The 72,089-nt window shown below is 31.4% G+C and overlaps 4 protein-coding genes across 5 annotated transcripts; 3 read left to right on the top strand and 1 right to left on the bottom strand.

Moving 5' to 3' along the window:
• Window positions 1-36,963: 36,963 nt before the first annotated feature.
• On the top strand, window positions 36,964-43,370 carry LOC113402656 (odorant receptor 4-like). The gene is made up of 11 exons (XM_026642963.2): window positions 36,964-37,064; window positions 37,579-37,727; window positions 38,429-38,581; window positions 39,484-39,663; window positions 40,197-40,349; window positions 40,891-41,014; window positions 42,039-42,135; window positions 42,323-42,424; window positions 42,805-42,893; window positions 43,175-43,241; window positions 43,314-43,370. Exons 1-11 carry the CDS (start codon window positions 37,021-37,023, stop codon window positions 43,368-43,370), a joined length of 1,215 nt encoding a protein of 404 aa, XP_026498748.2. The 5' UTR covers window positions 36,964-37,020.
• Window positions 43,371-43,842: 472 nt separating this feature from the next.
• On the top strand, window positions 43,843-47,345 carry LOC113402676 (protein BCCIP homolog). The gene is made up of 7 exons (XM_026642984.2): window positions 43,843-44,049; window positions 45,176-45,302; window positions 45,382-45,509; window positions 46,054-46,190; window positions 46,466-46,602; window positions 46,775-46,920; window positions 47,166-47,345. Exons 1-7 carry the CDS (start codon window positions 43,930-43,932, stop codon window positions 47,235-47,237), a joined length of 867 nt encoding a protein of 288 aa, XP_026498769.2. The 5' UTR covers window positions 43,843-43,929; the 3' UTR covers window positions 47,238-47,345.
• A 734-nt stretch (window positions 47,346-48,079) lies between these two features.
• On the bottom strand, window positions 48,080-63,950 carry LOC113402632 (protein polybromo-1). 2 transcript variants are annotated; one of them, XM_026642922.2, is made up of 33 exons: window positions 63,635-63,950; window positions 63,313-63,462; window positions 62,845-63,016; window positions 62,310-62,440; window positions 61,535-61,789; window positions 61,037-61,192; window positions 60,417-60,519; window positions 59,725-59,956; window positions 59,377-59,492; window positions 58,897-59,147; window positions 58,424-58,697; window positions 57,723-57,987; window positions 57,272-57,370; window positions 56,798-56,959; window positions 56,153-56,359; window positions 55,556-55,735; window positions 55,156-55,304; window positions 54,848-54,966; window positions 54,584-54,697; window positions 53,869-54,035; window positions 53,620-53,686; window positions 53,437-53,542; window positions 53,041-53,174; window positions 52,531-52,650; window positions 52,014-52,137; window positions 51,452-51,643; window positions 51,096-51,235; window positions 50,693-50,795; window positions 49,968-50,009; window positions 49,517-49,745; window positions 49,340-49,416; window positions 48,802-48,931; window positions 48,080-48,431 (listed from the first exon to the last, which is right to left on the bottom strand). In XM_026642922.2, exons 1-33 carry the CDS (start codon window positions 63,758-63,760, stop codon window positions 48,152-48,154), a joined length of 5,172 nt encoding a protein of 1,723 aa, XP_026498707.1. In that variant the 5' UTR covers window positions 63,761-63,950; the 3' UTR covers window positions 48,080-48,151. The 2 variants fall into 2 exon arrangements, with proteins under 2 accessions (XP_026498707.1, XP_026498709.1); XM_026642924.2 differs by lacking the exon at window positions 49,968-50,009.
• Window positions 63,951-64,976: 1,026 nt separating this feature from the next.
• On the top strand, window positions 64,977-67,258 carry LOC113402633 (uncharacterized). The gene is made up of 4 exons (XM_026642925.2): window positions 64,977-65,330; window positions 65,496-65,822; window positions 65,897-66,769; window positions 66,994-67,258. Exons 1-4 carry the CDS (start codon window positions 65,151-65,153, stop codon window positions 67,201-67,203), a joined length of 1,590 nt encoding a protein of 529 aa, XP_026498710.2. The 5' UTR covers window positions 64,977-65,150; the 3' UTR covers window positions 67,204-67,258.
• The last annotated feature ends 4,831 nt before the right edge of the window (window positions 67,259-72,089 follow it).

Below are 72,089 nucleotides of genomic sequence, written 5' to 3'. Positions count from 1 at the left end.
AAGAAATTGATGCTAATTGATATAAATTAAATATAATTTTTCTACACATTCATTTTCAAAATTGTAAAATAAAATAAAGCTTAATGAAAAGTCAGTATAAACAACCAAGGGCAATGTCCAATTTTATTAGTTTTTAAGTTTCACCACAGTCAATTTTATGCATAAATTTTACCTTTCTACACTCCTTCATCTAAAATTTAACTATGCCATATCTTACACTCAATTTACCAAAAAAGTTAACACAATAATATATGTATGTATTTTTATATATATCTTTATGTCATCTTTCAAGAAAATCTATCAAAATTTGGTGAAATTATAAATCTAAAAGTGTTATAGCGTCTTCTATTTCACAAATATGATTAAATGTGTGTAAGATAATATTATAAAACATGTCGTGTGTTAACGTGTTTATCTTACGTTGCGGCTCACTATAAATTTTCTCGAAAAGTTTAAATTATTTTGTGGTAAGACCGAAATTATTCGACAAAATATTTTCCTTCTTTACTGTTTAGTAAAATTCCTTCAACTTATAAAGATCTACTTTTAATAAATTAGACTTTGTTAAATACTCTTTCAAGGAAACTTATCCTAAAATATATAGTCTGAAATTATTCGAGAGTAGTTCTAATCAGTATTTAAATAATTATAAGTAGTTCTAATTATTATTTGAATAATTATAATAAAATGTACCGACCGAAATTTGGATATGGTCAATTTGAAAGACTATACTAGACTTATGGAAGAAATTACAGGGTACAAGTAGGTATTATGTCACAAATAATCCTTTAAGCTAATTGGTGAACGGTGATGACACATTTTATGTATGTATGACAAAAAGCGTAAAACGTTGTACTTTAACATTTCATATGTTCATTTGTATAAAATTCAGTTATTCAAAGGTTTATTTTTTCACTAAGTATTCAGTATTTGACCAAAACATACTTTTTCCAGCTGAAAAATTTAAAATACTTTACTTGACAACAAAAAAACGATTACATCCAACTTATACGAGAGACCGTAAAATTACTCAATTATTTATTTTCAGAAAGTAAATAAGGACGTTATATACTAATGTTTTTTTTTTACAAAATATATACTTATATCGGTATACATATCATTTAGGGCAAATAAAAAAGTTCTCGGGTTTTTCCGCTGAGATATTCTCGGTACCAGCCCGGAGTGCAAAAGTTATTAGCGTGTGTGTACTGTGCTACGGAAATCAGATTGGACGACCCATTCGATTATGAGTTATGAGAGTGAGCTAAAATAATTTGCACTTATGTCGCGGACACACTCGTGCACTATATGTACTACGCAGTTTTGTATTAAGTTGACCGCGGCCGAAATTGCTCGTTAAATCATATTCATTACCATGCGTGTATTATTATATAATATTATATAATATTCATCAAATTTATTGAATAAATTCGATTTTATTAAATTGTTACATAATTTCTCGACATTACACAGATAATGTCTGATAGGAATGACAACCAACTACGCTGAGCATTTATTTGCTGATTGTTATATTTTTTATGAAAGTAATAATAATGTGACACCTGTCTTCTTATTTATAATAAAAGCTGAAGGAAATATTTGGTTTTGTTTGAACGCGCTAATTAATCTCTGGTACCATTAGTCCAATTTGAAAAATTATTTTTGCATCGGATAGATTCGGCTTACGGGGACGAAGCAGAATGTCTAGCGAGGATGAAACCGCGGAGCAGATACTTTTTAATATTAGACCAGTTCTTACTTATTATTTATTGTGTCATAAAATCTTTACCTTATAAAAACTTATAAATGTTTACATACATATATTATATCATATACATTTTTAAATTGCCTAATATTATTTTGATATTTTCGTTTGTAAAGTGAATTGTTCCTAATGCTTAGAAAAAAAAAAACAATGTTTTATTATTTCCAATATTATTTACATTATAATCTTAAGCATAAATGTATAATAAAATTCATGAATCACAACGAAAAGTAAAATAAGCAACTGTGATTTACGCGGCAGTTCGAAGTCCGAATAAGAGGGAGAAAAATATTTAGCATCTGTGCTCAATATAAACTGTTTACTGACAGATTAAAAATAATATCAAACAATTTTGTTCTTGAAAATGTTGTTATATTTTTTAAAAGAAGATAGTTTTATTTATTGCAAATAAATTAATTAAACATTCTTGCGCTACAAGCCAGCTTTGAGGAATATAAATATTGGAATGGCAACTTTAAATAATAATGTGATAATTTGTATTGCAATTTCGCGCTGTTGTCGATTGTATTAAGCCAATAATAGTATTCACACTGCATACCGAATAGGATTGCGAAAGTTTCGAATTTAGTTCAAATTTGGAACATCTCATCAAATTGTATTTTTTAATGTTTTTAATGTACTTTGTTGTCTCTTATTAGTGGCTAGTAATCAAATGGTACGCAAGATGATTTAATTAGAAAAAAAAAGTTTTTTTACGTCTGTTTCTCTACGTATATTTTTAAAGATAAAATAATAGCTTATATGTCAAAATGAACACAATTATCAAATTACCATAAACTCACAGCGCAGCTGTTGTTAGAGCAGAATAAAAATCTTTTTCATCTCCACCTATTTATGTCTTATAATATAAATGAATATTACGTACGCGTTCCCAAAACTTGTATCCGATTGAAAACTTTATTTAACAAAAGGACATCGAAATCAATTATCGACATATGTAAATCGATTTTCAACATTACACGAACGAAGCACGGAGTGAGTTCTTGCAGAATATCACTGCAATTGTTGCTAACACTTGCGTGAAGGTATAATTGTATTACAATTACGTACGTCTCTCATCGGATTATTGCTGGTGTAATATATTATACATAACATACATAAGCAATTTCTAGTATGTAACGTTTCGTTTTCGTATTATCATTTAAATTGAAGGTGCATAAAACACGTCATGTCATTCAAAGCGACATCGATGAAATCCAATTAATCGAGAAAAAGCAATACTGTCCATTATTTTTATTTACTGTCAATTTATATTCTACAGCGCTTAAAGGCAATATCCGCAGAGTCAAAGGTAATACAAATAATCTCTTCCCGATTTGATCTCAAAGCGGATTGGATGCTCATAGACATGCCTTGCACGTACATTGTGCCCGAGAAAAATATATCGTAGCACGTAATGTGTTCAACATAAGGGTGATAATAGAATAGCATATAACGACATTATAGTGCAAATCGCTTATGCATTATGAAATCTGCAAATTAGAATAGGCGCATGCATCCATAATGTCTAACTATGGTAATGGTTGTAGAAAAGTATCTTATTTGCATTTAAATCGCTTTATCATCTCACGATCAAAAGATTTTCTACCGCCAAGCAATACTTAATATATATACTGCAGGCACAAGGTTCTTAACATCTTAGCTTCCAAGGTTGGTGGCGCATTGGCTATGCAAGGAATTGTCAATATTTCAGACAGCGCCAATGTCTGACCACTCACCATCAGGTGGCCCATTTGGACTCCGCCTACATAAGCTATGTAAAAAAATAAATGCCTTAAATATCTTAAAATATGTACTAACAATTTACATAAGATTATCTTTGATTCTCATTCATCATTCAAGGCTTTGATAAAAATTGTTTCGTATAAATATTAAGATAATATTTATAATAGTCATTTTATTCCCCTCTCCTTCTGAGAAGACGGTTTGCTGGATTTGAACGTTCAATCTTTGGTAAAGATTTACGTTTTCTAAAAACTGGGCCATCTCAATTCAAGTTTAGTTTAGCAGTAATTTAATGTATTTATGATAACCAATACCAGCTTAAATTTGAATGCTACGTACAGTAACATACACTTTAAATTTTATTTATTAGTTTACAACAGCCTATATAAAATTTATGATTTATTTTACTAGTAAATAAATAGGACCCCGCAAATAGTCACGGATTATATTTAAATAATACACATATTGTTATTGTATTAAACACTAAAATATAATTAAAGTAAAGTTAGTGGAATATAGAGATGTGCGCTTGTGTGAGTTCATGCATATGTTAGTGTGTGTTGCAAGTACCTACTTTCGAGTAATTTTAGAACATAAATTTGATGTTACTACTAACTCGGAAACAATATTCCGATATTGATTTTTCTACAATGAATTAACATGTTTTAATGAAGTATTCATATGTCACATGAAAATCAACGAAAATTAACTTTTTTATTACCTACAACATTTTTTTTTGTAGTATGGTTTAATTTGTTTTTAATATAATTTAAAACTTTTGAAGTGGGAATATGTGAAATTTTATTTCTTAATAGAATATTCTAAACGAATATAGTTAAAGTTCAATGGTATAATATGTGCATGGATGTGTTTTAGAGTTCGCAGTTTGATATTGATGGATTTAGCGTTGGACACGACTTTATATGTCCATCAGCCGGTTATATATATAGATCATCAATCAAAAGCACACGACGTTGCCGGTAGCCAGCCAAAACTAAGTGATATGGAATTGTAATTAATAAACTAACAACATATATATTACGTCTGTGGATTTTTTTTTTAACTCAATCTTTAAAAAAACAAAACTGAAACGAATCAATTAATTTATAGCCAGTGCTATATACTATTAGCATAAATCCAAAATAAATATATTATTATTATACATACACCCAAATATGTTTAATTTTGGAATATAGAATCACACACACATACATACATACATGCATATATAATACATTAAACATGAAAACATTATATTTCTTTTTTGGGCATACAACATCAAAAGTTTACCAAAAGTGTTCTAGAATTCCAGCAAAGGCATAACATTTAGGGTCATAACAGTATAAGTGCAAACACAAGAACCACGCTCAGGCCGGTACGTTTCATTTGAGGTGGACTCCTGTAGCAGTAGCAGCAGTACCTCGTTACGCCGTTGACAACAACAAGCGCATTACATAAGGAAAGTATCAGCCTGTCAATAACCCACTACTACTGCGACTGCTGGGCCAAGGTCTCCTTTCCCTTCATGGTAGCATGTGAGAGATCCTATGGCGCCCGCCGCAGTGTACCGCTGGTTTGGTGCACTAGGCGTCCTGGGCACCGGTGAGTCCCACATACCATTTTACGTGAGGGAAACGCGTAAGTTTCCTTTCCCTTTGAGGAGAATATTTTTGGAGCTTAATCCAATACGCTGTTCCAATGCGGATTGATTGATACTCATGTTTGAAATTGGACACATACAGTTTTCCAAACCATGCCTTCCTTCACCACCGAGCTCTACATTAATTACAAACCTGCATGCTTGGGTTTGAACTCGCAATCTTCGATTTAGATACACGCGTTCTAATTACTGGGCCATCTCGGTTTCTCTTTATTAATATAAAAAATACTAATTCATATAAATCACATCAGATTCTTTGAATTTTATTTCCCTCGACATGACAATGAAAGTCATCGGCGAATAAATACAACGGCTCTTTATTTTATGTCTGTATTTTGAATAAACGCTTTCATTTTGCGCCGCTTATTGAATTTAATTCATCATAAAGATATTAAAAACACATTACACTTATCGAATTCGATTCAAATACAAAAGGATAATAAATACGAGCTACATTCATTGCATAACTAAGCTAAATAAATATAAGCAAAGTATCAACCTTTAAATGTCCCACTGTTGCGCTAAGGCATCCTCCCCATTTGAGGAAATTTTGGTGATACCATTCTGCTCCAAATATAAAATCCGATTCAAGCCGATTCGCTTCATCGCCAGTCACGAAATGAATTAAAAAAGTAAATTACCCAGAGTTGAACCCGCAATCACGAGTTAAAATCTATAGGTTCTTACCACTAGGCCATCTTGGCTTAAAGATAAGTGTATGAACTTAATACCCAGTTCTAAAATCTTAAAAGATTTTTTCCCTCAAAACACCTGTTTAGGGAATACATTGAGCTGAAATATTAAATTTGTTCAACGCTTAAATGTAATGACTCTGCAAGTCAACCGTAAACGAATTTTTTACCTACCGATAAAAGTTTTTTCGTGATAAGCATTCATACGTAATACACGATGAATGTACCAGGGCTACATGAAATATGAGAAGTTCCAATCGATCCCAATTCGTGTTGGACATGTTTTATGATTGGAACGTCGCTCGTGGTCGCATTCGTACATTTATATGACTTTTGGAATGTCTAAGATTACATAATTATTTTAAGTACAACTTTCATATTACCAAAATTAAAAAAAAATCTTATATTTTCATGATTCTGAGTTACAATATTTTTTAACAACGTATTTTTTTAATATCTCTACAAGACTATCGATATAGCAGACATTAATCAAAACCCATTTCAGTTTACAAGCTAGTTAGATACTTGACTGCCTCATTGGTCTAGTAGCAAATTTATATCTCGAGGTTCTGCTTTCTAGCCCAATGGATGAGCTACTAAAAAATTATTGGGTTTTTAGTATCGGCGAATTCTCAGTAGCGGTCTAAAAGTTAGTAGTGTTAATACTCTCCATCCGAGGAAAGCACATGAATGCTCTGCGCTTGAACGCTTTCCAATCGTGTCAAACCTTATCGACGTAAATCGAGGAGCAGATGATGGTTTGATTATAATTTTGATCTAGTACAGTAGTTCCCAAACTTATTTTTCTCGTGGACCACCTATTGGCATGTGTCCGTAACCACAGTTGGAGAGAAACACTAAAATGTGAACTAAATTTAAATTTGTTTAATTGGTGCTTTTAATTCTATCCTTATTAACCCTACGAGTATTTCAGCAATCTATGAGTTTGTTAGTGATTCTCTCAAACTGATGACGAAAAAAAAAATAAAAAAAAGGTAGGTACCCTTGGCATCAAGTATTTATAGTGGTGATCAAGTTCATGTCTGAACAAGCATTAAGCATTGTCGGTCGGATAGTGCTTTGCAAGTCTGTACACGAAATTATACGTAATATCGAATACGCAAGTTTGCCTTATTAAAATATTATCTGCTTAGTTAGTTACTTAAAACAATGTAGGTAAGCCCTTATAAAAACTATACTTACATTTTTGCTCTTTACTATCAAAAGCAGATAAATTTTCGTGGACCCCCATTAACATCTTATGGACCCCCATTTTTTATTCACGCCTACGTAGATCCCCAGCAAGAGTCCCGTGGACCCCTGGGGGTCCACCTGGACCACTTTGGGAATCACTGATCTAGTAGAAGAATGTTTACGGATAGGTGCGTCCTAGCTTTTTATCCGTGTACAGCGTATGGCCGTACTTTTGTGAACGTAATTGATTGATGTTTAAATAACAAATGCACATCGATTCGTTATTTTTCAGAATTCATATTCTCTTTTCAAAACATAACAGACTTACGTAACGGCTAAGAGCCACACAGAACGGTATATAAACGCTATATAATATAGAATAGAATTAGATAAAGATATTTTCGCTTAAATTGATTTAGAGTTTAATTATATTAGAATTTAATATATAAAGCCATTTAAGCGAGAACTTTGTTATCCAATTCTAAATTCTTATACCATTATATAAGTTCTCCTCTCAGCTATTATACTCTTAGATTCAAAGTTATGATATACACAATAAATAAATTTTGTTACCACCTTTAGAAATACTGACTCGAAAACGGTGTTTGTCGGTAAGATATTTGAAGGTTAAAGTAAAATTATGTTAAGTATGTACAGAAAGACTTCCATAAAAGTTTTTTATTTCTCATTACTCCCATTAAAATTTTAAACTTAAAAACTGTTTAAATATAATTTGAAAATCTTCTGATAGTAATACTAGACTTCTGTGATTATGATTAATTCCACGGCCAAAGTTTATAATTAGTAACGCCAATTTTTCATAAGCATTCGTCTTAATATAACCGATTTACGTCCTAATCATCTTTCCTCTCGAGAGCTCTTGAAGAGTGTATCCAGAGATATAAAGAACACTTTAAAAATTCTGGATGATAATGTTCGGTGAATTTCATGTTCAATTTTAATTCTTTGATTAATGAGTTTTATACATTATGAGTTTTAAAATAATGACCTCGTTATAATAAAAATTGATGGGGTATGTACACATTTTGTAACAACCTCGATGTGCTTTGAGTTATTTTCTAAAGATATTTTAGCCTTAAAATTTTGTTGAGCTGAAAAGTAGAGTTAGAAGTAGGTAGTTTCTCTTAAAGTACGGAGTTGAAATTATATATTTTTTACTGACAATGCATTCTCATGGTAAGCATAATCTGTTTTTATACTAAGGATTAGCTCTGAAAGAACTCCTCAACGGTCTAAAGCAAACACGAAATTTAGTATTTACGAAATTTTTCATTTGTGTAAAAGAGTATCTGCCTAGCCAGCGAGTTTTAATTGTTATTTTGGTTTAAGAGAAATATCAAAACCTTCATACGATGAAAAATACTTCGTATAAAAAAGCGTCTATTTGTAACAATGATTTCCATTCAGAATGTACTTATACATTCAATCGTATAAAATTGACTTTATATTACATTTGAAAAAACATTCATGTAGATTTACATTCAATTTAACGAACGACAACTGTAATTTTATAATTTGATTCGATTTTTTAATAATGAAAAATATTTTCCAAGAACAATTTTGTAGTGGTAACGATTTTCCACAATCAACAGAGGTTGATCTTTATTCTAGTATACTTTTTGCTGCTTCGTAGCGTGTCAATCGAGACGTAGAATACTACGTCTCTGTGCGTCTGCATGGGTTTCCTGTATTTTTCGTTACCAATAATAAAGTAGTAAATGCTTGAAATTACACAGCCTAGCTTCTATAGTGTTTTTATAATTATATTAATAATATAAGCTTGAAAATAGGAAAGATTATAGATATATTAAATATTTAGTTTTTCGCACTATACAAATATAAATTGAATAAAAAAACAATTGAATGATGGATGCTTTAAGATATCAACACTAAAAAGTGATCTTTTTATAACAGTCATAAACATTATGTATTAAAAAAACAATGATTGCATTCTAAAAATTATAGCAAACTTATTAACTTGAGTAAGCGAATTTAAAAGTAATCCTTTTATCCTTGTGGCACAGTTGATAGCTTAGATTTACACGGACCCTAAATAGGGCTGCGACATATTATGTTGATATTACATTATTATAAAAATTTTAGCCTGAGTAATAATATTAAGTATTATTTTCTATAACTTTATACGTCACATGCGACTTTGTAACTTACGACACGTTTTTTATTGATACAGTTTTGAATAACTCAGACAATTCTAAGTTTGAATCGAGAACGAAATTCACGTGATCATTTAGTAGAAATCTATTTGTACACTAAAATTCTAACCTACAATATTGTAAGCCCTTTTAACGGCTGGCAACCCTAAAATAAAACCGTTATGTCTGGTAGACTGTATATTAATACTGACTGAATAAACTTCACCTATAGCGTAATGTAAATGTACAAAATCTTTGTAATACCACCTTGTTCGCCATATTAACCAAAACAGTATAAACAATTTATGAGTATGAGTAAAAAAGTAAATGAGCTGATGTCGGTTGTTTAACACCCAACAGATGTTATTTTTAATTAAAAGGTTTAACTTTACCACGATATTAACCTTTGACCACGCAAAGTTTTATCAAAGTCTATTAGATTCCTTTATATATAATGCACTGTCTGCCGCTTTGTTAATGATGAATTCATGATGAGTCTTTATTTTGTTATAACTGATTGGCATTCTAGCAAATGCACCATCTGATGGTAAATGGCCAGCACTGTCTATAGCCATTGAAACTTTGAATAATACTAATGACTTGCAATGTGCTACCATTTGGGTTTTATAGAATTTGTGCCTGTAAGTGGCTCAGTCATCCTTCAAACTGGAACACAAAAGTACAAAATAGTTCTTGTAGCGGCAGAATAAGCGATGAAGGGCTAAAACCTAACCATACGGACTTGCACAGAGCTCCACCGCCTTGTGTTTATAGGCTATCTAATACAAGTGTTACGTTTAACTGGGTGAGAATACAGGAATCTTAATATATTAATAGAGTAAGCCGATTTTTGTCCCAGTGATTATCTCTGTCTATGTTACATTTTGAGGAGCTCCAGCTTTAGATGTGCAGAAAAATAAAGAGGATTCTTGATTGCAATTTACTGAATTATAATGATTTAGCAAATAATTGATTTTATAGAGCGGAAAAAGTTACTGGCCGGTCAGACTATTAAAAAAAAACAAATGAAAAACGCGTCAACCGCTACGATATACGACAAATGTAGGTGAACTTGGTGACTGGCAGTTTACAACGATATTCAAAATAAAATATGTCATAGGTTACAAAATTTCTAAAAATTCTATTGAACAAACGCGAAGTTTCGCGGACGACCCACAAGTATTAATGATTCTATCTCTTCCTCTGAAAACTATCCATAGACATTTCAAAAGATTTTCTTAATGTTATTAACGTTCGTCGTTTGTGTATTTTTTAATATAACGAAAGTAGTTATAGTTTTTATTTAACTTGCAATGTATGTATATATATATGTGCGGGTGGAATCTTGGTACTCAATTTTGAAGCAAATATCTTTAACGAATTTGGCTTTTATGATTAAAGAAATTGTGTATAATGAGGTTATAAATTGATAGTTAAAATTTTAAAGGTGAATTTTATTTTCTTCTTTTCAGAGCATTTAAATAAAAGCTTTTTTTAAAAAGTATTTTTACTTTCAATTTTTTTTTTTTTTTTATATATAACGAACTCTGTCCCACGGTTTTACGAGCTTAAATTTGCATAATATGTGTTAGTTTCATACATTTTGACAAATCCGTTGACGTTTATACTTCTTGCTCTATTCTTAAAAGCACATTTGCCGTTCACTGCTACCCGCTCGCACTACTCAAAGCTTGTAACATAAAAAAAAGTTATTAAACCTCCTTTAGTAAACTTGTGCATAAAAAAATCAAATTTATTAGTAGATACTAACATTAGTAGCGTTAATCAAACGAAGTCTCTAGTCCATAAAACAAATACAAACATTATAAATCAATACCTACCTATTAGTTTGTCATCATTTGAAAATGAAACTCTGTATCGTTATATCTGTTCAATGTATATTATAATAATACTAAAAAATTCATCCAATCTAACTTTCTTCTATAATAAAACTCCGCAGACATTTTTAACTTTGCCGTTTCATAGATTCAAGTCATTTGTAAAAAATACATTGGTAAAGAAGGCATATTATTCGATACAACATTATATTTATAGATGATAAAAAAGCGTGGAGTTAATGCTTGTTGACTTCCAGGCAGGAGACATAACATACATATATAATTGTATTCAACTAACATGACTGTATTTTTAGATGTTGAAAAAGAGTAACTACTGAGTTTCATGCTAGTTCTTCTCGGTAGAATCTACATTCCGAACCGGTGGTAGCTTTACTTTAAATAGTTTGTTAAATGACGATACAAAAGTGCTTGTAAATCCTACTTGAATAAAGTATATTTTGATTTGATTTGATTTATCTTTATTAAACATAATCTCCTCTTGATCTATTGCCGTCTCGGCGCAGAAGATATTGTAGTGGACTAACACAGGTGCGCTCTGTATTTGCTCAGTCTTATAATTCAATGTAATGGCAATCTGGAATCGAATGGAAAGAGTTTAGACGTCAATAAAAGTGTTCTAGGGACTTCACTTGCTTTTGAAGGCATTACATTACACTACACAGCTTCAAAATACGGACTGCTGTCTAAATACCTTAACAGATATGCCCAATGTATATTTTATTGGCCCCATCCGAAGTTTGAATCCGTGCCTCAAAAACTGCAGTATTCTGATATTACCATTAAACCATACTGATTGAGAGCCAAGATGGACCATTGGTTAGAACGAGTGCATCTTAACCGATGATTGCGGATTCAAACCCAGGCAAGCACCACTGAATTTTCATGTGCTTAATTTGTGTATATAATTCATCTCGTGCTCGGCAGTGAAGGAAAACATCGTGAGGAAACCTGCATGTGTCTAGTTTCAACGAAATTCTGCCACATGTGTGGATACCAACCCGCATGGAACAGCGTGGTGGAATATGCTCCAAACCTTCTCCTCAAAGGGGAGAAGATCTTAGCCCAGCAGTGGGAAGTTTACAGGCTGTTAATGTAAAATGTAAAAAATACTGATAGTTAAACTTATATTTATAATTAAATAATATATAGATTCACTTTTAACAAGCGATAAGTTATGCCTTAATCTTTGTTAATTAACGGGAAATGCGAAAAACAAGAGCCCCGCAACTCATTTATAAAATTATGAAAATCACTTTTTATTCAAGTGATTTCTTACGAACTGACAATCTGTTATCAGAATATGTAATAAATTTTGTACAAACCAAGCTCTTCCAAATTTCATATCAATACGAATATATCATGTTTCTTTGTGTGAACGCTCTAATCTCCGGATTTATAAATCCAATGTGAAAAAATCCTACGTTCGATTCATTTATTGCAAAAGCTTACAGAGCATACAACAACTCGTTATGACTCACGGGGCAGAGCAGTAACGTTTATATATTGAAATGAATAGCGCGGACAAGTTACAATATAATATTTGAAATAACTAGGCTGGATATATAAGAGTTTTTTAAATGATTTTAGTTTGCTTTAAAAACCATCTCAATTAACCATTTTACCATTAAATCACTAAAAGAAATAAAAAAAATATTTAGTCCAAAATAATTTACTCGTTTTTAGGGTTCCGTAGCCGTATGGCAAAAAAACGGAACCCTTATAGATTCGTCATGTCTGTCCGTATGTCACAGCCATTTTTTTCCGAAACTATAAGAACTATACTGTTGAATCTTCGTAAGAAGATGTATTATATAAACCGTATTAAGATTTTCACACAAAAATAGAAAAAAAAACAATAAATTTTAGGAGGGGGGCCCCATACTTAGAACTGAATCTCAAAACATTTTTTTTCATCAAACCCTTAGGCCCTTGATAGGCCTTCAAAAATGATATCGAGATTTCTAGCATATATTTTTTTAAACTGAATAGTTTGCGCGAGAGACACTTCCAAAGTCGTAAATTCCCCCCACCCCCTATATAACTTCTAAAATAAGAAAATAATAAAACTAAAAAAAATATATGATGTACATTACCATGTAAACTTCCATACAAAATTGGTTTGAACGAGATCTAGTAAGTAGTTTTTTGTTAATTTCATAAATCGTAAACCGCAATTTGCCTTTCATTCAATCAACTCAAATATAAAAAAAAAACATTTAATTAACATAAACCTTGTTACTTGCTGCTACAGAACCCTTCATGGCCGAGTCCGACTCGCACTTGGCCGCTTTTTTTTTAACTATGGAATTTTCGACATACGGGCTGTACGTTCATCATTGTAGGGAATACCTAGATTGCCTAAATTCTATAGAATACCAAATTATATGGATTGCGAATAAAATATTATATTTTAGTAGAACAAACACAATTTTATGAAATTTTTGCAAGTTAAACAGTTACAATTTATAAGGTGATGTGACTATTTGTATCGCTGAAGATTCCAAGCTAGTCTGACATAACAAAAATACCGTTTAATATAAATTCGATATTTACAGTGTTTAAAATATTGCACATAAAAAGTAATGTATCCATGATGACAAGGGACATATTAGGATGACGATTATTCTTTGGGAACGAGGATAGGCCTTTCGCGGGACGCCAAATTGACACATCCCCCATCCTATGTCATGGCAACGCCGTTAAGCTACGAGAGCCACTGTTGGAAACATAATATATTTTAAATACCAATTCCCGAACCCTATTGTTTTTAATTTAAATTAATTGCTATTATTTTCTTCTACATCGAGTACCGTACTACCTACTGATCTATTATTGTTCGTACTCCGGTTTGAAAGATGAGTGAGTCAGTGTTATCTCATGCAGGATAAATATAATGTATAATTTTTCTTTTTCTTATTTTGACGTTGCGTTACACTACGAGAGCCGAGATAGATAGAGATAGATATGGATATTGGTTAGAATGCGTGCATCTTAACCGATGATTGAAGGTTCAAACCCAGGCAACCACCACTGAATTTTCATGTGCTTAATTTGTGTTATAATTCAACGAAATTCTGCCACATGTGTATTCACCAACCCACATTGGAGCAGCGTGGTGGAATATGTTACAAACCTTCTCCTCAAAGGGAGAGGAGGCCTTAGCCCAGCAGTGGGAAATTTACAGACTGTTAATGTTGTTACACTGCGTAACAACATAAATTGAAGCCATTAAAATGCCACCAAACAATTCAGGACTGCGCGTAATGGTGTTAAATCGCATTTCCAATTCCCTTGACGAGATATAAAGATATGGAACGATATGATCATATTTCCTACATTGCGGATGTCTACGGTCAATATTAATACATGTAAGAGATGCAAACAAACTTTAAAGTCTACTTTCTTATGTGAAATTTAAAATCTTACGACAATGTGCAACGAAAATACTTGAATATCAAATATTGTGTTCGAATTTGTTTTATTGTGGATGTGAAGTGTGTTTAGACTAGCTAGACGCTCATAAAGAAATTCCGCTCCAAAGGAGATGACGAACAATCCCTAAAACGCAAAGCAAAGCCGTCAGCGACAACTAACATTTACTAAAAGTACATTTTTATATTTGATATACAAATCGTTACTACTGTGTTAGTATGTTTTGTATAACTAGCTATTGACTAATGCGTTCCTTCATTCATGCTTACCTTTCATGTCTTAAGCTTTGAACTAGCTTAATCGATTACGTTACTTATTTTTATAACGAACGGTCGAACAACAGACATATTAAGAAGTGATCCGTAGAGAGCCGTATAGCCCGCTTGCCCATAATTGTACTAAACTTACTTAATATAAAAGGTTCTTTAAATCTCCTTTGATGTTATTTTTCCTTGTTCTACTTGATAGACGCTACTTTGAGATTGTTTTCTTTAGAGATAAGGCAAAGACTAAAACTAAATGTTCTGAACGGCCTTGACCTGTATCCATAGATACTATTTTCGACGAAAAACAAAAAATAATTAAAAAAAGGTTTTTTATTTTTCATTTCAATTAAAAAACATTCAAATTAATAATATTAATATTGAAATCATCAATTATTTTTAGGTCCGGCCAGCGTTAATTTTATCGTTCGTAGGTTTTGAAAAAAGTTTTCCAAAAATTCCTTAATTACTTTTCTAAATTTCAGCCTCTTGTTTCAACCTCATTTTTCTTCCTTAGATGTACAGTTAGACAGCAAGTACGTAAAAGCCGTAAATGTGCCACTGCTAGACTGTTGTCACATATTAGTAGGTAAACGTGCCAAATTTTGATCCGACTCAAGCAGATTAATTACGATAATTTTCTTCGTCGCACTTAAAATGATGAGTTATAAAACAAAAACATAATAAAAGTTCAGTTTGCCTGACTATAAACTCGCAATCTTTGCATAACATTCACTTGTTTTAAACTTGGTCCATACTGTTTTGGACTTCTTTGTTGATCTAGTGGCTCCTAGGCTCCTACCCAGTTCGAGCCTATAAAAAGATATTGGATTATAATTAAAATTATATTTGTATTGAAATTTTCTCTATAAAAGCCCGGAGTTTGGAAGTTGCAAGTGTGTAAACTCCCGTGCCTCGGAAAACACGTAAAGGCGTTAGGACTGCGCCTGAACTCTTTCCCGTCGTGTCGGATTTGGCAAAGTGATTCTAAACGCATACGCCTGTGCACTAAAATATGTCCTTCGTATTTGGCTGGTTTGACTTAAGATTAACAGCTGTGGTCAAAATTGGTCAGGACAGCATCGTCAACTGACTTTATTACAGCAGCGTATTAAAGTCTTATCTCAATACAATAATAAAAACAAAACTCTGATAAATACGAATGGTTACTCTTCTCTTTGAATAAAAATATTGTGATATTTTCAGAGCGGAAATATAAACTCAAAAGCAACTAATGTAAGGAATAACTTAAACTTAAACTAATGATCATTATTGTGGATTACTATTCAATCCTTCCCTTTAACATTCTTACAAGTTATTGGCTTGACTTTATACCTATTTTTACTTCAATAGAATTTCAATACGTATTCATGGTAGTCTAACAATCTCTCTACGTCAAAGTTTAACAAGTAACTCGAATAACTTCTAATCACTTCCATGTTATTTTATATAATGCGGAGAAACTTGTATGTATGAAACATATAAAAGTTTTCGGAAAAAATATATCGTTTTAAAAAACATACTACTTTATCCGTGGATATGAAAACATTTTTAAAATTTATTATTTACAACAAACATTTCTTATTTTATACTTTTTGATTATTTTTTATCTTATACGCACACCACACAAACGTTAAAAATAAATTAAATGTTTATTTTGATTAGAGTAATTTATATTTATTATAATCTGTGCTTTGTTGGTAAAACTGAAAGGTAACCAAGCAAAAACTGAAAAGGAATTAGATATTTAATGAAACTCGACATGGTGTAATATTATACCCGGGATGAAAAATATCGTCACGGAAAATTAAAGAGTTTCCCCAGGGGATACTCTAAAGTAGGAATAAGTATATCTACACATGTGCGCGCACGAGGATTCACAAGTTCCGAAGTTCGTTACTTTGCAGTCATTGGCAACATGTATACACATGCATGGCACGTACTATTATACCGCCAAAAAGCAATATGTTGTACAATAACATGGCCCTACCACCCGTAAAAAATATCTGTGTTTTTTAGGTTAGCAGCTAGTTCATTCAACTTTAAAATAAATAAAACAAAAAATACTACGTTTTTCATTTTAGATTTCTAGCTGTTACCCACCCGCTTTTCTGGGTATTACATAGAAAAGGGGGGCATGGATCAATGGAATTCAAAAAATTAACAGCCTATAATGATCTAAGGTCGATTCCTCGTCGTCTCGTACCGATACGTTTAATAATTTTCACGTAATTGGCGCACAAAGAAAAAATTAATCATTGTTATATGTGTGTATGAAGAAAATAAAGTTGTAATCATTATGGATACAAACTTAAAGTGTAACAAAAATACGATAACATTACATCGTATTAAAATGAAACAGAATTTTCCTAATTCTGTTAACCTTCGTCACGAAATAAGACATTTCTTGAAAACATATATTATTATTTGAGTTAAGCTTAACCCTATGAATATAGTAAGATATTTCACATAACAATCGTAGCTAATTTTATTTTTTCATGAATTATTATAAATCATTACTTTACGTTAAAATAATGACAACCTCGTAGTTACTTAAAATTTACAAATTTTTCAATAAATAAATGAATTAATTATAGAAAAAAACATGCCGTCCAAAAGATCGAACCCCTATGTCATTGTATCCAGTACGCTGGCATTCTTACCTCTCTGCTTGGCTGTCTTTAAACTGAGTAAGCGCTAACTCTTGGGTAACCATAAATGTAGACCAGTAACTAACTAAGTTTACTAACTTATTATTCTTTTTGGTAAATCGTGACGAACGACCTAAAATTTAAAACGCCAGGCCCACATATTTACACTCATAGGCCCACTTACTTAGTGTCATTTTTAAATACCAATTATTTCAAACATAGAAAAAGTAATCAAAATGTCAAAGATGTCCTTAGCATTTTAATTACGATATCAGTAAAATTATTATACTAAAAATCAAGTCGCCATAATAAAGTTTCGCCTTTAAGAAATAAACAAAGATCGTCGAAAGTCCGGAATATCGGCTTACGAGGTTTTTGTAAAAAAATATCAATGAACGAAGAAAGGAAGACATTGTACTGAAGCTTTTATTTAAATTGTTTTCAGTTTGTTAACTTAAGGAACCAGTATCCTCTTTTATTAATTTGAAAATTTAATATAGAAGTAAATAACTGGTGAAATATTAATTTAATCGATTACATTATATTATAATAACATTGAAAGACAACACAAACTTTACTCAATAGGGCATTTACAAGCACTTTAGAATAATTAAATTCAGTTTTAACACTATTCAAAGAACCTCTCAATTTCCCGGGAAAAAAATACTCGAAGTAACCTGTGATTCGTCGTAATAATATAAGAGATAGCGGATATATTATATAATCGTATGGCAGATAAATAATAAAGAAATTAAAATCTATGTCGCTTTATTATTGCAATAATAACAATATTATTTTTATTTAGTTTAGTATAAATATAAGTTTCGATAAAAATATATAAAAATAGTGATTTTTTTATTAACTAGTTGTCGCCTACAGCTACGTTCATTTTAGGGATTGGTTGTCAGTTATTAGCAATAAAAGACTATGTCCTTCCTTGAGGTTCGAGTTTGCTTCATAACAAATTTAATCAAATTCAGAGTTACATTTACGATATTAGTTAAGATAAGGAAATAAAAAATATTCTAAAATTTTATTTCTTTATATTAAGGATAATGCAAAAATATATATTTGAACGAGTGTGTCGTAAGCGGGTCAACAGCGAACCCCGTAACGAGAGCAGTTTTCCAGAAAGTAAATAAAATGAAAGTTTTCCAGGAATAACAATAAAAAGAAACAAGTTTTAGACTTTCTAAGTAAGCTATACATTGGCCGCACAATCTTGCCGACCTCAAGAGAGTAATTTGAGCGGAGGTAAGGGCAGAAGTTCCACAGGAGATGCCACGTCGGATACCAATAGATTTCAGACATCGTCTTACAATATGTATGGTTCATAACGGACAACACTTACTGGATGTGATATAGATGTGTTCACTCACGAAGACCCGCGTTCCAAGTTAAATTATAGCCTTGTATTAATATTGACTGTGCATTTGATAATAAGCTTAGCGAGCGTGGGATGATTTTTATAAGAATAAAGACGGCAAATAAAAATACAAATTAGTTTATGTTTGTTAATGTACGCCGATAATTTAACATGCGAACCTTTTATGACTGAACAGATCTAGTATAAATTAGCTTTTAATACCTTGCCAATCGTATAATATACATTTATAACTAGTTTCGACTTCACTTTTGTATTCTGTACGTATCGTCAGTCTAAATAACATACTTATATATATAATATAATTTATCTTTCATACGTGAATACCATTTCTATCTCGTAGGCATATAATAATATACATGATATTCTTAATGTCACGGCCACTGAGCCACCTGTACGTGATCAGCCGAAAGTGATGGCCAGTACCTTCTCGTACACGTGCCATTAGACATAAATAAGTTGTTGATACTTTTATTATAGATATGACGTTAAATTATTTATCGAATTCACTCGAACTGCCTATTAATATGAAATAAATTTGAAATTGTTGATGTTTTTTTTTTTATCGAACATTAAAAATATATACATACATATATAGTGTGTTTCAAGGCGTCGCAATCGAAATAACTAAATTTATATATTATTTTAGAAATACATATTAAATTTCGCTTTATTACTAATAGAGTCTCTTTCGATATTTTCGATTCGATACCTTCTGTTGTAAGTAGTTTGGAAAACAATTTCCAAGTTCAAAAACTTTCAAGGATGGTTTTAAACGTGAAAAATATATTTCACAGTAATACGGCACATTCGCTGTAAATGTTATTACTATTTCTATAATTATTTTCTTCATATATAACACGCGTTTGTATAAACTATTATAGAAATTGAAAAACATATATTTAAACGTAATAAATATTATAGAAAATTATAATTAACTTACCTTATTATTTCACGTTCCTGTAATATTTTTTGAAAATTACGGCATAAAGACTTCTACACCCACAAATACCATAAAAAAATATATAAAAAAACAAAATTCAACAAAATAATAATAATTTAAAAAAGTTTTTTATTTTTTTATTATTCACTATTTAACTGAACGTCACTCAAACCTCACAGGAATCGCGCGGGAAAATAGAATTTTTTAATCTGTATCGTATCATTTCACGCGGTCTATCGACGCGCTACGTGTCAAGCGAGCGACTGAATGAAGTGAGCTGAACACTACTGAGCCGTGAGAGTTACGAGGGTAAGATCCCCGCAGGCGCATTGCATCTCGGGATGAAAAACAAAATGAAGCGGGATTAATACTCATAGTTTGATAATTATGGTAGATGATAAACTTGTAAAGGTGGCCGTAATTAAAACTTACTCTTTTTTTAATGATTTTCTTTAGAAATATAGTAGATGTTTTGTGAAGATAAATTATATTTCAGATACAACTATTTTTATTTTGCTTAAATAACATTAACTTAATGTATATTTCTATTTAGATTGTAATTTAGAAAAGTTTATTTGTATCATAATGCGGTTGAAATGGATTTGGAAAGAAAAAAAATTATGAGGCATTCGAGAATTAAAATACGTTTCGTAGTTCTGTTTGTGTTATGAATAATCCTTCTGTATTTTTATAAACCTTTATGAGTTTCCCCTTTTGTTTTATTAAAAAACGCTGATAAAACTACATTCTCTATTATTTTCTAGCTGTCAAGTTGGTCTGGTTCAGGGGTCAGCAATACCGCGGTTTACGAGTCGCATGCATTTTATTTCAGAAAATTAAGGCGGATCTTTAAGCTATACTTAAAAAATATAAAATTTACAATCTTGGAAGGCTGCATACATAATATAAAACGATATATACGCAAGCTGAGCGAAATGAGCAATGCGAATGAGATACGGAACAAAGCAACAGACCAAGGCCATGTGACCAATGGCTAAGGATTATTCGCTTTCAATTTATATAAACCAGAGTACTACGAGTCAATACCATCCCAAAAACGAAGGCAATCTATGCTCAGACTCTATGTAATGTTATGTGTTAAATGTAAACCCAGAAACTATAATGGCCATTAAAATTTCCCCTGGATAATGAAATAATAAACGGCTTGTAAATCAAAGATTGCGACTACACCTGCCTGAGCATACTGAGCGCAGTACAAATTCACTTTAAATTTTTATTCGAAATTCGAACAATCTAGGTAATTTCCTAACGTACAAAAATACAAAGCCACGTTGTATTCACAGAGATGGGTTATGAGATTGTTACTTCGTAAGTTGCGGTTTGCAATATGTAGTTTATAATACAGCTGATTCCGATGTCCGCTAAAGATCAAACACAAGAGCGGCACTCAACACTCTTGTATCTGATTCTTCTCAGCTAATCTTAAAGTAATAGACAGGTAACCGAAATTGGCGCAAGCAATTTGCTCGAGAATATCTCCGGTACATATGTTTTATTTTTAAGATTACTTGCCGTGGCTGAAATTCGGTTAAATGGCTATTATCCTTTTATACAAACAATTCACCAACAAATCAAATAATTAAAAAAAATCAAGGATCATAAAAAAAACTATTGTTCTTTCTTAAATCCATAAAATAACATATTAAATTAATATAAAATATAATTTTCAAATTTTCCTTTGTGAATACAAACTCTGTACACACCGGTACAGTTTATGTTACAAACGAATGGCCTTCATTTTAATAAAAAATACATATTTGTAACGTTATGTTTTATTGATAGCGTTTCTATACATCGTATGTCGGTGGCTGTGGTGCGAGGATCGTTAGTGTCCTACAAGGATGTCATACAATTGTTTCGTTTTAGGCAGCTATTAATTGACTGTAGATACGCACGCAAGCAATAAGGTCGGCGCACACCAAATGACAATAAATTCCATTTTATATTTTACTAACTATACACGGCGTAGTTGTTAACTCCAATATAATATTTCAACGAAGTATTTAAAACAAACTATCAATTCTCAACGTAGGGCGGCTTGAATTGTTGACGATCAAACTCTTTCCGATCGGCTCGATCCTTTGACTCTGAGTAGTTATGAGAGCTAGAGTAGGAAGTTGTTAGGAGTAATCGCGGCCGTTAAATTACACCAATGGACACAGTTATTTCTGGACCTAACACAAAAAACAAAATATTTAATAGCAAAATTTAATTTAATAGAAAATTCAATTATAATTTGTAACATTTTCCGCATGTCCTACGGGTCTCTTTAGTCCACTTCAAAAATTTGGTTATAAATACGAACTTTACTTGTATATACTAAATCGTCAGCGAGTTAAAGACAATAATCCACGATGAAATAAAGATTGAAAATTAAGGGTCTTATCACTTGTTGTTTGATAGTGGTCTTATGTAAACAAATAAAAATACCTACCTCTTATCTAAACTTTACTTGAAGGCCTGGTCATATTCAGGGTACAAATATTACATTTATTTACCATTAAAAAAGTAAAGCAATTAGCCAAAGTAATAAATATATATAAACACCGAGTCGAATATTATAAATATCGAAATAATATTTATTTCAATTTTACCATTCACAAGACAAAATATTTGATTAATGATGAAATTAATATACTAAGTTATTTAAAAATGTATTGTGGGTTCAACCGCGATCATGTCTTTGATATGGTTGGATGTTTTAACTCAGTTGTATCGGTTGAACAACGCAACATCAACTGCTCGAATTTTATTCTTAAATACGAACATAAAAGTAAGTAGTATATAATATAATAATTTCTAATAGAATTATTGGCAATTATACAGAAAATCACTAACAATAGTTACACAACATTTTAATAAACTGTGTATTTACATTAACAACCTAATGTCAATACCGAAACTTTTATCATTAAAGCGTGTTGTCAACACAATTTTCCGTTTGCCGAGAGAAGTCGCAGCTTAACACATAAAATTTGAAAATTGGGTCAAAATGTTATTAGAATTTCTCGCCGAATCGCTATTCTCTGAATGAGACAGCCATCCTGCCACTATGTAGGATACTATGTCTCAAGTATTCCAACTGTAATGCCATTGGAAGCTTATATTTTGAAATTTATAATATTATAATATATTTATTACATAGTCTATCTAATGGTTGCTTATATTTTTTGTTATGTAAAAAATGACCTTGAGTGCACATATTATTTTTACCTAAATTGGAAACAAACTTATTTTATTTATAGTAACGCACAATAAAATACATACAATAATTTAAAAAGTCAAACCATTTTTTTTTGGCTGTATAAACGCTATGACACGTTTCCCCCACATGATGTATGGGGGTTTGTGGGGCTCGCCGGCACTGAAGGCGCCGGAATACCCATTAAATACCAACAGTACCTACTCCATCTTTACGGGGGGGCATCACGGGATTGCTTGAGCATGCTACCGTGCCGCCCCGACGGTTGGCCCACCATGGGCCTCCAAGCTAGAGGAGTTCCCAGGGTACAGAGAACCTCTTTACTCCCGGCGACTTTTAAAGCGGGAAAAAAAGAAAAGAAAAAAAAAGGAAAAAATATCAATGCCATCTGTTATGTTCTAAAATGAACAAAATAAACGAATGTTAAAATAAATATTACATCATAAATATATAGTAAATAATAAATATAATATAGATTATTAATAATTAATTGAAAGGTGCCGTGAAACTAAAAATAAAGGAGGAAGGGTAAAAAAATATTTTTAAAAAATTTGCTCGCAATTAGTACCATCGGGTCAAATTTAAGCAAGAAAATTATCCCGTAAGTATAAAATAATATCATCAAAATCGATCAAGCTTTTAGGAAAACAAGAACTATTAAAACATGTACACTGTAATTTTATGTATAGAAAATCCCTTTCCTCGAGGTACCCGCCTTTTTAGCATGTTTGTTATTCACGAAATGGCGTCTTAATTTCCAGTCGTCAGAACATTATTTGGTGCAGACAATGTTAATTTCCTGTAAAGTTTACGGTCATTTTATTTATTTGATCTATGGGTACAATTATTAAGAGTAAACTATTGCGGAATACCTGTAAATTATACATAATGTTTTATTCAAATGGAATTCGATTCTAATTATCTAAACACGCTTTTATTAATAAAATCCGCGTATTTTTATTTACGCCCTTAATGATCATTCTTGAGTCATCCTCATTCATTTGAAGAGTTGACTGTCACATTTGCGTCATGCCTTTTGCTCTCTTAACATAGCTTGTAGATTTCAATTGCTTTTTTGGACACTGGCGATTAAGTACTGACGAGATTTCGGACGAGACTGTTTGTTTAAAGTCTTCCCAAATGGTGTAAGACACCATTTTTCTCTTTTATTTTTATCATAAAATATTTGCTTCTAGCCTTTTCTAGTTACCTTATTTCCTCTATGTCCTTCTAGAGATGGAACTGTACGTTCTTGTATGACTTTAAAATCGCTCGAATTGCATCATCATTGCATCTTACAACGTTAGTTCGTACACGTCTCTTTAATTTTCCGGAATTTTCTCAATCATCCTGCCAATAATTGTTTTAAGAGGAGGACAACACTTTAAGTTTCAATGTAATATAAGATCTTACTAAAATTCATTGGATGTTTGTCATTCAATCACGCCTAAACGGGTGAACGGATCTGTGCGAAATTTGGCAACGATTTAGACTATAGTCTGGAATAGATGAATAGAAAATTTACCTAAAACCTAGCCCCTGAAAATTATAGTATAATATTTAGTTGATTTTAATTATATTTGTTTTAGTATTAAATATCATTCTTATTTCACGTTTTATAAATTTTTAGATCAATACCGCAACAAGTTATGTTTCTTTTTTTGCAGTAAGTAGACGGATGGGCGAATGGCCCACTTGGTGTAGTGGTGAGCGGTCACCACTGCCCACACGCATGGGCGCTGTTACAAGTAATAACCATTTCTTACATTACATCAATGCACCACCAACCTTGGGAGGAAAGAATATTGCAAATTGCACGCAGTTATGATTAACCACGTTTTATTTTTTAATTTTGAACATACAAACGTGCCATCTGATTGTAAGTGGTCACCACAGGCTATATACGTTGACGCCGATATATATACATAGCCTCTTGCCCCTTAAATTATCATATAACTCATCATATACTCGTATTTCAATACCCATTAGGTCATTATATATTATAGTACAAATAACAATATATCGTGGAACTAAATAAAAGCTAGTAAAATGTAAAAATAAAATCCTATGAGACAAAGCAGTAAGGAGTATTTATTGAGTCTGAACAAATTGGATCGATTCAATTAAATTGAACATCTCGTGCGCTCTTTATTTTGTTACCGATTGGTAATAAATATAATGTAATATTTATTCAAATCTCCTTTAAAGCTATTTCTTCGTTCTAAAGACGTAATTAATTGACCAACACTACAAATCCAGCCTTGTATTTCTAAATAAAAATCGGTGCTTTTGAAATTTGAAAAAAGAACGTTATTTAAAATATAATAAGCTTTACGGTATTCTTATATTTTATTGATGATCATTATGTTGTCCTGACCGATTTCGGCCACAGTGGCTAATCTCTATAGAAACCAGATGTTAGAAACGTATGTTGGCTTCCTATTTAATAAAAATAAAAATAATACGCCTGTACACACAACAGATCAGCAAATTAAAAGTTTAATAATGTCACTTTGTCAATGTCAGTTTGATTGTAAAATATATTACGCATACGTTTCGCAGCATTCACTGTGCAACATTCCCAATATATACAGGGTTGATTAAGGAAGTCGTTTGTTATAATTGGGTGAACAGTGACACAGAACAATAGAGATATTTGCCTGCTCGCTAAGTAAATTATTTTCAAATATTTCGTAATGTGCTCCTCTGACCTTGACGGCTTAGTTTGATAGGATTATAATTGTTAGATTAGTAATGGTTACCTTTAATTGCATTAGGGGTTAATTACAAATGTACATACAATTAAGTCACTTTATGCCTATTTGAGGCATAACAATTTTTTTTCACAAAGGATAACATCATTTATGTATATATATTATTAAATTTATGTACTGCATTGAACGAATGAATCAACAAATTCTTGAATGAAATAATCGGTACTCACTCCATGCTTTTTATCATCATCTAGTATTTTTGTTGAGTGATGCCCTATTTATTAAATTTTTAAAACAAAGTTGATGTTGGATATTGTTTTTTTTTAAATCAACATGACTAACATTTATATTTATACATCCGGAAAGGAGTAGCCTGGTAGGACACCGAAAAGGTCTTTCAACGGTTTTGGCGTTTTGCCCAGCCTTGTTCGGACTTCGTAAAAAAAAAAAACATTTCGCTTTTTTCTTTCGAACAATGAATCAATGAAACTCACGGTAGTCCATTATTTCGTTTTAATTCAATGTAATCATGTTTGTATTACATTTCTTACTTACGTTACATAAAGTAAAAGAAAAGAATTGAAACTCTTTATTTATACATTCAATTAAAAAATCTTTCCGCTTATTTAATATTATCTCAGCGAAATCGACTAAATCAAATAGTATGCCCTAGATTTTTCTCGATCGCTTAAACGTAGCTGTAATCTATTTAAATCGCTTCCTTTGCTTTATGAAGAAATAATATACGCGGGTATGAATTTAAATTTTTTTGGTATACACTTTTTACAAGGAAATAATAATAGTCAGCCTATTTTTATTAGCAGCCAGCGTTCCTGGGTTTCTGGAAATTGTCATTGTTTACACGCCCGTACCTTAGAAACCACGGAATGTCATCTCGATTCTATTAATACATGACGTATTATATAAACTTTCTTTATAAATTAATTATGTACAAACATTTTAATTCCAATAACAAGTTTATTGAAATATTGCTGAGATTGAGTGCGGAATCACTATAGACAATAATCATAACATTACATATCATTAACAGGCTGTAAATTTCACACAGCTGGGCTAAGGTTGGAAGCATATTCCACCACGCTGCTCCAATGCGGGTTGGTGGCATACACATGTGACAGAATTTCGTTGAAATTAGACACATGCAGGTTTTCTCACGATGTTTTCCTTCACCGCCGAGCACGAGATGAATTATATACACAAATTAAGCACATGAAAATTCAGTGGTGACTGCTAGGGCTTGAACCCGCAATCATCGGTAATCGGTATGCACACGTTCTAACCACTGGGCCATCTCGGCTCACTAAGCATTTAGGCATAAATATTTAGATTATATTCTATAGAATCTCTATAAATAAAAATAAAAAATAAAATAAAATAGCCTTTAATGCTGCTTCTTCTTACAATAAATTGATAAATGCCTACTTGTTAAAAACTAAATATATATTCTAATTCTAATTTATATTAAAGTGATCGGCAACTGGTTGCTTTAGGTGAACAGCTTGTCTGTCGACAAAGGCCTCCTCTAAAGATTTCCACGTATTCCTGTCTCTTGCTAATCGGCTCCATATTGGGCCAGCTATTTTCCGCAAGTCATCTTCCCATCTTTTGTTTTGTCTGCCTCTACTTCTTTTTCCATCCCTTGGATACCATTCTGTTACTATCCTACTCCATTTTTCTATATTTTCTCTCGACATATGCCCCGTCCAACGCCATTTGAGCCGTCTGTAGACTGTGTGTGCATTTTTAAATTTGGTCTTTTTCTTAATTATTTGTAGTTTTACTCTATCCCTCCTTTTTATACCCAAGATGCTCCTTTCCATCGAATTTTGGCACACTTTTAATTTATTTTCTTGTAAGTCTGTTAACGCCCATGTCTGGCACCCGTATAGTAAGCATGGTATAATACATATTTCGTATACTTTCTTCTTTGCTGTCATTGGCATATCTTTATCCATAAATATTTCCTTAAGAGACCAAAACTTTTTCCAAGTATTAGTTATTCTTCGTTCTATTTCTTTATTCATGCTGCCATCTATAGATATAAGTTGACCCAAGTATATATATTCATTTACATATTCTATTTGTTCGTTATTTACTAAAATCAGTTCGTTGGGTACTGCCTGTTGGGAATTCGTCATAATTTTGGTTTTCGTTAGGTTCATTGTCAGGCCGGCCTTTGAGCTTTCGTCGGATAATTGCTGTAACATTATTTCCAGAGTTCTTGCATTCTCTGAAAATACAATCAAATCGTCTGCGAAGCGTAGGTGGCTGAGATTTTTGCCATTTATATTGAGGCCATTTTTAGTCCAGTACAGATTTCTGAAAATCATTTCCAGCACCGCTGAAAATATTTTAGGTGATATCGGATCTCCTTGGCGTACAGCTCTTTTAATAGGAAATTCACTACCTGCAGATTCAAGTTTAACTTTTGCTGTACTCGCTGTGTATACATTTTTAATTATTCGTATGTATTTTTCTTGAACCCCTTGCCTGTTCAGAGCGTCCCATATATAGTTGTGTTCCAATGTATCGAACGCTTTGTTGAAGTCTACAAACCCTATGTAATATGTTTTATTGTATTCACTATATTTTTGTAAAATTTGTCTGAGAGTGTGTATGTGATCTATAGTAGAGAATTTACTTCGGAAACCAGCTTGTTCCTTAGGTTGGTTTTCATCCAATGTATTGGTGATTCTGCTTAGTATGATTTTTGAAAATATTTTATAAATATTGGACATTAAGCTGATCGGCCTATAGTTTCCTATATCGCCCTTGTCTCCCTTCTTATGCAGCAATATGATTGTTGATTTGGTCCAATCTTCCGGGATGGTTTCCGTTTCGAGGATTTCATTGAACAAATCTGTAAGTCTAGGGGCCATCACTGGTAAAGTAATTTTTAATAGCTCGTTTGTGATTAAATCTGATCCAGGTGCCTTATCTAGTTTTTGGGATTCGATAGATTTTATTGTTTCTTCCTTTAGAATTGGCTCAATTTCCTCTTTATTTTCTGAGTTATATTCCTCTATAACTTGTTCACTTTTACGACTTTGGTATAGTTTTTTGTAGTAGTCCGTTGCAATTCCTAGTATTTCTGATCTTTTACTGGTCTTTCCCCTGTCTTTATTTTTCATATTTGAAATCCAGTCCTTTTTGTAGTTTAATTCTTTTATTGCCTTCTTTATTCCTCCTGTTTTTTCTATATGTTTTCTTAACGTTTTTAACCGTTTTGCTTTTCGTTCTTTCCTGAGTTGTTTACTAATTTCCTTACTTATTTCTGCTATCTTTTGAGAATTATTATTATTATTATTTTTTCCTTGTTGTATAAGTTCTTTCCGTTCTTGTAATAATTGCTTGCTTTTCGATGTTATTTCTATTCTACTAATCATATTTACTTTTTTAGTTTCTAACTTTAATTGTTGGAGTAGATTGGTGTATTTTTCTTGAGTCGATACATATTCGTTTTCTTTTTCCCCACTTTTCAAGGATATGTCGAGGTTGGTAAGAAGTAAATCAGTATCACCGGTGCATTCAATGGCTTTAAAACTGTTGTGGAATTTTCGTGCTCTTTTAGCACGTGACCCTGATAATTTTGCTCGAACTAATCTATGATCTGAGTTGAAATTGAAATCGTTTATGACAGATAGATCCTTAAAAGCTTTTACATTGTTAGACATTATATAGTCGATCTCGTTTTTATACCGGCCATTAGGAGAGATCCAAGTCCATTTCTTTGTTGTTTTCTTTTTGTAAAAACTGTTTAGGATGCTTAGTTTATTTACAATAGCAAAAGATACTACCCGAGATCCGTTACTACTTCTATTGCCAAATCCATGAATTCCTATGGTATATTCTTCTCCATTCTTCTGTTTGCCAATCTGTCCGTTAAAGTCTCCCATAACTATTACGTTTTTATGTGTATTTGCAATGGTTGATTGTAGATCTTCGTAGAATTTTTCGACTTTTGTTAAATCTTCTTTTCTGTTTGGTTCGGTAGGCGAATACGCCTGAATTATAGACCATAATTGTTCTTCCTCTCCATCTACAGGTAATTTAATATTGAGAAGTGCTATCCGTTCTGAGATTCCTTTGAGTTCTTGTATGTTTTTGGCAAGATTTCTTTTGACCAGGAATCCGACTCCGTATAAACCGGGCGTTTCTCCAATATGGTGCAGTATGTATTTTCCATGGTCCTCTATTTTTTCTCCAAATCTCCTCACTTCACTAATACCAATTATGTCCCATTTTATTTCGTCCAACGCTAATTCTAGTTCTTGTAGTTTTTCCGTGGTTCCTAGTGATCGACAGTTTAAAGTCGCTATATGTATATCATTATATCGTATTCTCTTTTTATTTTCTATCTTTAGAGGGTCTTGGTCATTTTCCCCCACGAGGACCAGTCGGCTTGGGGGAGTTTGGTGGTTTCTAATTAAATGGTTTTCTGTATTAAGTAGTTGTGTTTTCCGGTTGCCGATAGCTAATTGTTATTGCCTATTATTATCCGCCGTATAGGAAGAGAGAGAGTTGGATCTGCCTCTCATGACATCAAAAGCGTTACGCCTATTGTCTTGTGATGGCATCCAGGTTTGTTTCTTAACTTTTGTATTGTCTCGCGGCGATGAAGATATTTCTCTTTTTCTTTTTTCCTTGGTTGTATTATTTTCCTTTACCACAAGCTTGTCGTATTTCAGATATGCGAAATTTCCTTTATTTCTTTCTTCATTCAGTCTAGTTTGTAACAATTTTCTCTTTTCCAAAAATTCTTTAGTATAATCCTCTGTGACATATATATCTTTGAGATTCTTTCGGACTTTCATTATTTCATTTTTCTTCCATGCATTAACAAAGGAGAGCAGAGAATCTCTATATACATGTAATAAATGTATGTATACACGGTACATATACAAACATCATATTTTTTTCGTTTTTGTCTTTCTGTCTGTCTGTCTGTTTGTTCCGGCTAATCTCTGGAACGACTGGACCGATTTTGACAGGACTTTCACTGGCAGATAGCTATTATAATAATGAGTAACTTACGCTACAACAAATTTTATTTATTAATTATAATTTAAATTCAAACGCGCACGAAGTCTCAGCATAGGGCACATCTAGTTAATACCAAATCAACTATTATTATCAATAATAAAGAAAATATATTTGCGTATACATACAATACATCATTGTACAAATAATATTTTTGTTTATTAGTGTGTAGTAAAAGGATTATTTTTCTTATTTCGTCAATTATACAAGTACTACATTACTGATAATTGTTAATTTTCTCACGTGTAATCAGTTAAAGGGCTTTTCCTTTTCAACAGGATTATTATTTATGAGAATGTCAGAGTCAGAATATTTTTAAGACACAGTTGACCAGATACCGACCACTTAAACTAAGAACCTTAAATAAAGCTTACAATTGAAAAATGTTAAATAATATCTATCCAAATAATAGATGTATATATATAAGTAAACGTAGTAAACCAATGCGTTAAGGATTAGCTATTTCTATTTCCATTCAAATCCATTCAGCTTTGTGCCTGATTTACCGTTAAACATACAAACATTCACATTTATAATATTAGTAAGATGTGGTAATTGGATAAATAAACCACCTGCCTTAAACTGCCACCAATCAGGGTAACTTTACGTTGAAACTGTAAGAAATATTACCCGTTCATACCAAAAATATTGTATAAATCTCGTAACGTATAGCAACTGCTTGGATTGTCTAGTAGCTGATTTGTTCGCTTGCAGATTATAAAGTACCAGCCTTAAATACCGGTCCAATTAAATACAAGTGAATTGTTCAAGTAAGAAATTTAGAAGTACAACGTATAGTTAAAAGACGTAACACGGATGAAAATATACTTCAAGTATACTTTTACAAACATTTAGAATGTACATTTTAAAATAATAATAATTTTAAATGTAACGCTTCTATCGGAATATAGATTATCTCAGAAAGAACTCAGTAGTTACTCTATTAAAATAGTTAAATTAAAAAAGGATGAAAAGTTATAGAGCTCTCTTAAGGAAAGAGGCATTGAAGAACTAACGAGCATTATTGCTGGTTTATAGAACATAATTTAAGAACCTCTTTTAATAAATAGTTCTGTATAAAAAACTTTACCCATTATGTTCAGCTCCAAGCAAAAAGTGTTATAACTATGAATAAAAAAAGCAAAATGCAAATGACGGCAGCAACAAGAAAAGTCCATTGCGGCTAGAGTGATTTCTCACGTGACAAACATTTTTAATAACGAAAACAACCTTGTTTTTTTCTGATATTTTATGGTTCTACCTCTGTCATGATGAATTACTATTAAATACGACTAAAAACCGTATATATATTTATTGTAAATTAATTGCAAATATGTGTGTATATTTTGTAATCATATTAATTTAATTTAACTATTACACAAAATTCAAACTCATCCGTCTTTAATTATACATTTTTCTATTATTAAATAATTTTTGCTCAACTTAATTTTATAATTATTTCAAATCGTTAAAAGTAGTAAATTTTTCTACGACGTCTTTCATTAGAATATTAACTATTATATTTGACAATACACCAGAAGGCTTTGCCCCGAATAACTCTATAATAATAAACAGGTTTACAGTGAATTAGTCAAAGAGGCTTAAAGTATTTAGAATTAGAAGTTAAACAAGACTAATAACTTAGTAGATAATCTATACTTATATTGAAAAGGTGAAGGTATGTGTGTAAACGGTAAACCAATAAAGCGACTTTAATTAAATTTGACATGAAACAGGAATGAACAACAAGGAATGACATACACATATCTATCATATATAAATCTATCTATCTATCATATATAAATCTATGACTGAATCTGAAGTGAAAACTAGTCAAATTAAAATCTGTAAAACTCATAATAAAATTAACATTCAAAAAGCTACGTTATTTAATTATTATTTATTCAAAGGCAAAGCGAAATATTGCTATTATTCTGAAAACAACCACAAACAAAAGCATTTCAAAAGCCAACAACCAAAGCAGAAAGTAAAAGATATTTTTTTAGCAGGAAACTGCAACGCATGTGAAGTTGAAAATTTTAAATAAAATGAAAATTTTAGGAATACCTGTTTAAGCGGAACGTGGAGAAGGAACAAAGTAAACCACCGAAATGAAATATTTGCCGAGACTTTTAAAAGGTAATAAATACATGGTCATTTATTTTTGCATTCAAAATTTTCGACTGCCAATGAAAAAGTATAAAAATCTAGTTTTATTAGCTACATCCTTTGCCTGTAGCTGCACCTAAGTAGATTTTAATTTATGAAGGAGATTGGCCGTTTTAAGAAAAATATTATTGTGCCTCTTTAAAACATGTTTGTTTTTTTTTCATTTTCCAAAACAAACTCTTTACATACAGAAAAAGAGTTCATACAGAAAAGTCAACTTAAATATTTTTTTAGAAACGTCGAACGAAAATGCTTATAATGTTACTTTTAAAATATAAAGTACCATAAAGGACAAAGAACACCTGGTTCTTTTTGTCTGAAATAAATGCTAAACATATAAAAACGCGTAAACTTCGCCATTAGGTACTTCGATATTTTATTTATTACTTAATTTACTTTGTATCGTGGTTTTAAAGTTCAGCATCGGTTGATTTATTATATAACCTTTTCTATTTAAAAAAATCTTTGAAATATATCCTTTTCTACTTCTAGAACAGAAGTAAATAAGGAGTATGGTGAACTAAAAGGTCACTCGCATCTCGGGTAATTTATTCTACTAATTACAGAAATATCAAGTGAGCATCCGACACTATTATCACAACTGCCGTGTCCAGCTTTTATCGTAAACAGCAACTATATTACATCTACTTGCCGGATGTATCTTCGGAATCGCAAGAATGAAATGAATTCGTGGCTGATCTGCACCCAAACCTTTTAAATAAAACACTATTATAAATAATACAATGATATCTCTATCAGAATATGTGAAAAATTGTTTTCTCATTTTTTAATGTTTTGTACTGACTGTGACAAAAATAAATCCTTATCTTCATTGTTTTCAGTCAGTGTCTCAGTCAAAGTCTATATTTTCTGTACCTACGAGACAAATTGAATATTATAGTATAGACTATCGAATTATAGATGAATATCCTAGTAATCAAATAATTTATAATTTTGGATATTTTGGAGTGAAATAAGAAATTTAAATAGATATATATTTAAGATATATCATACTGTTGCACATCAAATGAATGGGGTTTTCTTATGAGAAAAACTATAGTAACTTTTTTTCTGCCGAAAAGATTTTACCAAAAATACGATAGTCAAACGTCCATAATTTTGCCTGGAACTAATGAAATTAGACTAAACAACCGGATTGTAGAGCTCCTCCTAAAATTTAAATAAAAACTTATATTCAAATAGTCAATTTTTTAATTTTTATATCATATAGAAAATATAGGTAAAGTAATAATGAGTATAAAATTAAATTATTAATTTTATTTTAATTGCTATTATTATTTACAGCTTCCAGTCGCAAAACTTCTCAACATGATACAGTTCAAATTATCATTGATTGTAAATTATTTTAAATTGATTTATTAGTTTCACTACAAAAGTAATAATGAATTTTACAACGCGTAAGATACCTTTCACAAAAATATCTAACGTCGTCAATTACGAATAATGATGTTAATTTATATATTATATAAATTTTAAATAAAACTTTTAATATTTTTATCTAAATAATATAAGTACTACATAGATATTTTATATTTATCCTTGAAATAAAAAAGTCGAGTGAAAACAGTTCGATTCAAAATTGGATTAGTTATAAAACTTTCTCGTATTGTCCGTAAAAAAAAACATCCGAATAAAAATACTGTACAGATATTCTACTAGTCACTTTTATGTTGTTTTTTTTTTAATATTTATTTAATTAGTTTTGAAAAAAATCTATAAATAAATGTTACAAATTAATCTAAATAAAAACAAATAATCAGGACAATCATTGCATTAGGCCCTTTTTAGTGTTTCTACGCCTTGAAAGACATACTAAATTAAAATATTATCAATATTGTTTGGCATTTAGCTTTTAATAATAATTTATTATAAGAATTGCTATAAACTTCAACGCTATTTAATAATGATGAGTAGATATAATCATCATTTTTGGAAGAATCATTATATTTGTTTTAATAGATAGTTCGGTATAAACACACGAAAGTAACAAATACCCTTAATGGTAAAATAAAAGCGTGTAACGCAGAGCGCGCATAAAAGCATTTCTAACGATTAAAAAAATATATAAAAAAAGATAAATATTAAATAAAATGCCAGTGGAAAGAAAATGATTAACTCGTTTAAATACTCATTGGACAGGAACTGCTTGTATTTCCCAAAAGAGAAATATGTGATAACTATTTACATAAATAACAGTAACAGCTTACCATTAAAGAGTATCTATGAAACAGGCCGAGTCGTAAAAGAATAGATATCGTTTAGGGTGGATGTTGAGCCTGAGATTATATGTGACACGTGTTACTAACAAGGCTCGAAGCCAACTATTATTATATACAAGTAGCTCTTGTTACAGAAAAGCTAAAAGGTAATATCATACGCCAAATTAATATGGAAGCTTCGTGTGTATGTTAAAAGGCTAAAAGCAGAAACAAAGATGTAATAGAAAGGACTCTTTTCCTTTTCCAAATATAAATAACAGGACACTAAAGACGAGTGTATGATATAAAAAATAATTTGGTAAGTTCTCAATAAGGGTAGGAAAATAAAAGAAAAGTTACATCCTCAAAATTCTGCTGGTCCAAGGATTCCTCCCCTTGTGAGGACAAGACTAGCAGATTATAACCCAATCTGCTTTATTGTAGGTTGGTGGATACATATGGGGTAGATTTTCACCCTAAATATACAGGTGTCCTCAGAATGTTTTCCTTCAACACAGAGAATGAGATAATTATAAAAACTAATAAAAATATCAATTAATATCATTTTACGCACATTCATTTATACTAAAACTATAAATGCGAAAGTAACTCTGTTTGTTTCACGCTTGAACCGCTGAACTGATTTAGATGAAATTTGGTATGGAGATAGTTTGAGTACCGGGGAAGGATATCGTTTTTTTTTAATTTACCCCTCGAGGGTGTAAAATCGGGCTTAACGGTTTGAGTGTTATTGGTAGTTTCGTAAATTTCGCGCGGGTAAAGCCGCAGGTACAGCTATTTCTTAATAAATCATTATCTTTTCTATGTTAAAATTAATAAACAGAATTTGCGTCTCGTGTAAAAATATAAATGAATAATTTATTCCATAATAATAGTATGAGTTCTTTTATTTTATTTATGACTAAAAACATTGCAAACTTAATAACTGGTTACGTACGTACCAATAATTGTATATTCTTTTAAATCTGTCATTTCCCACAATACTTCTCATATATAAGAGAGAATGTGCTAACTCTTTTACATTACTAAAATTTACTTCGCGTTGATCTTAGCTAGCAGTAAAAATGGCGTCGATGGAAAAAACATCGAAAAAAAATAAATTGGAAACACGAGAAAAAGTATGTTAATTATGTATTAAAGTTTAACATTGTAATTTTAATAAGATTATTTTTTCATTTATTTTATTTAACTTAACTATTAATACAATAAAAAATCTTTGTTTAGTGAAATAAATAGGTTATTTAAATAAACCACAGACGCATAGGCGAGCGCGCGCGCTCACCCGCGTATATGTTGTGTGTACATACGTACATATTCATATTGCATATAATACAAAAATAAACAATAATAAAACAGAAGAATAATGTAGTTTGAATTCATCTATATGATAAAATTGTAATACACAAAAAAGGAGACCCTTTGACACAGGTTTCTTATATTTATTATAAGGTATCTGCCCAAACTGATACCGTAATGTATAATTCAATTAATTTTGATATTATTTTTATTTATATCATGCAAAAAAAATTCTATTGGTATCATTTTTCTCGGTCCAGCATGCTCAGCTGCTGCTACTTTGTGCTATAGGAGACTTAGACAAACGTAGTGCAGGAAGCCCTATGAAAAGATGGTCCAACCAACGATTTAAAAGAGGTGGCAAATATGGGATGTTGCTCAAACCGCGATGATTGGCGTTCTGTATGCGAGATTTTCGTCAAGTAGAGGAAGGCAAAAGCTAAAAAAAGGTTAATTGACAAATAAACATTATTATTAATTATTTCTTTTAGGTGTATGAAGGAAATGTAGACGACTACGACAAGACTTATATTCTTGCTAAAAAATTGTTGAAAATGATTGGAGTACCCCTAAACGAAAGTCTAACAAACTTCTCGAGGTAAAAGTTTACTTTATTTATATTTATATATATATATATATATATATTCGGGGGTATACCTGTGTACAAGGCCGTCTGGGTAGATACCATTCATCATATATAATATATCGCCAAACAGTCACAAGGGACATAACAGGGCTCCTGAGATTGGCGGTCCATTGGCTATAAGCTTGGCTATGGCTAGGCTGAGGAATCGGTTATATTTCTTACAGCGCCAATGTCAAAAATGAATACTAAAAGAGTTTGTAAACTAAATATAAAAAAAAAAAACAAAAAAATATTATTCCCAAAAAATTTGATGCTATTATAAAAAAACATCAATACGAAGCATCACTATAAAAAAGTAATTTTTAAAAATGCATGTATGAATATACATACATATGTATTTACGTATCTGTAAGACATTAATTTCATATAGAACCACTAGAGAATTGTTCTCCGGGCAAACACGAAACTTTATTTCGACACTAAAGACACATGAATAAAAGTCGTTTATTTTTAAATACATTTTTAGTTTCTGTTGGAATTCACTTTTCTGGTTCAACTTCGCCAATATATTGCTATCGATTGCATTGGAGACGACGAACATGTTTGTCATGGCTTCAATTGGGACGTTTCTTGACCTGTTTACCATGATGCCTTGTGTCGGGTTCCTTATTGTAAGTACGTATCCATTCCACTACAGATATATATTAAATAAATACATCCATAAGAAAATATACCAAAATCATATTGAAAATGTTAACTTATTCACTCTTACACAGTATATCAAAAATAAAGTTTTTAACATTAAAACATTTTTCATTTTGGAGTAAGTATTTTAAGATGACAAATCTGACGCGAAAGCCTTACGCTCTTCGGCATGAAGGCTTAGGCTGCCGAGACATGGGGATGTAAAGTTTTATACAACTTCTAGACTGCGGCGTGATTCTGACATTTTCTAAATTTTGGCAAAAACTGTAAAAAGTTGAAATGTGTTAACATCTAGCATATCTAGGTTGCATTTGCTTATGTTATTGCGTCGATTTATTGACATTGAAAAAAAACGATTTTTCTATTATAATCCATCGTATAACGTTTTCGATGACGTTTTCCATAAAATTATGAATAGAACCTATTTGTAGTAACTTATATTTTCTGCATATAGTAAAAGTTATATCCTTTGAATTTATATAAATAATTATAACCTTTAATAAGATATAACAGTTGTAGAAATTTCCTTTTTTCTAACAATAACCCGCCACAATTTGAGTATAAGAAACACTTTAAAAGTATATTATATTTTAATGAAATCTATAATATGCGATTGAATTAATTTAATTTTATTTTTATATTCCTCTGATTATTATTAAATATCCAAACAGCAATTGCCAAGATCTACAAGATCAAGCGCTACAGGTCTGTTTTCAAGAACCTGATGATGGAGCCACGAGATATGTGGCCGACGGGACGCATATCAGAAGATGAACATAAGATTATTAGTGATGCAATGGATCGACTCCGAATTGTTGTAAAAGGTTAGAAAAACAGATTTAAGTAAAAAAAGAAAACTAAATGTGCGTCTCGGGAGTCGGGACGCCCGACATAAGTTAATATTAGTTGAACTATTTAATATTGAGATTGAGACTTGAGAGAGAGAGAGAGAATATGATAATGTAAGGAAAAGTTATTTATTGATAAAATATAAAATATATTTTATTCTTAGTTACAATTCTTGAATATGTGCATTAGACTTTGTGTAAGGGAAAGGGAAGACAGACAGACTGGTTCCGTAACGCGTTACATAACGAAGCGTTACCCTGCCATAGGAAGTTATCACTTCAAAAGTAAAAGTCTTTATTGCACATAAGAAATATAAGTATACAGAAATAAGCTTTACGAATTAGAGAGTACAAAAGCGGCAATATTAGTTTAAGGCTCTTCCAGACAACCTTCATCATTTATATAATAAAATTCCATATAATACAAAATATGCTATAGATTAATGCAGCACGTAAATATTAAATAATAAATTATCTATTACAAAGGACAACGCTATATTTTATAACATATGAATATTCGGTTAGGTTGTGTATGTTGGTAATGAAACGCGTCGAAAAAACATTTAGTGCCATATCTATTGACTTGTATGTATAAAAGTCAACCCATTAGCGCGGCATGTGGCGCGCAATCGCCGGGGATTGTCGCGATGTCATTTTATGAACCCTAGTTCTGTGGCAACGCGTCTTTTCGCGTATCAATTGTAATTGCGCGTAAATATTGGGCTCAAATCTGCGACCTGCCGCGTAGGCTTATGTCTAATATTAGTTAATAACTTCGTCTTCTAATATGATATACTAAAAATTAGTACATTAAATGTTAATATTTTATAATGAAATTGAATTTTTTGTAATTATGTTTTAATATTTTCAAACAACAGTGTATTTCTTATGCAACGCTATGCTAGCGAGCATTTTTACGGTGCCATCAATGATAGCCTGGATAAAAAATCGAACTGGTCAAGACGTAGAACTTATATTCGGTTTCTCTTACTGGCTGCCCTTCGACCCATTTCAGGGCCATCGATATGAAATCGTTTATTTTGTACAAACATTCCATTGTGAGTAACGACTTATTTTTATTATATTATAATCGTCTAAAGTTAAAGTTTATGTTATACTAGTTGTAGCCCCTAGCTTTGCCTGCATTTTAGGGATCGGTCGTTACGTGTTGAGTATATCTCCTTCCTTGGTGCTTAAACGTGCTTCATAAGCAAATTTTATGAAATTTGGTTCAGTAGCTTGGCCGTGCAAGAGCTACAGACAGACAGACCGTCAGACGACAGACGGACGGCCCTAAATCCCCACTAATTTATACGATAGGTTAATTTTAAACACATGAATCAAATAAATTAAAAGTAAATTATAATAATTACATCAAAAATATATTTTCTTACGAATATTTCTTACTTCAAAGTTGTTTCATTATAAATTCAAAACTTGCAGCACAATTTATTTACTACAGTCCAAGCACAGTTTTTACCACAGATATATATATAAAACATTACATATATCTTTGTATATATATAATTGTTTGCTACATGTATCTGTCAATTTTATGTTCTAATAATATTCCAAGCAATTATTTTTTTAGGTTTTCTTTCAGCTGGCTCTATGGTATGCGGAGATTTGTTATTTTGCATCTTCCTCAGTCATATAACAACACAGTTTTCTCTGCTTGCAATCAGAATAAACAAATTAATTTACGTTCCGATTGACGACCAACTAGTGGAATCTTATTCACTTGGTAGGTTAAAGATTGCAAAAAATTTAAAAATATGATTATACTCAATGTGATTATAGAAAGATTTACCAGACGCGGATAATTCGTATTAAATAGTAGTATCGTAATTCGATAAGATAGAAGAAAATAGAAGTATATTTTATTTAATACAAACAAAAGTCCGAATCGCTTCATCTCATGAAATGGATCATTATAATCATGTGATAATGGTTATATTGGGTACCCGATGTAAGATTTGCGTAAAATTTTTGTGTAAATTTACTATGACCACATCCAGTATTATATATATATAAACATAGACATAAGTAAAACGAATTAACGTTCATCAAAACTATTTTGAAAATGTTTTTTTTTTTTTTAAATTTAACGTGGTACAAGTACTTAATTTTTCTTCATATTATTTAAATAACTTGTAAATTTTTAAATTATTTAAATAAGTACTCGTAAGTACGTAAGTAAGAGTAAATTTAGAATTAATGATATTTACCAAATTCTAGTGATTCTTAGACGATAGACGAGCTTATAAAATATGTTAAATTTATAGCGGAATACAGCAAATTACACACATCAAATATTAATAATCCAAAGAGTACTAATGACAAAGACGCGGAGCAAAGACACATTGAAGAGTTCACCTTCATCGTTAAAAGACATCGAGCTTTGATAAGGTAATATTATTAATGAATAGAAATCACCATTTGAGCATTTTATCTAATATTATTGCATATTATTAATATATAGCTGAGATGGTACAGTGGTTAGAACAGGTGAATATTAACCGAATATTTCGGGTTGATACAACGAGCAAGCATCTCTTAATGTTTATTGTTTATAATCTTCATGTATGTTTCTAACTCATCTCGTGAATGATGGTGAAGGAATAATAACTCGAGGATACCCAATAATCCACCAACCCAAATAGAAAAGCGCAACGCTGTTCCGATTCTTCTACTCAAACGGAGAGATGGCCTCATATCAGCCCACCGGAAACGAACATTTACATTACTAATATAAATGCTACAGATCGTTGGCTGGAATATCATACTTAACCATGTTCGATCAACTAACTGAACGCATTCTTATGTAGTAAGTCAAAAAGTCGATTACGTCGTGCAAAAGAAATTGGCCACACTCATGTCTTTATAAAAAATAATTTTACATTCTTAATGAAGTGATCTGAGATGCTCGTTTTTCGTACAAAAAATGAAAATTTAAAAAATTATATTATACCATTATTTTCTTCTGATAATCTCAAAAAATTGATGATTTATTCATACCGTCACAGCGAAATAATAGCTACTATATAGCGGAGTGACTGATCGTTGAAATTGCGCTTGTTTATTAATTCATTCCTTAAAATGTACTCAAATAGTCAAATTTCTAGTTAATGTATTCCTAGTTAAGTTCGTTCTTTGGCCAGATACACGTTCAACACCCACACAATATATACCTACATACCAATATATATATTTTTGTTCTGTATAGAATAATTTCTGTAAGTTTTTATGTTTTTTGTTATTGATGTATGTATGTACCTACATACATTATTTTGTGTCGCTGTATGTGCTTGATCTCCAGTTGTTCGGTTTTACGCCTCTAACAAAGACTTATTTGTTTAAATATATATTCGTAAACCTATCAATATTATAATTGTTTAATTTTAAGTAGAACACCTTAATTTTCTTTTCACAGGCTCTCCAGTGATGTTGAAGACTTGTATACATTTACTCTCCTTGTCAATTTTATTAATAGCTCGATAATTATTTGTTTTTGCTTATTCTGCTGCGCGGTTAGTATAAAATTAATATTTTTTATATAGTTATTAAATATTTTAGTTTATTTTATATTTATAATAATTCAAATAACATTGTCAACGAATAACGATAGAAACTATACATTTATTTTATTTTATCTGATCTAGTAAACTGAATAATAAAGACAATTATAATTTCATAATAATGTAAACTTTTTTATAGATTATTGAGAAATGGAACGAATTTAATTATAAAATATTTTGTTTAACATCTATCTTGCAAATATGGATACTATGTTGGTATGGACAACAGTTACTTGATACAGTGAGTTTTTTTTTTATATCATATTGCCTACAGGCCAACTGTCAAATGGGTCATCTAATCGTAAGTGCACAGACTAAACACTATCTTCTAACTTCCATTTTCATCAATTAACATATTATGTAGTATTTCCACTGGCACACTCAACCTACAAACCGGAACACGACAAACCAAATTACAGTTGTTGGGCAATAAAATATTTGTTATTTGTGTGACACCTACTAAAGCGACCTACCAAAGTGAGCTAGCACAAAATATTATAATACTTCATGTTCATTGCAGTTATTTGAAAACAAAACCTTATAAAGCAAGACAAGGTAAAACTTATCTTTAAGTTGCTTACAAATATTATTATTATTACTTAAGTTATACCATTTTACCAGAGTACTGGGGTAGCAGAAGCTTTATACAACTGTGGGTGGTACGTGGCTTCAAAGGGAATGAAGAAATCTATGCTCATAATGATGCAAAGGTACAACAAATAATATTAATAAAAAAATGTTTCTGTCTTATCGCATGAACAACTAAGTCGTTTAAAGTAATTTAGTGCGATGCTTATATTATAATATTTATTTCGTAAATCAACTATAGAATCACTTGTTAAGAAGTACCTACTAAGTAGAAAAAAAAAACAAAATATTATAAGTCTATTGAAATTAATTAAATACCTTTCAGATACCGCTCATATAAAGTTTATTGTTAAATTCTATTTAATATATTTTATATAATCTAAAGTTGTTTTACATTTTTCAGGTCGCAAAGAAAGGTATATGTAACCACTTATGGATTTTCAATCGTATCTTTGGACAGTTATACAACGGTAATAACACATTTGAAAGAAAAATACAAGCTAAAATAAATTTAATTTAATAATTAAAATATATATTTTCAGATTCTTAAGACATCGTGGTCTTACTTCACGCTTTTGATTAATATGTATAAACAATAAAAAATAGATATTAGAATACTCAATCTTGAAGTAATAGAAATTCATTATTTTGTAGTTAATTGCTTCGCTTATTTTTAGAGTATTTTTATCTAAATATTTTAAAACATATCCAGATTAAAAGTTCTATCATTGATTTTATTCTACTACTATACGAAACAAAGATATTTTTGTGTAACGTCTAGTTTGTGATTTATTTTATGTCAAAGACTCACATAACCTAATATTCATGCAAAATCATAATCCAATGTAAAATTTTTAATTGCCAACAATAACGCCTACTAACAATTGCATTGTTTACGCTAACGTAAGGGATGCTTAATAATTTCGTACATTAAAACAAAAGGTATTTATAATCTGCATGTACTATGAAATATTATATTTTTTTTACCTGTTGCCAAATGGTATGTCAATGTCATATATCAAGTTAGATTTTCTTAAAATCGGCAAAGTTTTCTGTAGTCCGTGTATAATGATATAATCTGTGGAACAGTTCAATATTTAATTTGATCGTGATCGTGGATCGTGAATTCCTTAGCGGCGACATAAATATTATAGCAAAATGTCTAATAAAAAAAACAAGGAAATACAAAGAGACGACAGTGAAAGTGAAGAAGAACAAGAATCTGGCAGCGAGAGGGATTCAGACTTTGATTCCGATGGAAATTATGTTGGCGATAAGGTGAATCAAAAACATAACCTAAATAACAAAACACATGGCGTTCGTCATAACAACATGAATAACATGCCGCTACAACAGTAGTTCCCAAATGTATTTTTTCGTGGACCACCTATTGGCATGTGTCCGTAACCACAGTTTGAGAGATACACTAAAATAAGAACTAAATTTAAATTTGTTTAATATTGGTGCTTTTAATTCTATCCTTAGTAACCCTACGAGTATTTCAGCAATTAAAATCTATGAATTTGTTAGTGATTCTCTCAAACTGATGAAGAAAAAAAAAAAAACAAGTTAGGTGCCTTTGGCATTAAGTATTTATAGTGGTGATCAAGTTCATGTCTGAACAAGCATTAAGCATTGTCGGGCGGATAGCGCTTTGCAAGTCTGTACACGAAATTGTACGTAATATCGAATACGCAAGTTTGGACAAGTAACAGGCGCTTGTCTTATTAAAATATTATCTGCTTAGTTAGGTACTTAAAACAATGTAGGTAGGCCCTTATAAAAACTATGCTTACATTTTTGCTCTTTACTATCAAAAGCAAATAAATTTTCGTGGACCCCCATTAACATCTTATGGACTCATTTTTTATTCACGCCTATGTAGACCCCAGCAAGTCTCCCGTGGACCCCTGGGGGTCCACCTGGACCACTTTGGGGAATCGCTGTGCTACAGTATACTTATGACTCAAATCAATTCATTTTATTAAAACATAAAATTGATATTTATTCGAATGTATTAAGTATTCAAATGTGAAATTAATGATATTTGTAATTGTATTTCACAAGTCTTGGAAATTGTACAAAAAATCTTATGTTAATATATGTATTTTATGTTTTCAAAGAGTATTCCAAAGTAAAGAAAATAAACAATACACATGTTATGTAGTTCAATAATACTAAATGGTTAGTTAAGACTAGTAAGTAACAAAAATATCAAGTATAATTTTCAACATTCGAGATCAAATGATCGAACCGAAACTTATGTTTATAATATTATGTGTGGCAATTGAGACGATACAATGTTTCGCCTTTAAATACTTATCGTGATATGTATGAAGTGTTAAAAATGATAATAATGTAAACAAACGGTATAAATTAAAAACTGTCGATTTATTTTTTTCAGGAATTACTAGCCGACTTTGAAGGACGAAACCCAGAAGATTGTGACTTTCATGGCATTAAACAACTTTTGAGACAACTGTTTCTTAAATCAAATGTTGATTTGGGAGCCCTAGCACAGATTATTATTTGTAAGTTAATTTTTTTACAATATGATAGATTGAAAAATATAAACAATGATATTTAAATTAATCTTTTTAATTTTTTTAGCACAAAATTATATTGGTAGTGTTGTTAAACAGTGCCTAGATGATGGACAAGATGACGATGATGATGACGATGATGGCAGTGATGGAGTCTTTGGAATGACCACTGTAATAAATATTACCAAAAGAAAAGTGAGCATTACTTTTTTATAATAATTATAAAAAGCAATGCCCTTCAATGTTACTGTTTTGGCTCAAACCTTTGTGCTCATCTTACCACAGTGTAAATAAATATGTGTAACAATTAACATTACATACATGAGTATAACCAGTGTTATTTTTATAAATAAATAGGTTTTGCATGTGTTAGGTAACTTATGTTTTAAGTCAAAATCCATCCAGCTATCGTTGTATGAATAAAGAATAAACATTCAAACACACAAACATTACATTTTGAGTAACAGGATATGTAACTGCCTTTATACTTGAACTCTATAGCTATTTCTACTGATTGCTTTTCCGACTAAATACATTAAATTAATTTGTTTGTAATGTATTTTAATAAATTCCTATTATATTACAAATGACTAACAAAACATTTCATAATTGCACAATAATAATATACCTGTTGAAATGATATTAATGATAAGATTATAATGAGCTAAAATAAATTATTACTAGTAATCAAAGCAATTGGTATAAATCTGTTTTAATATTAAAAAACTTATTATTTCAGGATGAAAATTGCATAAAACAAGTCAGATTATTGCTAACCACACTGGCCAATGATAATGCTGATGATCGAGTGAAAGCCCTAGTCAACAAAATACTCTCAGACGATGCTAATCATGTAGGCTTAATTATAAATGAAAGGTACATACACTTATGTCATTACATATTACTAAATCTATATCAAAAAAAAATTACAGCAATTGAGAACAAAGTCTGTTCTTATAACTTGCAAGTTAATATATTAGTTATATAGTATTTGCATTCAAAATAAGAGCCATGTCACCTTAATGATTCAGATTTCTGAATTATTTTGTAATTAAAATTGTATCCAGAGTTTTATCTAAAATATGTAAATAAATTATATTAAGTAAATTCTTGGATAAAATTGTTTTCATAAAAACATAATTTTATTACAGGATTCTCAACATTCCAGCTGCTATCAGCGTACCACTATTCTCATCACTACAGAATGAATTAGACAAAGCATTAAAAAAGAACATGCCCTACACATTCCAGTACCTTGTATGGATTTGCAAAACATACAAAACTGGTGGTGAGTTTCGCCCTTTACTACTTCTAGTTGAATAAAAGCATTTTAAAAGAACTATTTCAGATCTCATTGAATATGTTAAATTATTTACTTATATTATTTTTATTTCATAAAGTTAAAATGATTTGTAACAATTTCCAAAATAAAATTTAATAATTTTTGTTTCCTTTTAAAGATGAGGAATCAGAAGTATTGTTTGCAAACCAAGAGGAGAAACCTTTAGTTGAAGAGGCTTTAGCAAGTTTTGATGTGGATGTGACGGAACAGGCAGAATTATCTCAGTGGGACTTTGATGGAGGTGCTATGACTCCTTGTAGGAAGGTATGTTTTTAAATGAGTTTTTTTTTTATAAATGTGACAATATGGTGAAGGCCATGATTTTTCAATTCCAATAAAAATAAATTCTATTTCGCACCTGTTATAATTTCTGTTCAATCTTAATTACACTATATATTCTATTTTTCATTGATAGATTTTTTTGACAATTTTACATAATTTACAATAAAGATCTAATAATATATACATTAAGTATATTGTAATTAATTCAACTACTATCTTAATTACAGGTACTAATCTTTGAAGGCAGTAAATTCAATCAATTAGTTAGGCTGCTGAAAGAAGAGGTGGAAAGTGCATAAAAAAATGCTTACTTGAAATAAGTTATGTCATACTATGCCATTATTACACTGGATGTAAAATTATATATTTATACTCTTTAAGAATATTAAATTTACGCTAAGCTTAAGTACTTTGAATTTCATTTCCTTTCCTTTTTTTTATTTATAATAGTTATAATATAAAAAAGGACAGTTCCAATTTCCACAGAAACCTCACATTGAATTCCAGCGAGATGAATTTATAATATGTAAATATAACGAATTAAATCTAAAAGGATGATTGATGATATATGGCGGGCAATCTTATCAAAGATGAAAAAAAACCCCTAATTAGGTGCATTCTCATAATCTGATCCTACGGCATTCCGACACTACCCGTGAAAGGAAACGAAGCGATTGCTTTCCAAGGCTCGGGAGAATATTGCTAATTATCAAATTAAGAGCTGGTACTTAATTTATTTTTCTGTGCATCAATCTCGTCAAAAGATCTGAACGAATCGATATGAGACTGATCAATCGACGCAGAATTGTCCTTATAGAGTTATAGGTTTTTATTTTTTATACCGTTGATGCCCTTTTTTTAATTTAATGTCCAGCGAAGCATTCAATCAGTAGTATATATGTTAAGTACAAGTCTTTTGCTTTACTATATCCACATATGTATTCATTAAAATGTGGTGTCTAGCCTACTCTAAATCTTCGAATACTAAATATAAAAGTATTGAAACAGTGATGCATCGTACCACGATCCGATATCATGCAATTTTTATGACGATCGTCATGAATGAATCGTGAGCTTACCTTAGATCCCTTACAAATTTTTACCTCATAAATATTTCTTCAGTATGAAAGAGAAACTATAATTTATTTAATTAAAAGGTTTTATTTAAATGGTCAATACATGATTTTAAACTCTAAACATTATTCTTATATTATCAGTAGCTCTTATATATAGATAAAGCATCTCTCATCATAAAATCTCGAAGCGCACAAAGTCCTTTCAAAATCTTTGTATTTTGATCCATTTTCTGTACATCAGTCTCAGAGAGATTTTTATCCTGTTGTAAGTAACCGTTGACAGCTTCCTCGGTGATCCAGTGAGAAGGAAGCTTCTGCATATTGAAATGCGACGGGTCCGGGTTGGCCGGCATCGGTGTAAGGGATTTCTCCCACGGTGTTATATACTTCTGCTCTGAATGCAGACCTTCAATATATCTGAAAATATAGAGATTGTCCCTATTTAGTAATTAAATAAATCTGATTAATTGAATCACGTACATAACACCCTACACTAAGAGTATTCCCAAAGAGTAACCATAACAATGTAAATTAAAATATTTATAATCGACTATTTACAACGTCAATCTGCCGCAGATCATGAAATCTAAAACATAATACCTTTCATATACGTACTCTCATGGCTGTAGTGTCGCTCGCAATACAAATAATTGATATTTGGCGGTGTCATAACTGGTGAGTGGGACCCGTAGGCTTACATAAAGCTTTTAATTTTCATTAAATATTCAATATATCCAACAAAGACCTTCGGGCTGTTAGCTACAATGATAGGCAGCGTCTGTCTCACCGTATGTAGGCCTCGGAGTGCGTGACACGCTGCGCGCGCGGCGGCGCGTGCACGAAGAGCGGGTCGAGGCCGGGCCGCGCCGCCTCGCCCGCGCCCGGCGACGGCGTGTTGCGCGCCATCGGGGACATGCCTGCACATAGATTCGTAACTTGGAAACTTTGGAGAGCTTTCTTACTGGGTTCATTGATCTGGAGTGCCTTTTTATTTCTATTGACTATTCATGATTCGTTGATCAAACGATACTTTGTTTCATTTACGGTATTAAGATACCTTTGATTATCAGTCGTTTTTATATGATATAAATACATCAATCTAAAACCACGTAAAGTGTATAAATAGACCTCAAATTATAAAACAAAAGGCAGCTGGAACGATCGAAACATTAAAGTGAAGAAACAAAGGCGAATATATATTATATTAGCCAATATCAATTTTATTCAAATTGTATTAAATTCAAATTCTATATTATTGTAATTTGAAACTATATACTATTTAAATTATGAATAGTGTTATAAGAATTAAAAAATGTTATTCTCACCTCCTGGAGACATTAGGCCACTACGAAAACTAGTCGAGTATACCTTGGGCGGTTTCTTAGAAGACAGAACGAAATTTCTGAAAATATTATCGATATTAATATTTTTTACGTCATGAAATATTTACGTTTTCATCAATTCTATTATTTAGATTTGTCGTAAAAACAAACGAAACTAACCGTGACCGTTCGTGTACTGCCATCATGCGTCCATTGCCTTTGTTGACATGCAGGTCCCGCACGTGTCTCAGCAGTCGCGGTAGGTTAGGGAAGGGCGCCTGTCCCTTCCTCACCCTCGCGCAGTTGCGCCACAGACACGGGTACTCGCCACCGCTACCGCTTCCGCTCCCACTCCCGCTGCCACTGGCACTCGAACCGCCCGAGCGGTAGTGTTGCTGCACGTGACCCGCTGCCGTAGCACATGTAAGAAAAATATACTGTTAATGCATTTTTCACGAAACACTGATACTAGCACAGCGACATTAATACTAAATATAAAACGGATCATTTCAAAACATTATCTATTTTCGTTAGTTTTACTTATTAAAAAATAAAAGCAATTTACTAAACTGCAATCCTTCACTTCACAGTTGTAAATTATTTTTATACTTAGTTCTCTTGGTATACTCACGTTCTAGCTTAGTCTTCTTAGTTTCGATAAACGTTCCAATCACTAGCAGCATTTAAGACATTTTTTTTTAATATTATTAAGTATTATAATAAGTATATTACGAAAAAATCCTTATCTTATGTATAGTATGTCATAATTAACCTGTTTTGTGTATTTATTGGATTAAGTTTTATGTATTTTATGGTTGTGTTAAGTATTTGCTCATATTTTTTTATTTTTATTTTATTTTATTTATTTATTAAGATTCACCAGTGGTAATTACACTGTTAAAGTAATAATTATGCTAAGTTACAAAGTTCTTATTGCTAAATGCATTACCTTTTAAGGTGAATACCGCATGCGAAAATAAGTGTGAGATAGTTATACATAAAAACAACAATTCTATGATCCTATGAAGTTAAACAAATAAACAAAATCTACCAAACATATCAAATTGTTACATATAATTATTTATTTATAATATAGTTTTTTAATATAGTTTTTTTAATATTAACACATTTTGTCCTCCAATCCCTGATTTTTAGTAAGGTTTGTCAAAAGGTTTGGTTTGTCTTAAAGAGATTACTTTTATTACGATTAGACTATAGTCTGTTCCAATCGAAAAATAAATAAAGATAAACAAATCTTAGATTTACGTATTTCATGCACTAATATGTTATTATAAATATACCGTTATCAATTTAAAATTTGTGTCTTTGTTCTAATACAAAACTATAAATACATACTGTTACCACCATCTCCAATACAATGCTCCATACAATCGGCAAGATCTTCGAACTGATAGTCACACGTGTCCCACGCACACTCGTACGTCATCTCCATGGGTATCTGCATCATAATACAATAGCAATTATCATTTACACTCAAAAAATAAATAATTTCAGTGAATTAAAAAAAATATATTTATGTGAACAGTACAGCCTATTCCAATGGCAAAAGGAGCAGAGATAAACAAACCTTAGATTTTCAATGAATTTCTCTAATCTATGTTATATATGATTATTTAAGAATTCGACTTTATGCCACGTCTATTCAAGGTTTTTATCTATAGGAAGTGTACGGCTCCTGCTATTGTTATTGGTGTACGTTTCGGTATATATGCGTGTGTGCGTATGCGGGTGTACGCACGTGCTGCGACAACTCGCGCATCTCCTCGGCGAGCCTGGCGGCGGTCTCCTCGTTGCAGCGCGCGGCGCGCTCCTCCCAGCTCTGCTTGTTGGAGGCGGGCAGGGAGCGCCACTCGTTGCCCACGATGCGGGAGATCTCGCCTGCGACACAAGCAATACATGTACACGTGACCTCTGCTTACAATATTATTATTTTTCAAACACGCTTTTGCGGAAGTAACTATTGCCTTGCTTTGTACTTGTATTATTGAAGTAAATTGAACTTTTTCGACCTTAGGGGTTAAGGGTTTGAAGCATTATAATCACTAAATCGACGAGGCAGTCTTCTACATCTAATTTCTAGAAAAGTTCACTTACCAAATGTTGACTCTGGATTATTCGCCACGATAGCTTTCCGTACTTCGCTCGAGTAGAGAATGTATCCAGTGACGATCTTCTGTTTTTGTTCTTTCTTCTTCTTGCTGCTCGCCGGTGTCGCAGTCGTCTGACTGCTCGATCGCTCCTGACTGGACGGCGTCATTGACGGGTTATAGGGGTTACTGTTACCACCTGAAAAATCGTACATAAATAAATATCTTACGCAATATATATAAAAATATTATACTTCATGGTATTTTTTGACCAAATGACAAACATACATTCATTATTCAAAGTAGAATCCTTGGGCTTATTATATACACTAGAATTTTAACTATAAAGCTTAGTCAGAGATTTAATAAAATGACAAGAATCACTATAATGAAAAAATAAAACATTTCATTATTAAAGTTTTAACCTTAATAAGTAATACACCAATTAAACTACACATTATAATAGGTATCTAATCAATTTAAATCACCTCGAATAATTCATAGACAGTATTTAAATATAAAATACGATACTCATGACTGAAGGTACAAGTATTATTACAATAATTTACCAATAGAGAGCGGTGTGGCAGGCGACGCCAGTGATGAGTCGTCGAGAGAATTTTCTAAAATCATTTCGACATCTTGACTACCGATTGTAGTGTTGATGAGATTTGTAAACTGTGGTTTTCCGTCCTGAAATATATTCAAATGTTCAATTAAATATAATTGTTTGGTAATGAGTCAAAAAATGGATGAGGTTAAATATAAATCTTTTGAATATACTTTAATAAACACTCCTTAGACTTATATTGATAATTTATTTGATTTCTTAAATGAATGTGATAGAGATAAGAGGCTTTATATGCCTACTGGTTAACCTGGTTCTTTTTTTAAAATATTTTTTCATATATCAAGGGAATATTTATGCTAAGAAAACTAATATATGCTTTAAAAGTCTCCATATTACATTTATAAAAAGATTATAATAGCATATATTATATTCAAAAACGCTTCGTTGTGAAGTTTACTTGAATAAAATTGATTTGATTTTTTTGATATGATGATTATTATATGTATTTAACATACCATCGAGTCCGCGTTAACGTTCGGGTTGAACGGTTTCTGAGCGAAGGCGCTGGAAGAAGACTGCACGTCCTGAGCTGAGGCGAGAGCAGGCGGGCCCAGTTGCTTGGGGAAGTAGTATATCTAAAACCAAAATGTAAACCACATTAAAAATAAATAATAAAGAAACATAGACACGCAGTACAAATACACGTGCAATTTAAAGCATGGGTCCAAATAAATATAAATTTAAAGACATAAAAAACAATGATTGCTTCTTCTCAATATATTTTTTCTCAATTTTACTACGTATGTACGTTAATAATATTTTTGCACAGAGTTAATAACTCATTTGTGAGACAATTTTGTTATTTTAAGAAAACCCATCATTGTCCGAGATGTTTATTTCCGAACCTGTGGTATTTTTTTGTGAATCGATAAGTAAGAGTAACGTTTGTGTATCGAATTAATATTTCGACTTTGATCCCAAAGCGCGCCAATGGATATTTGCAATGAAAACGGAACACATTTTACCTCGTCCACAGTGACGTCCTTCGTGTGCTCAAACTTCCGCAGACCGGACTTGAGTTTCCTTGCGATGCGATTAGACTCGTCGTACACGGATTCGCAAACGTACACGTCGTTCTCCGATATCTCGGTGGGCCGACCTGTGCATAATAATTAAACATAATAATGCTTTATGCGATTAACAATGAGCCTATTGAGCAACAGAGTATATAACATACCACATGTGCCTATGTAGTATGCTTTATGCTCATTCTTATGGTATAAATATATAGAAACATATTAAGTTTCTTTAACGGTTCTTCTCAGTTCATGGTATTATTAAGTCACTGATATTTTTTGTACAAAAATAATGTCCAAATAGTTTAGTATTTCGTGACTGTGACCAAATGTGATTATACTTACATTTGAGATAATCATCATAGTCAAGAACGGCACACTTTCCAACAATGCCAACAAGAGGGCTTGTATCATGCATGGTCGTCAGGAGAACTTCTTGTTTGTAGAATGGCTGGAAAAATTGAATTTATACATTATTATAAGTTATAATAAAAACAAGAAATGAAATATTTAATAATGAAATCTTACCTTGCTGATAATGTTCGATACTTCGGAGGGAAAGATCAAAAACGGTCCACGGAAGTAACACTTATTGCTGTAATCAAAATGGTAAAGTTTATTCAAAGTTAAATCTACCTTAAGTTGATTTTAAAATGCTCTCTCATCGTTCGCTACACTGATAAAACAAAATAGAATTTTCAAACAAAGACAATTTTCTCCATTCACAACCAGTTCCTATTTCCATATGCTGAGATATATAAGGCTCAGTGCACTCACTCGCCCGTCTCCCAGATGGTGTCGACCTGCGCGATGAGCTGCTTGCCGCCGTCAGTGACGACGTACACGTAGTCGCCCGTCTTGATGACCCCGGAGCACACGGTGTTGTACTGCTCGTAGTACGTGTTCTCGTCGTCCGTACCCAGCGGGTTGTACATCACCACATCCTGCCAAAACGATAACTAAATGTTATAAATGACAAGTTTTACGTCAAATCATCTGAGTATACACTCATCACTTAGTCTATTGCCAAACAGCAATACTTTATATTCTTACTACTATGATTTGAAAGGAGAATAAGCTAGTTTAATCACAGACACGAGGAATATGACGTCTCAGTAAAGCCGTGCGACGCATTGACGATTTTAAGAAATGCTATATATTTACTTAAAGTAGTAATCTCTATGTGAATTATTGGCCGAGTACCATTCGAAAGCAAATTTGCTAGTGTATTTTAGTATATAAAAAGGGTTTAATGAGCTTATGCCATAAACCTGCTTTCAACAATTTAGAAACAATTAGTAATGAATAGAAATTATAACTGGAAAATCCCATAATTCCCCCATGTTCATAGATGCCCTTGCTCTATACACTAGGCTATTTCAGTTGTTTATATTGTATATACATTAATTATTTTCTTACAAAAAAGTTTTCTCTCTAAAATAACTTCCTTAGTTCCTAAACTTCAGAATTTATTAAAATAAAAATAACTTACGGGTCTCTCTTTTTCTTGAACATTTTCCAAAACTTCCAATTCGGCGAGTTCATCCTTATGTTTCTCAACTCGTTCACGAAATACTGAAACTGTTCTGTTTGGCTCTAGATGAATCTTAAACAAAAATATACCAATTAGAAAAGAAATTGTTAAAATTTGAATGATTTGATACGTCATGGAGTAGGATATTGTTTCACAATTATTACTTCTGCAATATTAATAACATTTTTGTTTATAATAAATATAATTTGAAGATTTTATCACCTCTCGGGATATAAGTGCGGCTTCTTTTTCAGCGCCTTCCCATGCCTTGAGCTTCTTAAAACAGCGGTTTTTGCTGTTGTAACGACTCTCACAAACATATACGTCCTTGTCCAAATAGCCTGGGTATAAAATAAATATATTGATACTTCGTTTATAAAATGTAAGTGATTATCGAATAGAAACTGATATTTTTTTATTTTTTATATTAAAAAATAAAATTAATATAAAAAAAAAAAAAACTGATATGTGAGAGTATTCCAACCACGCAAAGATAATTAATTACAATATTCTCAACATAACAGACATACCTTCAGGTCTAAACTTAAAGTACTCCTTGACGTTCATGACGTAGCATCTTCCGATGATGTGATCGAGCGGCAGTGTGCGATGAGTCTCCGTCTTGAACACTTCTTGCTGCAGGAATTTGCGCGTGCGCACGTGGAACGTTTCGTGCGGCCTGGGGTCATATGACATTTGAGGCGATATAGAATAAGAGTCCAAAAATATTATTAAATTAACTAAATGTCTACATTTTTTGTACCTATATTTACGGATTTTTTATATTTATTTTATATAATTATTATGAATGATGCATCAGGAACAGATACGGCACCATCGCGGATAATTTATTAATAATTAATCTGAATAATTTATGTGTAAATAATAAATTCTACCGACATAACGCATAATATTTTAATATTAGATTACCTGAAGTAGACGCTGACATAGACCATGGGCACTCCTTCCGCGTTGGTCCACATGCGCTGCAGTTGCACCACGGAGGGCTCCTTGCTGCCCTTCTCCGGCTGCACGTACACGAAGTCTCCCTTGCCGTACTGGCTGTGGGGAGGCGCCGCACCGGACGACATAGACTCGTCCGTACTCGATCTGCCGGAAACTCATAGTCAGTGGCCAGAAACAGGTATCATTAAATGTTACTATTTCTGGACCTTATTTTCTATTTCGTAGTAAATACTCGCTGAGCCGGCAATATCTTAACTTTAAATTAATTATATAAAAAAGTACTTGTAGCGTCTTGTACTTTTATAGTCACAATTAAATGTATACTAATTTTATTAAGTGGTACAATCTGTTTTTTTTCCTATGCAAGGCTAATCTCCACAACTAAACATTTAATTCTAATTTTTTTTTTGACTGGTAATATAGGGTGTAAATTATATTTATATCATGTTATTTTATTTTTTAATAAATTAAACTCGCGCGTACAATGGCGGGGGCACTAGTTTTAAAAGAAATTTAAATGGAAGTGGCAGTACACAATATGCGAAGAAAAATATGCCCGACCTGGTCTCGTCCTCGTCGTCGTTCTCCTGCAGCAGCTTGCACTGCTTGACGAGCTCGACGCTGGTGGCGATGGTGTCGCGCGTGAAGGCCAGCGCGGGGGACGACAGCGTGCCGCGGCAAAGCGCGTCGCGCTGCTCCGTGAAGTACGACTGCAGCTCCACAGAGTCCTCGAAGATCTGGCTGTCCGTGCGGGACAGTCGCCGGGCGCTGGAACGAAAATTATTATTATTATCCCTATCTAGTCAATTAGTTAAATTATCAGGAACAATAACAAAGAACATTACATTTGAATATTACACTAGCAACTGTATTACTAGACTTAATCTATTACCAGTCGAGATGCATATTCATAACTTATGTCGTACTCGGCGGGATAAACATAGTCAGGAAACCTGCATTACTTCGATGTAAACCTAGTACAGGTGTATCCCCCAACGCGCATTGAAGCAGCTGGTCGAATAAGGATAACACATTAAGCCTTAACCCAGCAGTTTTCCGTTTGGGATTATATGTTTGTCTTTCTCAAAACATATCCATGTAGAAACATTAACCTCTTAGTTCGATCATTAAAACTAAAATATTATCATGGAGTCAAGTTTACAAAACCTTCCTAAGTAATCAAATAGTTATGAATAATTCACTTACCGTTCGAAAACCGCAAACATGTCTTGTTGGAAGTGGTCCAATCTCTTGTACAGGCCCTTGTCCAGTCTCCGTTTGACCAAATCTAGGGAAATAGCGCGTACTTTTTCTCCATTAGCCGCTTCGTCGTGTTCTGGAAGTTCAGCCATACTGTCGGAGTAGCATCTGAAAATGATCATATAAAGAGATAATTTTTTTTTATTTTTAAGAATACATAAAAAAAATATACGTTTAACCTTTCAAATAGATAAAAAAAACATACATGTAGACTGCTCTTTTAGATGTCAGTTAAAAAATAGGGTAAGCTGTAAAATTTATTAGCATAATACGAGCAGAAATATAATTTGTTTATCTTTAATTCAAGTTAAATCAAATGTAGTGACTTAAGTACATTGATAAAAAGTATTTTTTGAAATAATTATATTGTGTATTTTCGTATCAATACTGAGAATATATCTAAAAAATCAATTGAGTTACCTCCCCTCCTCGTCTTGGTGATTGTATACCGATGTGAATAAATTCAGCAGTAGTTCTTGCACCGCAGCTGGAACGTCGGGGACTGCATCGTCATCCTCTCTGTTAAATATTATATAATTAAAATACCAGTTTACGAAATTAATAATGTTATGTTTTGAAAGAAAAAAAATACTATCAAAACTTGAAGCTAACTAATTTATCAGCAATTTAAGCTATAAGAACTACAAGCTTACGACGTTAGCAGTATTAATATTGCCACGCACCCGAGGCGTAAGGCCGTTGATCCTGCGCCGGAAATCTTTCCCATCAGATTATGAGAGTATGGAAATTGAAAATGCACTTTAGTACACACTTGCGTTCTGTAATATATCTAGCAAAGATGGCAATACTCCTTTACGAATGGCCACGGCGAAAATCGGCCACGAAGCTTCATAAAGAACAAAACACTTACCTTAACAATTGTTTCGTTTGTAAACAAACGCGTTGCAATATTAACGCGTCCTTATATATCTGCGAGTCCGGTTCATTATACTTGCAGGCATTGTCGAACATTAGTATGAAATCCGAGGCGAGTTCGTTGACAGCGTTGTACACTCCGTTCTTCAATTTGTGAGCGATCTTCTCCATATCTATCGGGTTTTTTATTAGCTCGTAGTAATCCGGGTATTCGGTTTTACTTGGCAGCTTCATGAAGATTAAGGCTAATTGCCGATTTACTGAAACCATTTTGTTTTTTTAATACAACTTACAAAGTGACAGATTTGTTTCATATTTTTTAATGGAATGATGACGAATACAAATATTTTAAAAAAGATTTTTTGAATAATTAGGGTTATAGAGAACATTTTATTTTATCAAATTAATATTTGATACTTTTTTAAAAAAAACCTGTGTAAATATGTTTGTTTATATATTTTTCAATTGTCATGGCAATCAATTGTAGTATTAGTTGATGTGCTAGGTGAGTTACAACGAAAAAAAAATACAAAAATGTTGTGTTCATCCAAATGGTCTTAAAATCACAAAGTATAACTCTCACACAGTTACACCTTCCATTTTTAAATCTATATACAAAAAAAGTATTTAATTGAATCAAGTCAAACATTTGTTCCTACAAATAATTGTTAGTATTTTAATTACAAAATGATTTACCTTTTGGATCTCTGTAGTCCCTGATGGCATCATACAATGTCCTCAATTTCTGTTCGAACGGCGACAACTGTTTCGATTTGGCTGCTTTGAATGTCTTTAGCGGAGTTTTCCTTTCATAATTACTATTAATCTCCTTTAATTTCTCATTCATGACGCGTTCGAGAAGATTCGCATCTTCATATATCATGGAACCTTCTTCGTTGAATTGACGACAATTTGAAAACATTAAGCGAAAATCAGAGACCATTTCGTCCATGCTATTGTATCTGTCATTCTGTAAACGTAATCAAATTTAATTTTCAAATATAAAATTACTTATTTCTAACAGATGTTGATTGTGATCTCTTCATAAATGATACTTTTAATGTAAATAATATATATAATTTCTTACAAGTCACAATAAATGAAATACATTTAAATTTAAATATCATGTTAGAAGTTAAGCGAAGACATTGCAAAATAAAATATTATACCTTAATATTTGCTTCGATAGTCAACATATCAATGGGTCGGTCTATAACGTTATAGTATTCAGGATACAGCTTCTTGCTCGGTTTCTCCATGAATAACAACATGGGCTGTCTTCCATCTGAACATGTAAACTCTACCAGCTGTTTCGATATGTAGTGTAGCTTCTTTTTTAGTGGGAGGTTCGTTTTCTGTATGATCGGGGAGGGGGATGGCGAGGGAGCTGAAGATGGGTTCGGGTTGAGACGCGGGCGACCTGAAATGAATACCATCGTTCTTAGATATATTAATCACATACCAATTGTATTGACATTTTGTTAATGTCATTTTAAAATTTGCTATTTCAAACAAAGTCACAAATATATATAGAAAAGATACACGAAAGGATCAATACAGGAAGAATCATCGAATTGGTTAATGAACAAAAAAATTATAATATAATAAAATACACACAATGACCAGCTACCTTTTTCGAATTACCATACCTCTAGGTCGCGGGGTGTTAGCCTGCGCCTGATTCTTAACAGACGATAAGCTCTCGTCGTCACTCGATGAGCTCTGTACGATGTCAAGCATTTCTTGTACGCGCTGTTGCATTAATCTACAATGCAATATATTCATACTTCAATCATTACATATTTACATAATACATATATGTATTATGATATAATAGCGCTTAGGTAGTCAAATTAATATTATAAAAGGGAAAAAGCTATCTATCAAACCCATTCACCATCATTATGATTAAGCCTCTGAATTTAAAACAACCAAATAAAATATTCCAACCTGTAGTATTTACAATATATGTGCATTAAATATTGAAATAAAATTACCTTTGCAATTTAACAGCGTCTTTATACAACCTCGAGGAAGGCACATTATACTGTTTAGCATTCTCGAACATAATGTTCATATCACCAGCTACTTCTGACAGTGTTCCATAGCTGCCTCGTCTGATCTTATTCTTAATTTGATTCAAGGACACTGGGTTCTTTATCTCCTTGTAATAGTCTGGATATTCGCGACGAGATGGAAGCTTCCAGAACGGATCAGCCATTGGGGATCCTAGAAATATATATTTTGAATCATTAGTCTTGCAGCTAGCTTATAGCCCTGTATCTCGATAGTTTAAGCCCAGGTTAAACCATTATTTAATATTACTTAAAAAGAAACACTGTCATTAAAGTCTCAAGTGTTAAATAATAATTTTCTATTGTTAACATCTCTGTGCCTCGGAAAACACTTAAAGTTGTTGGTCCTATAACTGAAATCCTTTTTGGTTATGTCAGATTGCCGTCTCATTGCATGTATATGGATGGGAGGGAATAGAGTGCATTCATGTTTATGTACACAGTTATGTACTATGCTATGTCCTGCACAGTTGGCTATTATTCAATGAGACTTTCACCCTGACCAAAATCATTCAAGTGGACATCAATATTATTTACATTGACTTATTTAAATTATTTATGAAGTACAACTGTGTCGATTTATTTAGTTTTTTGTGTCCAATCAAGTTATTTACCACTGGGTCCTAAGTGATTTCTGATGACGTCAAGAAGCTTCCACTGTGGAGAATCTTCATTGTCCACTTTATCTTCATCACTATCGCCGCTGTCTTCAGAGTGCTATAAAAAAATTAAAATAATGTTCTATTAAGATTCAGTCGGTAGTTTGAGCAAGCGTGTACAATTATCAAGCACTGTTAGCTTTAAATTTCAATGTGACATGTATTTTGTTATAAATATTAATTGATGAGTCTTAGAAATCAATAATTCCTTATTCCACTAAATAGTTACAAGTCTTTATATGTTTATATATCATACTGATCATATTTACAAACCTCATAGTCATTACATATAAAAAATGTCTATCTGCAATACTTCAAGATCAATAATGAATAAAATATCATAGTCGTACAGCTTCCTCAATGTAACAACAAATTTAATTTAATTAAGATACTCAAGCTAATTTGAAATTAGTAAGTACATTTTATTAGTGGTTGTTTTGGGTAGAATTGACAAATTTATTTCAATACTGTAATATGACAAGTTAAAAATGTAAGAGCCTACTAGAATAAAGTATATATGATATTCTATTAAATGTATAAGAATCGCGTATTGAATAATCGCGTATAAAATGAACCTTGACGTAGGCGACGTCCCCCCCGGGCGGCTCCATGATGGCGAGCGCGCGCGCGGAGGGCGCGGGCGCGGCGCGCGACGAGCGCTTGCTGCGGATGCGCTCCGACGTCTTGTTGCGTCCGTGCTGCTCCAGCTCCTGCTTGCGCGCGTGGATCACCTGCGCACACGCGAGACTTCAATGATGTGATTGAATCATTTGTAAAACTAATTCCAAAGAAATTACTGTAGGTTAATTTGGTGAAATATAAATGGAACCGAAAATCTAACACATTTTTAAGATATATAATTTTTTATTTAAATTAGGTATAACTTAAATTTTAAAATTCATATACATAACTTTAAAAATATCAGTATTAATCCAAATTAATATACGTCATCATAGGCACAGTCAGCATCCAAAATGTCGACAAACTGTCCACAGGACTGGGTGTTTAGTAGTAGTCAATATGTTGTTTGATGTTGTATATTGTAGCTTACTAAAAATGTATGATCTAATTACCTTCTTCAGAGCTTTTGCATCTTTATATATCTGACTGCCTGGTTCATTGAATAAACATGCATTTCTAACCATAAGTATCAGGTCTCTCTCCAATTCATTTAAATTCGAGTACTCGCCAACTTGTATCTTTTGTGCAATTGTTTTAAGATCAATAGGAGATTCTATTATACTAAAGTATTCTGGATACCGTCGTTTCGATGGCAGAAATTGGAAATCTGTATATAACGGTCTTCCATCTATATTAGCCATCATAACCTGAGAACAATCAATCATTAACATACTTTATATCCCACTAGTTATCGCCCGCGGCTTCGCTCGCGTATTAGGAGCTAGTCGTCAGCTAGTGTTAGACATAGAAGAAGAGCTTGTCCTTCTTTGGAGATCAAGATTGCTTCATTTCAAATTTCCCAAAATATGGTTAAATGGTTTGCCATGAAAGAACAACTGACAGACAGACTTATTTTCGTATTTATAATATGTATTAATATAGATTAATAGGAGATTGAAGTACTTATGCTAATGCCACAAAAGTGTGCATATGTTAAAGTGTGAATGTTCAGACACAACGCACACATTCCAGCGTATATTTTTGCCAGCTTTTCTATCTATAGTTGTATCTACTATTATTAATCTTTTCCAATAGTCCAATCATATTTTCTTTGAATCTTCTTTACTTCTAACTCAAATAGTTAATCAATAAGTATTTTTTCTTGTAATACAAAATATAATAAAAGTATACATAGAATATATTTAATTCTTAGAATCTTTTACTTACCGCATTAAATAGTTCTTCAAAGATATTTTCTTCCTCATTGTTAGTGGATGTCTCAGATAAATCCTCAGCAACGTCTGATCTCCGACTGGAAGAGCCATTTCGTGACAATTTCTGTGTCTTAGCCTCTTCACCTGTATGAAAAAAAATTATAAATATTTTTTTTATTTTATAAAAATTAGATGTATTTATATATAATTATTTTAAAACTTCATTGTGTCTAGAGTATAAAAAAATATATATTTATATAGACATACAGCATGTTATAATGTGATATCATAACTATTGTTAAGTCACATTATATAGATATTTTTATATTACCAATTTTAGTTTGTTACACATTTATATATTTGAATTTTTTTTTTCAAATAATATCAAATCAAATTATTTTTTATTCAAATAGGCTCATAAAAGCTCTTTTGAATAATCAAGTTACAGTGTTAAATGTAAAGTTATGTCTATGTTATGTATTATCAACATGTTTGAGGTAAAATGTTCAGAGTATGTGTATGTATGTGTATTAAATAATAATAATTACCACTTTCAAGTGCCATTCTATTTTTAGAATACAGTTTCCAAAGTTCGCAGGCATCTTTGTATTCATCAGAATCAGACTTATAAAAGGCCTTAGCATTATTGACTAATAATTCAATGTCCGCTGATAGTTCTTCAATATCCTCATAAGTATCCGTTTTGAGTTTTTGTTGTACCTATGAATAGGATAATAAACACATGAAATAAATATTTAACTGTTTTGCACAGTCTATATAATTTGATGGGAATATATATTATAGCCAGAATATATTTTATATTAATCTTAAACCTAATGTTAAGATAGAGTAGAATGCACATGCATGAACCAAATTCAGTTTTGTGGTTAATTAAAATAATGTGTTGGAATATAATAGTACAACTGTCATGGAAAGTAGTTGGAGATATAACTAAAACATTAACACCTTTACTTTATAACTTAAAGACATTAATATTCATATTTTCAATTACTTACTCGTAACAAATCAATTGGTTGAGATACAACTTCATAATATTGGGGTTCTTGCCGCCTCTTTGGCGCTCTTATAAAAGAGTCGCATAATAACGTACCATCCTCCTTCTTATATGTACGAATAATGTCATACAATTGCTGGCAAATTTCACTCTGCAATAACACACGTTCATTAAAATACCGCACTTTTATTAATTATACGGGTTTTGTTAACACTTAAGTATACCGGCATATTTTTATACTGTATATACATATATTCAAGATTCACATTTAATGACCTATTTTTGTTTTTATTTTTTAATTGATTAAATTATTATATAAATACCGGCTCCAATTTCTTCTTTTTTCGTGCTGGTGGAGGTCCAGGATTACTAAGCTCTATTCCATCATCACTTTCGTCACCATCAGCACCTCTACTTGCTACCGACGACGCGCGTCGTCTTTTACTCATTGTCTTATATATTCAAGACCTTCTGCTTACCCGCTCAAAAAGCGAATTTGTGAATTTAACAACATTCAAGTAGCATTACAATAATAAACACAACAAATTAGGTGAATCAAGATCATAAAAATTGTGTCCATATAACAAATATCAACAATTTACGAAAGGAAGCCATTTATTATATTATGAAAGGAAACGCTTAGTATTGCCATTTGCCACTATTCATAAATTTATAATATGTTGTCAAATTTTGTATCTTATTAGTCTGTTTTGAAATGGAAAAGGTTGCACACACATTACTTTAACTGACATACGCTTAAATTCCGAAAAACCGTTTGTGGAAAATATTGAGAAATATAATCATATAAAATACAAATAAATAAAATTGAAGTTTGTGATTTCGAAAACTTGCCTCATTTTAGTTCATATGGCTTTTTGCTAGTTGCTAAAATCAAAACTACTTTATGTTTATTTATTATCTTTCCATTTTCCTCACCTCTGCAATCTGTGGGAATGATTTCGTGAAGGGATGGAAAATGGAAATCTTTACCTGTTGGAAGGGGTTTGATTAAATACGAGTGGGAACTCGTCACATAATATGAAATATTGTCGTCTAACTTCGACTAGAATGGTAATCGAGTCAGTGTAGATGCACTAACTGATGGCTTGTTGACCTGGAACTGGTGGACTCAATATTAATATTCAATACTAAGTTTTGGCAGTTGAATATATTATGATGCGATTGAGGTGGTACCTACTATCTGCCCAATACCCATCATGTAATTTTTTCGTCGTATATTGAAGAAACGGAGTTGAAATTTTCATAGCTTTAATAACTTTATTTCTATTATTTCAGAATAATCTTTTTAATTTTATTAATACTACCTACTTAATTGGCTTTCTATTTAAGATATTATTATAATACTGAAAAAAATCTATTATTATATTTAGAATTTACTAATATTTGTACATTAATATAGGTTTTTTTTTTCGGATCCTCCTAAAAGAAGTAGACGCTATTTTTAATATTTTGATATTGTTTACATTTTTCTAAATATTAAAATGTTTATTGAGCATACAAATGTCAAAAATAATTATTCAAAAAAGACGTTAACTTACATTTTAAATTTAAACCAAAATATCTATAATATAATATAATTTAATTGTAAGGGTAATTACGGCTTCTAGCCCTTTAATGGTATTTGCAAATATCTTATAAACTTTAATATTAATAAAGTTTGTTCAAATAATAAGTGTAGGAAGATGGTAGAAAGTGATTAAGTAAAGATTTCCTGATAAAGTATCATTGCATTCTACCCTCATTCATTGCAACGTTTGTTTCTAACAATTTATCTGAAGGTTTCAACTGTTGATTAAAATTATTAAAAAAAAAACTGAAATGGATAAGTATTATAAAAACTTCATATTGTGCGGCGAAGCCAATTTCTATTGCATTTTATGTCAAGAAGGTTTTGAAATTAAAACACATGTAGAAAAGCATTTGCGATGGGAGAAACATAGAAAAAATATTAAAAATCAGGAATATGCTCATAAATTTAAGAAAGATCGTATTTATAAGGTAATAAACAATTTTATAATTATACGAGTTATTTCTGTCGTAGATATGAAACTGCAGATTAATATGTTTTGAATTTAATACATGCCTCATGATGAAGACTTGTAGCCAGGTCAGTTGTAGAAGTCATTAATATTTTTTAACTAAAATTTTGTTTTCTTTTCTTAGATTGCTGATAAATATTTCTATTGTGAAATTTGTAATTTAGTGTTCCAAAATGCAGCGGAACACATAAAAGGAAATAATCATCTAGAATTTAAAATTTCTGATAAGAATAAGGAAAGGACATTGAATGTACATTGTGATGAAGATGGGTCAATAAGAATACAAGATAGAGTTATCACTAAACAGCAATGGCACGGCATTGTTTATGGTATGTGTTTCATATGTGATGAACCAGTTGAAAGAATCTTGACTCATATAAAGTCTTTTAGTCATATGATGAGACTGATACAGTGTGGAACTATGGTTAAGGATAGTCAGCTCTATAGACAGGTACAATTTTTATATATTTAACTGCTAAATAATATTTGTTTTAGGTACTAATATACTATTAATTTCACTTATAGGTAAGAGAAAATAACTTTTATTGCTTTACATGTTTTAAAGTATTGGATAACAAATCTCTAGAAACACATTGGGTTGATAATCACAATAGTAATAAAAATGAAATCAATAAACACAAAATATCTCAAGAAAATATTAAAAATAAATCAAATGCAAATGTGGATACAAATAACAACATAGATTCAGTTGCCGTAAAAATATTTAAAAAAATTGAAAAGACATATTTCAGTTTCGAAATTGAAAACAAAGCTACATGTTTAAAATGTCAGGAAATTGTAGATGCTACATATGTTGCATTATCAGAACATAAGAAGTTTCATCAGTCACTAGATGATATAGTAGAGGCAGATTTAGTTTGGCTTAGGCGAGATAAGGGCAAGGCAAGGGCAGAGTTAGCTAAATATGGAAGAGACAATTTTATAAGATTGAATGAGGGTGGAAGCAAGGGTTATTGCTCACTATGTAATAAATGGCTGTCTGCACATATTAACATTGCAAAACAACATGTGGAAGGAGCTTGTCATAGAGGACATTTGGAACTTAAAGGCTTAGTTAAAGATCAAAAGCATGACAAACCTACCATAAAAAGTGTTCCATATAAGTCATTTTTAGATACTATGTTTGGTCCATTTGAAATTGACGGCTTAAGTTTTGTTGTTATAAATAATGGCATCTGCATCGACACTCTAAGTTACATGCTAATCTGTGTCATAGATAATTTTAAAAGTACAACAAAATGCTTTGGTTGTGATTCAATAATTAATGTGCACAATTTGAAAAAACATGCAAAAACAAATGAACATAAAGAAATATTGTCCGGATGCAAAGTTTTACCTATCATAATAAAGGATGATGATGATGAATTTGTTCGACAGGTACATTAGATAAATTTAATATTGTTTATATTTAAGTGAGGATGTAATTATTTTCTGTATTTTACATTTTATATAATATAATATTATAATGAAAAAGTTTAATTAAGTATTTCAGTTAATTTGTGTCAAAGTGTAAAAGGCAGACAAATAACTTTCATAGTAACCATAACAAATTTAAAATTTGTAAATAAGTACAAGTTTTAATAAGGTTTAATTAATTTCAGATACACCCAGGACTATATCATTGTGGATATTGTAATAAGACTTTTCCATTTTGGGAGAATTTGATGAAACACTTGAAAAGCCATCCACATACAGTCCAACGTCAAAAATCAAAACTTATAAGTTGCATATGTGCTAAATTGTATCTGGATCCATTATGCTCTTTGACAGACATAAAAGAATACAAGTTATTAAGAGATTTTTTTGGTTGATTACATTTTTATTATGAAACTTACTTAAATAAAAGTAGTAGTTTGTAAGTTGATGTTAATTAAAATATTATGAATAAAAAAATGTTTAAAATTACTTAGTGTTTTTCTTGGAAAATTCTTGTTGTTTAAAATAAAACATCAGACAGGAGTGCGTTGTTAATGTTACAATAACTTTATTGTTCGAAATAAATATCGTCCCATTGGGGGAAATGTGAAAATAATAATATTAAATCATTTTGAGATTTTTCATGTAATGTCTTTAAATATGTGACTGTCGATTGAATATAATTTGCTCTTATTGATGATGGTAATTCATCTAAATTAATATCTAAAAGTGTAACTAAGTGGGTGAGATGTGTGGGATACAGAATAGAAAAAGTTACTTCTGTGCACGCTGACTTTACTTTTTGTACAAATATAAAAATTAAATTTTGTATTTTATAGTGAAAATTATTCATAAGAAATAAAGTATTAAGTATGCATATACAGATTTGGAAACAGTCCACTGAAACTGAGCATGTTTTAATTAAAGTTTTATAAGTATCACAAGATAATAGTTCTTCAATTTCTATGTTATCATCATGAAGTAAATTGTATGAAATATCAAGAAGTAATTTTTCTATTTCAGTCTTAATTTTTATAAATGTATCATCACAAATGTCACTGCAACTATAAGGCAAATCTGAGTTCCAGAGTTCGTTTAAAAGTTTTAAGCATCTTTTGTCATCTTGATTCCAGTGAATAATGTCCTTTGCTATGTTGTCTTTTAGTGTCGCTTTTTCATCTAAATTTAATAAAGCCTGTGTTACTTCAGGGTTCATAGTTGATTGAAAAGAGGAATTTATTGATATTTCTCTAGATTTTCGAATAAGAAAAGCGTCTAGCCTTTTATCGATAGCGTCAATATTGTTTGGATTATTCACACCTTCAATTTGTTTTTCATAATAACTAACTAGGAGTTCAGTTAAGGATTCATCAATCTTAACATGTTCGTCTGGTTCTATTTTACACATTTTACGAATATTTTCTAAGACCGCGAGTCTTAAATTCTTATTTGAGTTATCTTTTGAAATGTTTAGAATTTTCAGAAAGCTCTTCGACAACGCTCTAGTTACATTTTTGTCTAAAAGTGGGTTGGAGTACGTTAATTCTGGACTGGTTTCATTATTTGATTCAATCAATCTTTTAATTAATTCAACGTTCATTATTATCGTTTTTATTATTAGATTTAAAAAGAAAAGAATGATTCTATTAAATAGATTTAGTGTTTACTATTTTCTGACAGCTGTCACAGCTGGCTGACAGCTCTTATCATTATATTATTATCTATTTTATATTTGCCTCGATCGTAAGTTTGATTTTATTAAATGGTTTTAATTAAAGCATTTTAAATAAATGATTTAACTAAATTTTATTTGGAAAAAGTTAAAGAAATAATGTTAAAAACGAATTCCATCTAGCGTCGAGTAGCGTATATAAAAGAAAGATGTATGTTGTAGACGCTAGATGGCAATTGCAAGCTGATGACTCGATGTAATATTATAATCAACGTTAAATTCAACGAATATGGATCTTTTTTTATTATATACCCCGAAATTTGTTAACTATTTCATTTAATTTTTAAAAACCAATCAAGCTTGTAACGTAAATCTTTAGAGCTAGGGTTTAAAACCTATTGTTTTGTAATCTAAGATATTACATGGAAATAATAAAAATGTAATGTATTTTGTTATAAAGAACCATGTATTTTTGAGCAACAATTTGAGTAATTTAATTTTGCTTCTAGTGTAGCTTTCAAGTTCAACTACTTTGTACTCTTTACATTTTAGAATTATACTTAAAATAATTGATTATGTATTTAAACATTACGGTAAGGATTAAATAAACTGGTCCATACCAAATGATGTTTTTTTTAGTGTTCTGGTATTTTATATTAAAATTGAATGTAAGTCCGTATTTCTCGTTACAATATAAATTAACTGGAGGCTATTATAAATTACTGGGGCTTTTTGCAAATCAGTCTAGGTACCATTCCAACTGCCAACATTTTCTACCGCCAAACAGCTATTCATAATATTGCTGTGTTCTGTTTTAAAGGGTAGCGTCGAGGTTGGTGGCGCATTAACGATGTTGGAGACGGTTAACATTTCTTAGTGCCAATATCGTTGGGCGGTAATGAGCACTTATCAACCAGAGTCCAGACGTAGTGGGCGGACCTATTGCAATAAAAATGTTATTAAAGTCAACCAAAGAAACAACTTTGTTGTACTCAATCTATTACTAATCTATTCTACAGAGTCACGCCTAAACACCTATAATGTCAATGACATTATTAAGATTTAAAAATGTTGTAACCTGTATCTAATCTTGATTGCCGGTGACGATTGCACGTTAAATCCAAATCTTTGTTGAAATACAAGAGCGATTTAAATAATTACTAATTTTGCCGTATTGTTAATATATGAAAATATGAAGGGGAATATTTATTTATATGTCATGACTTTTCAGGATTAGTTCGTTTTCGTTAAAATTGCTCGTAAGACTCTGTGTGACCATTTTTTGATAATCACATTAGACAACTAGATTCATGAACTTATCTAAAATCTGTTTGTTTTTAAAATAATTCCATAATATGTAGTATAAATTAATTGTAGTTGAATGTTCATTAATATATGAAAGATTTGGTTAATATTGTCTAAGAACTTATATTATAATTAATTATAATAAATAAAATTGTGTTTTGTTTCGGCTTGACTTCAAACATCTGATATTTCATAACGACCTAGAGTTATGTTTTATTCTCATTGAATAATAAAATAACATGCACTTTGCCACTAATGTTTATTAGCTTTCCCAAACATTATAAATCACGAATAGGCCATAAAATATTTCATAAACGCCTACTAATGTTACAAATTCTATTAATATTTATCGAGACTTTCTAGAATCGTGTTTGTATATAATTTTAATAGTCTGTTTTATTAGAGCACTGATAAGACAACACATTAAAATAATGAATATAAATTTGCAGTGTTAGTGTCGAGGAAAGTATCGTTACATCTTAATTCGTACGGTAATTTTTGAATCGTGTTTCGAAAGCTGCATTTGTGGGGCCTTTTAATAAATTACTTTCGGGACCTCACATAGAGACCTCTAAATACGTGGGCAACTCCGCGTAGAGCCCCGCCCGAGTACGAGAGGGATGACAGTCCCTCTCGCTCATACGTAAGACCAGTACAAAATAATGTCTTTAACAATGTATATGGATTGCGAACTTGCAGCTTTGTATGTAAATGTTTGTTTGGTTGAGAGTGGTTTTTGTTGTTATTTAAAACAAATAATCATTTTATGTATTTAATGTTGACAGTATATGAAGTGTAATTTTTAGTTTAAGACGTTTTTCCATGTTGGTCTTTAAATAAATTAAAAATATGTGATATCTAAGTACGTTATCTCTTCTAGAGTATTTCGTAATAAAAAAAAAAACATATTTGTTTTTTAACCAGCAACATTTTTTTAGTAAGCAACTCCTAATCTTTATTTTTATATATTATATTGTATTGTATAGGTTGGGTTTAGAATATTTTTACATATGCAGTAATATATCATATAGGTAAATATTTTTTGACGTCGAGTTTAAAAAAAAAACAAAACAAAATAAGTAACCAGCACCTGCTACTTAACAAACAGCCGTTTGAAATAAAAAGAAATCCTTATCAACGCCACTCAACGGACAAACTAACAATAGTATGTTATAAGCTCATCCACTTTACTATGTAGGTATCTATAGCTGTCTATATTTTAGAAGTTGGATTCTATTCTTTATACCAGCTTTTGAATTTTAGAGTACCTATTAGGATTGATGACTGAAGAAATAATTCTAGAAATAATAAAAAAATAAATCCTAGCAAAAAAGCAACCCTACATAGGTATATCTTAAATCTTACGCGAATGGTAATAGTTAGTGTTTAGGTTAATACCTATTATATTATTTTACTTACCTGCCTATTAATAAACACACATTGTTTTAATTTACGCCATCTGTGATTACAGGTAGCGGGCTTGCTTGAATTATTATATAAGGTGTTAATTTTATACAAATAAGTAATAATTCTGTAGATGAACCTGAACCACTCCTAACTCTTAAGCTAAGGCATGATCCTTTTGTAAAAAAGGTTTAGATCTGACTCCACTACTCCAGTGTAAGTTGCTGGCTACGCGTGTGGTAGATTTTATTCTGTAGAAATCTGTATGTGTCTGACGTACAGATTTCTTCAGATCAGAACACCAGATAAATTATAATAAACACAAATTAAGCACATGAAAATGCTTTAATGGGTTTGAATTCGCAATTATCGACTAAGACTTATACTTGTTTCAAATGACAGCGGAAATAATATAAGGATATTAACAGCAAATAGAACAGAATTTTCAGGTGTTTAATTTTGTTGGAAAAATAACTATACTGATGGTCATTACATTACATTAACAGCCTGTAAATTACCCACTGCTGATCGAAGGCCTCCTCTCCCTTTGAGGAGAAGGTATGGAACATATTCCACCACGCTGCTCCAATACGGGTTGGTGCAATATACATGTGGCAGAATTTCGTTGAAATTAGATTCAGATTAGATTTAGATTAGAGGTTTCCTCGCAATGTTCTTCTTCACCGCCGAGCATGAGATGAATTATAAACACAAATTAAGCACATGAAAATTCAGTGGTGCTTGCCTGGATTTGAACCCGAAATCATCGGTTAAGATGCACGCATTTTAACCACTGGGCCATCTCGGCTCTCATCTCTCATCTCATGGTCATATATTTTCAATGAAATTTTTTAAATGAAATATCCTAATCTATATATGTATAAACATCAAACAATATAT

Source organism: Vanessa tameamea, chromosome 24 (genome assembly GCF_037043105.1).
Source record: "Vanessa tameamea isolate UH-Manoa-2023 chromosome 24, ilVanTame1 primary haplotype, whole genome shotgun sequence".
Classification (NCBI taxonomy): Eukaryota; Metazoa; Arthropoda; class Insecta; order Lepidoptera; family Nymphalidae; genus Vanessa; species Vanessa tameamea.
Note: the sequence above shows the minus strand (reverse complement) of the source record. Positions and strands in the feature narration are given on the sequence as shown.

Excerpts from the sequence above, each read along its gene's own strand:
- LOC113402656 (XM_026642963.2), top strand. The coding sequence starts at position 37,021 with ATGATTGGAGTACCCCTAAACGAAAGTCTAACAAACTTCTCGAG. Across the intron at positions 39,664-40,196 it reads TTTTGTACAAACATTCCATT|GTTTTCTTTCAGCTGGCTCT; the intron begins GTGAGTAACGAC and ends TTATTTTTTTAG. Across the intron at positions 43,242-43,313 it reads CTTTGGACAGTTATACAACG|ATTCTTAAGACATCGTGGTC; the intron begins GTAATAACACAT and ends ATATATTTTCAG.
- LOC113402676 (XM_026642984.2), top strand. The coding sequence starts at position 43,930 with ATGTCTAATAAAAAAAACAAGGAAATACAAAGAGACGACAGTGAAAGT. Across the intron at positions 45,510-46,053 it reads TAAATATTACCAAAAGAAAA|GATGAAAATTGCATAAAACA; the intron begins GTGAGCATTACT and ends TTATTATTTCAG. Across the intron at positions 46,921-47,165 it reads CTATGACTCCTTGTAGGAAG|GTACTAATCTTTGAAGGCAG; the intron begins GTATGTTTTTAA and ends TCTTAATTACAG.
- LOC113402632 (XM_026642922.2), bottom strand. The coding sequence starts at position 63,760 with ATGAGTAAAAGACGACGCGCGTCGTCGGTAGCAAGTAGAGGTGCTGAT. Across the intron at positions 63,463-63,634 it reads AAAAGAAGAAATTGGAGCCG|AGTGAAATTTGCCAGCAATT; the intron begins GTATTTATATAA and ends GTGTTATTGCAG. Across the intron at positions 53,175-53,436 it reads CTATGATGATTATCTCAAAT|GTCGGCCCACCGAGATATCG; the intron begins GTAAGTATAATC and ends TATTATGCACAG.
- LOC113402633 (XM_026642925.2), top strand. The coding sequence starts at position 65,151 with ATGGATAAGTATTATAAAAACTTCATATTGTGCGGCGAAGCCAATTTC. Across the intron at positions 65,823-65,896 it reads ATAGTCAGCTCTATAGACAG|GTAAGAGAAAATAACTTTTA; the intron begins GTACAATTTTTA and ends TTTCACTTATAG. Across the intron at positions 66,770-66,993 it reads ATGATGAATTTGTTCGACAG|ATACACCCAGGACTATATCA; the intron begins GTACATTAGATA and ends AATTAATTTCAG.